Here is a 72089-nt window from a genome sequence, read left to right as displayed (position 1 = left end):
CCAATCTCACTTCTTGGTCTATATTCTCAAACTTCTTATTTATTTGAATCAATGTGTTGCTCGCACATTCATTCAAAGAGGGGAAAATGTAATACTCATAAATTGGCACATTGGTATTCTGAACCAATTTTGGTTTATTAATCTTACTTAAAGTCCTATTGTACTAAGTAATTCTAATTTTGATAATATCTACTCAACCTAAGTGTCAAATGTAGAAAATCCCTAATTTGTATTAATCGCATACTTTATTTAATTCCTAAATATCAATTGAATTAGCTAAATTAGACTTATTAATTGATTTAATTTAATTATAAGTCCTAGTACTTTCATTAAATGAAATTCACCCCTATAGCTAATACACATGAGGAATTAAATGTATTTGATTTAATTAAACTCCCTCATTCTAATTATTGAATTAAGTTATTCAATTAATTAGACTATTCAATTATGAGGACATATTTAACCTTTTTAAATCAAATATCTTCTCCAATATTCTCTCTTCAGTTTACAGTTGGAAACATTGAATTGATTGAAATCATAAAAGGAATTAAATTAGTTAACTCCATATTCCACCTAAAAGCAATCAGTTAACTTCCTTTTCATAAGGGAACTTTCTATTCTGACTTAATCTTCTTCAAATCTCAATCGTTTATTCAATTTAATCTCAACCGTTGATTAAATTCCAAGATTCTATATACGAAACCATTAATCTCTAATTTTAGAGTGTGCACATGTTGGATACAATTGATTAATTGTGTGTTGTCTTTCATGTTACACAATGTCATATCATTATCAGTCAATATATGTCGAGTTCACTCGAGCAGTGAAGATAGTTCTCAGTGTCTACCAAGCATTCTTGTATTTGCCTAGTTCAGAAGGCAATGTCTACCAAGTTCACTCAAGCATTGAAAGAAAAGTTGTAGAAAGCGAGTGTTAACTGAGCTCACTCGGATAAAAAGTAAAGTTGGATGGAACTAGTGCTAACCTAGCTCACTCAGTTGCCAAATGATTTTCGTAAGGTTGTAGTGTTAACCAAGCTTCTGTTGGTTAACAAAGGATTTTCATAAGTTTGCAGTGTCAACCAAGCTTCTGTTGGTTAACAAAGGAAATTGTTTCAGAGTCAGTTTCTACCGAGCTGGGTTAACTATTGAAGGATTTTCTTTTTTTTTGTATTAAGCTTAATTGATTTATCTATTGATTCCAGCTGACTAAGGTGATGAATATTGATTATTCTAAGTTGTATTTGAGTCGACTTGACAAAGTGAAAGATATAAGGTCAAGTTGTGATTTCAAAGTGTGAAAGTGAGTGTGTGAACTATGATGATATGATTGAAGATCTATTGATAAGCAGAGGAAGAAAATTTGAAGGATGAGCACAATATCCTTGTGGTGCAACAAAGCTATGTTTGATCAGGAAGGATCAAATACAAGCCAGAACAGAGATCTGTAATCAGCAATTCAGTTGCATAAAATCAGGTCATGTCATCTCATTGTTACTCTCTAACCATTGTAGCAGTTATCTAAATCTCCTAACAAAGTTGGCTTAATAGCTATTTGCAAATCCTCTAACAAGGTGGCAATTCCATTGAATTTTTCTCAAGAACTCTCACAGGTCACTCCTAATAGGGTGATTAAATCCTTTAACAAGGTCACCTAATAGTGTGTTTTGTGACCTTTAACAGGGTTGGCTCCTAACAGGGCTCACTTCAGAAGAGTGAAAATCAATAACTAGTTGCTATTGGTGGTTTTTCCCAAATTGGGTTTCCATGTTAAATCCTAGTGTCAAATGTGTTCATGCTATTTTATTTTATGTGTTTGCAACTGAGTTAAAGTAATTGTAATAACAGATAACATCTAATGATCTATGTGTTAATCATTTACCAAGCTAATCCAGTTACTACTAAGTTATAGCATTTTGTGTGCTTACCGAGCTTCATCAGTATTCAATTATCTATTTGCATTTTGTACTAACATCTAAGGGATCTATGATTATTTTTTGTAGTAACTAATTCACCCCTTCCCTCTTGATTACTCCTCTTATATCTCCAATAGCACATGAATAGTGTCAAATTAATGCCATTTTGATTACTCAATTATCTTGCATTTAAAATTTCTCTTGTTTTCATATGCTCATCATTTAGCTTAAAATGCATTCATCTAATTCTTACTTTCAATTTTTCTTAGATTAGTTTCATTTTCATTTAGATTAGATTGCATTTTCATTTCTTTCAAATCCTTCATAATAGTTGGTCTGGTTGTTGACCTCTCAATTATGAGAGTGAATAGAAAAATCTTGTCTAGTTAGAAGGCAACAAATCGTTTTGTTGGGTCATATCGAATGAACAATCCCATGTTCATTTCGGGATGTTTCTAACATGTAAAGATCATGTTGAAGTGTGTGTGGATTTAGAGGCCCATAATTACCACATATAGTTTTGTCATATCTTGAAAGATACAAAATTATTCATTAAGAATTTTTTTCCTTATTCCTTCTCTTCCTGTGTGTCGTCAAGAGTTATAGGTATACCAGATACAAAGAAATATGGTTGTTGAACTGTATTAAAGATTTGGTTTACATCCTCTGATTCATAAAGAGTTTTTACTATTTGCTCTTCGATTATCACTCCAACTGGTCTAGATGTGGATGTTGCTTGGTAATCAATATCTTTCAAGACTTCTACCATAGCTTTTTTGTTAGATTGTGGTGAATGATCAGGAAAGTACTATACATACTTCATAAATAGTGGGCTGCCCCGGAAAAAAAAAAAATTTGTGAAGTAGCCGACATGGTAGCCGACATATTATGGCCGACATATGGCCGACATGTTATAACCCTAAAGCGGTTTAATACTTGTATAAAAAGGGCTTAGGGTTGGTTATTTTTCATGTGTGGTGATACGAAATTGGTTCTTGCGGCGGTATTGAGCTGTAAGGGATTACGGATTGTAATCAGGTTGTAATCACTGGATTGTAATAAGATCGGACTTGCTGTTTGGTGGACATAGCCCAGGGATTGGGTGAACCACGTTAAATCTTGGTGCCTTGTGTTCATTTCTGTGTGTTCTATTATTTTCTGTTATTGGTTATATTTGCATGTAGTTTTTATTTCTGTCTGTGGTTTATCCTAACAAGTGGTATCAGAGCAAGGTTGTCTTTCAGTTATCCTCTGCAGGAAAGTCTCACGGTTAAGTGGGAGTCTCACAATTGAGTGGGAGTAATGGCAGATGAGGGTAAGTTGAGGGTTGACAGGTTTAATGGGCAGAACTTCCAGTTATGAAAGATGAAAATGGAAGACTATTTATATCAGAAGGATTTATGGAAGCCGTTGGAAGGAAAAGCCAAGAATCAGGGAACTATGTCAGAGGCTGAATGGGATCTTTTGGACAGAAAGGCACTTGGAAGCATTCGGTTATGCTTGGCACCATCGGTGGCATTTAATATTACAAAAGAAAAGACGACAGAAGATTTAATGAAAACCCTAGCAACACTGTATGAAAAGCCCTCCGCTTCAAATAAGGTATTTCTCATGAAGCGTTTATTTAATATGAAAATGGCAGAAGGTGGATCTGTTGCAGATCATTTAAATGAGTTTAATACTATTACTAGTCAATTATCTTCTGTGGGTATCAATTTTGATGAAGAAATTAGGGCTCTCTTGATTTTGTGTTCTTTGCCTGAAAGCTGGAATGGCTTGGTAATGGCGGTGAGTAATTCTATTCCTGGATCTAGTACCCTAAAATATGATGATGTGATCAGTGTTATTTTAAGTGAGAAAACTCGTAGAAAATCCTCAGGTGGATCTACATCAGGAAGTGTTTTAAATGCACAAAGCAGGGGCAGAACGACTGAAAGAGGAAGTAACTCTGGAAATCATGGGAAATCAAGAGGAAAGTCAAAGGGGAGGAGGTCTCAATCGAGAGGACCAAATGATTGCTGGTATTGTGGGAAACCAGGGCACAAAAAGAAAGATTGCTGGACTCGAAAGAAAAATGAAGGAGATAAATCAGATGGAGACAAAGAGGCAAATGTGGTAAGTAACAAATCCGAAGAGGATGCTTTGCTTCTGTCTTTAGAGAGTGTTGATGATTCATGGGTTTTAGATTCTGGTGCTTCTTTTCATGCTACACCTCATAGAGGTTATTTCATTGATTATGTCCAAGGGGATTTTGGGCTTGTTTATTTGGGGGATAATGAACCCTGTCAGATTATTGGAAAGGGAAAAATTAAGATTAAGTTGCAGAATGGGAATCATTGGCTACTACATGAGGTAAGACATGTTCCAAAGCTGAGTAGGAATTTAATTTCAGCAGGGCAACTCGGTGATGAGGGTTGTGTAGTTACTTTTAATGATAAAAATTAGAAGGTTTCAAAAGGTTCCCTTGTAGTAGCAAAAGGTGTGAAAGTAGGCACCTTATATCTTTGTACAGGTCATATTGTTCCTTCTACTTTGATTGTTTCAGAGAAAAATGAATATTCAGGAACAATTACTGCCATTGAGCAGGGAGAACAAATAGCTGCTATAGATTCTGATACAACGTTGTGGCACAATAGACTTGGGCACATGAGTGAGAAAGGTATGAAAGTACTTCATTCAAGGAAAGTTTTACCAGGTCTAAAATGTGTGAATATGGATTTCTGTGAAAGTTGTGTGTATGGAAAACAAAAGAGAGTGAGTTTTGTAAAGACTGGGAAGGAAAACAAAAAGGAGAAATTAGAGCTTGTGCATAAAGATGTATGGGGACCGGCTCAGGTATCTTCCCTTGGTGGCTCTCATTATTATGTTACATTTATTGATGATGCAACTAGAAAAGTATGGGTTTATTTCCTTAGACAGAAATCTGATGTATTTCAAACTTTTAAGAAATGGAAATGCTTGGTTGAAAATGAGACTGGTAAGAAATTAAAATGTCTCAGATCTGATAATGGTGGTGAGTATTGCAGTCATGAATTTGAAGATTATTGCTCCACTAATGGTATTCGTAGACAAAAAACTGTTCCAAGGACTCCACAGGAAAATGGAGTGGCTGAACGCATGAACAGGACTATAATGGAGCGCGCAAGGAGCATGAGGTTGCATGTTGGGTTGCCCTTACACATGTGGGCGGAGGTTGTCAATACTGTAGTATATTTGATTAATAGAGGACCCTCTACTCCTTTGGGCTGTGGTATTCCAGAGGAAGCATGGACTGGTAAAAAGGTGAGTTATTATTTTCTCAAGACCTTTGGTTGTGAAGCTTTTGCTCATATCGACTCTGAAAATAGAACCAAGCTAGAAGCTAAATCAAAGAAATGTGTCTTTGTTGGATATGGCATTAATGAATTTGGCTATAGGCTTTGGGATTTTGAAAATCATAAAATTATAAGAAGTCGGGATGTCATATTCAATGAAAAAGTGTTGTACAAAGATCTGTTGCAGCAACATGAGAAGAAAGAAGATGATTATGTAGTGCTGGATGATACTCCAAAAGCTGATGTTCCAGCCATTCCTCATGATATGCAACAACTGCAACAACAAATAGCACACACACCAGTGAATGTTAGATGGTCAACAAGGCCAATTAGACCTCCACAAAGGTTTTCTCCCTCTTTGTATTCTATTTTACTTACTGATGCTGGTGAACCTGAAAGTTATGATGAAGCTGTGCAGGTGGATACTAAGATTCAGTGGGAGTCTGCAATGAAAGATGAAATGGACTCTTTGCTGAAAAATAAGACATGGGATTTGTGCAAGTTGCCTGCAGGTAAAAAGGCTTTACAGAATAAATGGGTTTACAAGTTGAAAGAAGAGGAAGGAGGTAAGAAAAGATTTAAGGCCAGGTTAGTTGTAAAAGGATTTGCACAGAAAAAGGGAATTGATTTTGATGAGATATTTTCTCCTGTTGTTAAAATGACTTCTATTCGTACTGTTTTAAGTCTTGTGGCTACTGAAGATTTGCATTTAGAGCAGATGGATGTTAAAACAGCCTTTCTTCATGGTGATTTGGATGAAAAAATATATATGGCTCAGCCACAGGGTTTTGAGGTCAAAGTTAAGGAGAACTTAGTGTGCAAATTGAAGAAAAGTTTATATGGCTTGAAGCAAGCACCTCGGCAATGGTATCTGAAATTTGACAGTTTTATGCATGAGCATGGATATAATAGGTGTCATTCAGATTACTGTGTTTATTTTAAGAGGTTGGATGATGATAGCTACATTATTTTATGTTTATATGTTGATGATATGCTTATAGCTAGGTCTAACATGGATCATATTAAGGGGTTGAAACGCCAATTAGCACATGCATTTTCTATGAAGGATTTGGGGGCAGCAAAACAAATCCTTGGTATGAAGATTTGCAGAGATAGGAAGAACAGAACATTGACGCTATCTCAAGCTGATTATGTTGAGAAGGTGTTGCAACGTTTCTCTATGGAGAATGCTAAAGCTATCAGCACACCTTTACCTGGTCATTTGAAATTGACTAAGGAGATGTGTCCCAAGACATAGGAAGAGGAGGATAAGATGTCCAAGGTACCCTATGCTTCAGTTGTAGGAAGTTTGATGTATGTTATGGTATGCACTAGGCCAGATATTTCACATGCAGTGGGAGTCGTTAGCAGGTATATGAGTCATCCAAGATTTGAGCATTGGAATGTTGTCAAGTGGATTCTCAGATATTTGAGAGGAACATTAAATAAATGTTTACACTTTGGGGGCTCTACTACTAATTTACAGGGCTATGTTGACTCAGATTTGGCTGGGGATATTGATACCAGGCGGAGTACTACAGGTTATGTCTTTACTGTTGATGGGGCAGCCGTGAGCTGGGTTTCTAGGCTACAGAAGATTAATGCTCTCTCCACTACAAAGGCAGAGTATGTTGCTGCTACAGAGGCAGCCAAAGAGATGATATGGCTTCAGTTCTTCTTGGAAGAATTGGGACATCCTCAGAAGGATAATTATTTGTTCACAGATAGTCAAAGTGCCATTCATCTTGCTAAGCATTCAGCTCTGCATTCTAAGACCAAACACATACAGTTGCGGTACCATTTCATTCGGTCAGTTTTGGAGGATGGACAGTTAAAGTTGGAGAAGATACATACCAATGAAAATCCAGCAGATATGTTGACAAAGGTTGTAACAAGGGAGAAGCTGAACTCCTCTTCAGCTTCAGTTGGTCTTTTAGACTAAATGTGAATAAAAGAACAGCAGAGTCCAAGGGTGGTTTGATCCAGTGGGCGCCCCATGTTATACTTGTATTGCTACAGAATCAGTCTCCAAGTGGGAGATTGTTGTTTAGTGTGGAGCCTGATCAGTCCCCAAGTGGGAGATTGTTAGATTGTGGTGACTGATCAGAAAAGTACTGTACATACTTCATAAATAGTGGAAATTTTTTTTTTGGGAAGTAGCCGACATGGTAGCCGACATATGGCCGACATGTTATAACCCTAAAGCGGTTTAATACTTGTATAAAAAGGGCTTAGGGTTGGGTATTTTTCATGTGTGGTGATACGAAATTGGTTCTTGTGGCGGTATTGAGCTGTAAGGGATTACGGATTGTAATCAGGTTGTAATCACTGGATTGTAATAAGATCGGACTTGTTGTTTGGTGGACGTAGCCCAGGGATTGGGTGAACCACGTTAAATCTTGGTGCCTTGTGTTCATTTCTGTGTGTTCTATTATTTTCTGTTATTGGTTATATTTGCATGTAGTTTTTATTTCTGTCCGTGGTTTATCCTAACATTTTTATGTCTCTTCTACAATTTCTTCATAAAGTATATCCATTATCCTAATAATTCTCATTTTTGCATCTTTCATTTTCCACTCTTACTAAAGTGCATAAGTCACAAAGAGTTTCCAATGTTATCCTTTGGTTTTATTCTAAAGCTAATTGTCTTCTAACATCAAGTTTTTCATATATCACATATGAAATGCTACCCTTGATTTTTAACAAATTCCTTTTGAAATTCAAAATATATCTATCAACAACAAGTAAGATTAGATCACTATTTTCATACCTTACATAATATTTTTTACGTTGATCAATTTTACCTTTATTTTCTATGCTTGTTATTGTTAAATTGGGGTTGTTATTTCACCAAAAGACCAATCTGTCAATGCCCGATACAACCACTCAACTTATAGTACACAAGAGGTAGTTAAGCCCTTGTCGTGAATCCTGAGGGGACAGCTGAACAAATTTCCAACAATCTCCCCCTCATCATTACCCGAGGGTTTGAGGATTTGAACCTATGACCAAGCTCTGATACCACTTGTTAGAGTGGAGTTGTCGTTGCACCAAAAGATCGATCTATCAATGCCCAGTACAACCACTCAACTTATAGTACATAGGAGGTGGTTAAGCCCTTGTCACGAATCTCAAGGGGAGTGTTGAACAAATTTCCAATAGTTATGATGTTTTTCAAGTTAGATTTCCATTTCTTCCTCTCACCCTCTTGACTTGCCTCTACAACTTCTTATTTCTCTTTCTCTTATGTCTCCTTGGTTTGCTCTATTCTCTTTGACTCATCTACAGTCTTCGACTTGGCAACCTTATCCTTCTTAGGACTAGGTCCTTGTGCTTTATTTTTTTTCTAGTTGAACTTGTAGCTATGTATTGAATTGCTTTCTCAGTCTTAGCCAGAGGGCTTGTCCTTGTGGCTTGGAGAGATTTTGGTAAAACCTTTTTCTCAGTGATCTCAACAATAGGTGCATCTTACACCTCATGAGTTTCCACATCTTCTATAATATTGTCCTTTATAGATTTTGTACTTGTACCACCAATTTGTGCCTTGGTGGAAACTTTTCTTCCCTTCTTAAGTAGTGTCCATTGTTTCTTGGTGATGCCTTCCTTTTTTGCAATCTTCTCAACAAACTTTCTACCTTCCTTTTCCTATAACCATTATAGAGTTATTCTCTCACTTGGATAAATTTCTCTTTATAGGTACTCCATTTCTCTGCACTACTATCTTTAGGTGAAGCTAACATAAACTGCTCAAGCATTTCATGACTTACCTCATTGCTCAATGGGTGTATCCAAACTTCTCTTGGTTCAATTGATTTCATCCATGTATGAAATCTATCTCTGCCGTGAAGCATACTATTTGTGAATACTTATAAACAACTTGTTATAAATCCATGTATGAAATCTATCTCTACCATGAAGCATACTATTTGTGGATACTTATAAATCCCTTGAATATGCCAAATAGGTCACTAGTTATGTTGTGTTTGCGTCGCCTATAATAATGCTTTGTGATCAATGCAATTGTTGGTACATCATGTTTTCATGCATGAGGATGCATATTGGGAAATTTATGAATTATGTGAAAGAATATATGTAGGATTAGTGATCAAAATCTAAATGGTTGATGAAGGGTTCTCCCCTTAATACCATAAACACATAATAGAAACAAAGAAATAATAATAATTTGCGAGAACAAACTATGGGCTTCTTATTATCACGACAAATGAAGTATTACATAATTTTTAAATACAATATGCAAACCCACATGGGTGCCTTGCTTACAATAATCTGCAAGATAGGGTTGTAAAATATCACCCACATTTATCTTAGACAATCTACTGGTCTTCCTTATATAGGCAATTTTACACTGCTCGAGAAGTTTCTACACATCAAACCCTAACCATTGAGGTCGACCAACCCTAAAATTACATATAAGTTGGCTCCAAACAATATAACATTTATTTTGGAATTTTAAGGTGACCCAACTTTGGAAGATCATAACTTGTGAATTGTTGACCCGATTGGCTATTATAACCCCATTTCAAAATCGTTAGCTTCTAATCTATTGGGCATAACTTGTGCAAGATCCAGTCGGCCTCATTTCAGAGCCCATCCAGAGCCTCTAAGGCCTTCGAAACTAAGCCTAAAATTTTTTTACCAAATTTTCACACCAAAAATTTGCAATAACTTCATGAATACTCATGATATGGTAGTGAACTTCAACTGGTAGGCTCATATATCCAAGACGAACCTCTGCCTCTGAAATTGGGACATTTTGAGCTCGTATGATTGACTTACTAAGTAGCAAGCCTCCACAAACAACAACTCTACACTAAGACAACCCTTATTTAAGAAACAGAAAGGAAATATTTTTGGTTGATGCAAGATTCCTCTTACACCTAGGATGCTCCTACATCAATGGTTGTGTCTTATCATGTTTTATCCTTCTCAAATTCTCCAATATTTGTTGTCTAAGAATCTCACATACATCAAAGTGTTCAATCCAGACTACCATCTTGTAAACAGTATGTATGACTCCAGCTGAAATTGCATTGTACCTACTTCTATAATGCATCTTATATCCTAAGATCTTTGCAACAATCCTTACATCATTTTTTCTTATAATAGAAAACATCATAGTTAATTTGTCACATTTTGTTCTAGTATTTTCCTCAACTTCTTCCTTTACCATCTTGGTTGCAGTTGGTATAATGCCAACATTTTCCAATCGTATTACTAAGTGAATTAGTTCCTTTGTTGTCATCACAGGCTCACCTCCAATCCAAAAGAACTTGTCATGTATCCCACTGAGGACTATCCTTATCCACTCAAGCTCATCAAATTCTTCATAATCCATGTATTGCAAGATGTTAAGGTTTTACTGGTGTTTAAATTTATCTTTGAGGTTTTTGTCATCATTATATGTCTTGCGCAGATCTTCCCAAATGTCATCATTTCCAATTGATCTAAACTTGCAATGTATATAAGCCTAATATATTCCCCATGTAATAATTTGTTAGGGACTAGTGAGAATGCACCCTCGTGATCATCATCTATTGACTTAAATGGATGTTTTTTAAATTGATACCTAGGTCTTTCATTCACATCATTGATTTGTGGTTTCTACATGTTTTCTAAGCTCAAAATAAATTGGTAAATACTTCAAATAAAAGCTGAGAGATCACGTAAATACCTTTTTGACAACAATGTAGGTCTTGAAATCTTTGCTCACACTACTCTATCTTCTTCTTTAAGCTCTTTGTAAACTCTGAATGCTCTAATGGTGAGGAATAAACTAAATTTACCCTTTATATCTAATACAATTTCATATGTCATTAATATCTTAGGTCGCATAGTACAAAAAGTGATTTCTTTAATAAAACATACTCAAAATATGAAGCGATACCCCAGATAAACATATCAACTTCTCTAAGCATAGATATATGATCAACAATGTCTATTGTAGCTCATGTTAAGCTTGCACACCTTATTTCCATAAATTCAAGGTCTGAAGGATAAAGTGCTCCCCTTAAAGCCATGATAGCCAATTAGGTTAATGAGGAGAGTTCAATGCTTTGCATTGTTTCTCCTTCCATTGTTGTTGCTTCTTCTAATATTAAGACTTCTTATATAATCCACAAATCCATTGAATCTACAATATCTAGTTGTATAACCCAAATTATTACATTTGTAACATGTAATAACAAAGTTTCCATACCTTGGTCCATTTTGAGTCACTTGCAATCTGCAGTCCAATTATGTCCCAAAATTGTTACACTTGTAGCATGTGATAACATTGGATATAACATTGTTGAATCCCAAAGGTCTTCTTGCATTCACATTTTATCTGTCATTTATTTTTCCATTAGCTAGTTGATTAGGTCTTTTGCAATCATGTGATTTATGTCCACATAACAATTGAAACAATATCTAGTAAATGGTTTAGCATTTAGTAATACCCTTGCAATCTTTCTTTATGTGTTGGTACTTGTTGCATTCATAACATCTTCCCTCAAATTGCATCTTATGTTCTTCAAGTTTCTCAATCTAAATTGTTGTCTGATTAGGATATTACATAGCTTTATTTTTTTGTTTCATCAGAACATTCACCTTCAACATATTCAATATGTGTCATGTCTCCTTTAGGATTTTGTTGCATCAGTTGCTCATCAAGTTTGTCAGTACTTGAATATAACTTCTCAAGATGGAACTTTATTTCTTCAAGCTTGCCCTTGACATTATTAGTGTATTTCTTAAACTCTTGATACTTAACTTTTGAATGATCAAGTTTAGATCTTACCTTTCCAAGCCAAGTATTCATTTCTTTACATTCATAAATTTTACCTTTTAGGTCTTCTTCCAGTTTCTCCTTTTGAGGTTTTCTTTCCTCTATTTTCTTAGCCATCTGAAGTATTGTGATTTCAAGTTCATGTTTTAATATCTGATTTTCTTTATCCATCTTCATAACTGTGTTTGATTTATTGACTTATCTAGGTCCCTTGATTTGTCCAACTAATTCTTTTCTCTTGATCTTTGAGACATTCAACTGATCCTTAAGTTTCTTGATATAATCATGTGCATCCTCAAGCTTCATTTTTAATCTTTCTTTTTCCTCATTAGCTCTATCTAGATCTTCAAGTGTTGTTAAAAAGTTGTCTTGCAAATTATCTATATCCATTAGGATTCTCCTCAAGCTGTGAAACTTCTTCTAAATACTAATCTTTTATACCAATTATTAGAAATAAGCAATACTGAGAGGGGGTGAACCAGTATTGCAACACTTTTACACCAATTATATATCTCAAAACTTACCATGTGCACCCACAAATACTAATATTGAAAAGTAAAGCACATAACAATGAGAAACTCATAACAATGCGATTTATTTTCAAGGAAACAATAGCCAAGGGAAAACCCTAGTGGGAATGGTACCCACAACTATGTACTAATCTAAAAATTCTTTGTTATGAGTTTAGACCATGTTAGGAGTCATAACATACATTTAGTACATTATTCCTTGCTAGAGGACTAGATCTTGTTAAAGGTCTCAAGTCTGTTAGGAGTTGTATTAAAATGGGAGCTCTTTTCTCAATATTGATTTACAATTAATACAATAGGTAATAGATGTAATACCAAAAATGATTGTATTGATATCACAATACCTAATTAGTCCTTTGAGTCGCTTGTATTTGATTCTATTCATTCATCAAAAACTCACTTATGATCATCAATACAACATCATTCACAAAGTTTGCATATCATATCCATTCATGTTGATGTCTCGCATACAAAAATTGCCCTTACTTTATATCCTTCCAAAATACTTATCCAATCGATTGTCTTCACAAAATGTGTCGCACATTAATCAAAATTAAATATTAGAACTTGCTAACTACGAGTTAACATGTAGGATGTTGTCCCTGCATTGCCAAGTAATCGAATTGACAAAGCAAATCAACTCCTTAGCCAATTTTCCCGATTACCATCACTTGCCCTGTACTCTATGATATTAACCAGTCAACTGATTCTTCACCCAAAACATATACCAAACAATATCATTTTTTTATAGGCAAAACTTTTATATTTCTATTAATAAAAAGCTCGTTCAAAAAGGGCCCTCAGATGAAAGAACCAGTAAAGAAAAACTCTGTTCATTACTCATCATAAAACAAAGTGCAGAGAAAAGTAATATCTGCATCAAAAACCTAACTACTACCCACAAAAAAAAACATGGACATATTTGTGCTGAATAAATATAAACCCAAAAATGGGTCCTATACATAATCCCCAAACCCAAATACATAAAGGGCTCATGCATAAAAAAGCCTATCATACATATGAAAAATGTCCATGCATATAAGCCCAAAAAACCCATATACATTGTATGCACCAAGGGTGCTTCCAAAAGTTAATTACATAGTGAAGCGAAGAGTCAAGTCTTATGAACCAACAAAGAAGCAATGATCCATGAAGTGAAATCCATGTAAGGCATGTCAGATCGAAGAGTCAACCCACAAGATAGCATAGATCCACCAAGATAATCGAGCAATACCTAAAGAAATTGTATGCATAAAATGAGAGCATAAAAAGCCATAAGGGAGTATACCCTTTTGAGTGTTGTAAACAAAAGTTCTGTCAAGTTTGTAAACTCCAAAGAATATTGTTAAGCCTGACATATATATATATAAGCCACGTCACCCATGTTTAATAAGAAAAGAAGAGATCATGGGAAAGGAAGACCTTGTAACAAAAAATGAGAAACTCCAATGAACACCAAAATGATTTTCAAGATTTTACCATTCATTGCCAAAGAAATCATTAAGGAGCACAATAAAAGTATTGCAATCCACAAGCCAACCAATTTCGCTTACATATTCTTTTCACATTACCAAAAAACAACAATATAAAGAAATGTCGATATCAAGTATAGCAGAACATATGTGAAAAACTTATCTAAACATCTCAGAGCCAGATACCCATATATAAAGTCGATAATTCTTAAGCCGAAGCATTCGTTATGGAACCGAAACATGTTATCAAAACCATGAACAAGCTATTCAAGAAACATTAGTAATAGCCAAAATTTTGAATAGAGTGATGCCAAAAATTTGAGCAAGGTGATGCCAAAAACTTCCCCAAAGTATTAAGCAAGGCCACCAAAAATAAATGTAGACAAAGTAAAAACTAGTCAACTTCCATATCCACTAAAACATTTTACAAAGAATCAAAACAATTATCAATATCAACATCATTAATGGAAAGAGGGTGGAGGAACGGTTGCTAGGAGTGCCTCCCAAGCAAAATCAACCATAGAGGAATAAGTATCCTCAAACAGAGAACACAGCTGAGACTGCAATCCTTCAAAAATGAAAATCACTAAATTTGCAAAGATGAAAGGAAGTGAATAAAAAGACCAAGGCACGAACGAGATTATAAACATTCCTTGCGAATGATATTTGAGAGATGTGGGAAATCACACGTTAATGAGTGAAGTCAAACTGTCAATGGATATATTATCAACCCCTAAGTTTGCAAGGCAATCTACTAGCAAATTGCCTTCACCATATGTATGTGAAATATAACATTCCAGAATTGAGTCTAACAAATCCCAAACTTGATGCAAGATATACTTTTAATAGACCAATTATATACAATCCGCTTAATACAATTATTGATAATAACTACAGAATCCCCTTCAACATGTAAATGTGAAATTGAGAGTGACTTTGCAAGCACAAGGCCATTGAGTAAGGTTAAGGCTTTAGCTTTATTATTGGTCGCTAAAGGAATGGGGGAGGATCTGGCAGCTATAATGGAACCCACATGGTCTCTAATAACAATGCCAAAACTAGATTTTTTGATATTACCTCTAGAAGCTCCATCAAAATTGAGTTTAAATTGGCCTAGAAATTGTGGGGACCATTTGGTTTGTGCTATAATTGAGGGAATCTTGGAAGGGCATAAGGGAGTAGGAAGAGGGAAAGGCCAAACCCTTCCATAAGGATCAAATGATATTATCCCAAGGTATAAACACAAAATGGCCCTTAATCTACAAGCATTTGCATTAACAAGATCCACAATTGCATGTTTTAGCCCATCCAAAACCAAGGTTAGTGGGGACGGGGAGTGGAGGGGGAGTGCCTAAAAAGTCTCTTATTTCTTTCCCACCAAATAGGCCATAGCACCGAAGCAAGGATACATTTCCAAATGCAAGAAAACATTGAGCCCAAAAAAAGAATCAACCAAGATTGAAATAAATCATGAATTGATTTAGGCAGTGGCATCGGAAAATTAAGTTTGTTTAAGACAAAGTGCTAGCATTCTTGAGAAAAAGAGTAATTCAAAAGGAGATGATCAACGGTTTCCACTTCCTATTGGCAAAGCACACACTGGAAAGCATTTCTAATGTTTAACCTTTGAAGCCTGTCACCAATTAGGATACAATGTTTTAGCGCAAGCCAAGCAAAACAACCAACCTTAGAGAGTACTGATTTATTCCAACAAAACAAGAAGGCACAGTGCTTAACCTGATCAACCTGGCTATGTTGTAGAGCCAAATATCCTACAACATAGTCAGGTTGATCAAGGTATTTGGCTCTACAACCAATATCTTAATATAGGCAAACATACTTATATCATATTCAAACATTGTATTATCCACATCCAAGATTGTGGCAAAAAATATTCACTCTATTAAGCTTGCTCATAAAAACAAAGTACATGTTAGCTGTGTCCTATAAAACACAAAAGGCAAATTTCATACTTGAATATTGTCTTAAACTTCCAATGAATTTCTATGAGAAAATTGTGTAAGCTTGGTGAGAAACCCACAAAAGAGGCTTGCTTTTTAAGTCTATCTTAAAAACTTCCGATTTAAGGATATGATTCACATTAAATGCTATTTCACATGACTGCAAGATTTAGAGCCAAAAAATAAAAAAGATTACAAATAGTGCTCCATTACAAAGGTGGGCCGCATCCTCTGGAATAAAAAATATACAACCCTACAAGAAAGTAGGCATAAAACTATAGTTGTGATGTTAAAAGTAATGTTGCAAACAAGACACAAATGAAATGTTACTTTAGTGATAATCAATATGTTGTACTGCTAGACCAAGTATAAATTCTCTAATAACACTAAACCCTTGAATTTGAAATAAATCATTTTTTAGCGAGTTCAAAGGTTGAAAAAACACTAAATCCTTAAATTCAAAATCAATCAATTTTTAGCAAGTTCCGAGGCAACAAGTTGAAAAATCTCAGAGTGACAGAATTGATGTTAATTGAATTAAAAGTTGATCTGTATTCGATACCATATACTAGCTGTTAACATTTACAATTGAAAAAGTGAACCCATCTATTTATTATCTGCATGGATTTATTTCCTTTAGAACTTTGCATTTGTACTTATGTGATCAATGTAAACTTGTGTATGTGTGCAAAATAGCTTTTATTTATCTCAATTATTATAATTTGATGTTAATTGAGAAAATGATACATGAAAAAAGTTTTAATCTTTGAAAATCTTAAAATTTTCTGAGTTTTTCAATAGCCAAGTCCTTGCCGAGCCGAGTCCAAGTCAAAAATCAGCTTGCCGAGTCCAAGACAAGTCCAAGTCTTGTAACTATGGTACACATCCTTGTCAGTAGATGTCCAACAAATTAAACAGGGGTAATTTCATCTCACCATTGTCATTAGTTCCCATGAACATAGGTCAAATATGACCATAAAGGTTGATTGCTCTGCATCATAATAGATGGTTTGTATTATTTTATTTGTTTTTTCATGAAGCAGGGTAACATCAACAAACATGACTCAGTTTATAAGCTTCCACAATCTGTTAATTGAAATATACCTGTAGAAAAGCCTGAGATAAAGTAGTATCGATGTCTCAGATTACACTGATCGATCAATCACATAATTATCTTAAGTGTCCATGCAAAAATACTTTCACAGGTTTTGCAGAAGCATTTTTATAAGCACGAATTTGCTTTCACACAAGGGATTCAAACTGAGTAGCCTATCAGGCCACCAGACCTCTGCATAGCGATATATGTTTACTGCAAGCAAAGTCCTTAACTGTCTTCATCATCTCATCAGAAATTTAATGCAAACAATTTCCTTGATGCCATGAAAATCAATTTGATGTAAAACCTGCAGACTTCGCTTAGTATATTCAACATAGAAGCCACAAATTGCTAAGCAGATAAACACTATATGTACCTTGCTTTAAAGAGTTATCTTAAGCATAGATGTAAGCAAATCAGTCAAATTATTTTCTACCTTACAAATATTTTACCCACCTCAAATAATGCTTCACCCTTGCAGCTAGTTCACAGACCTTTCAAGATGGTTCACAGTTTGGATCAATCAAACCTTTGCAGTGTGTAGCTCCTCCATGACTGATATATCCTGTTTTCGAAATGCTAACCTTGAATCAGTCTTGCTATTCAACTATTTAAAAAGTGTGGCATTAACACACCATATCTAGCAAACACCAAATTGTTGAACATGTGATGAATGACTGCGCCAACTGATCATATTCAAATAGAAAGGCGAAGTCTAAAAAGTCAACTTTGGTTGATATATAAGGCAGTTGTAACTGATGACTATATCTCCAACTTCAATTAATAGTCTCCTTTTTTCCTTTGATTTTGAATGAACTGCTTCGGAAGGTATTCCCGCATTAGATGGTAAGTCCTACCATCGGGATGAAGTTCTTTACTAATCATCTCCATGCAGAATTTTTGTGCCAATTTAATTTCACCACAAGAACATAGAGTCTGAACTAACGTGTTGTATATAGAAGCACTTGCTGTTACACCAGTCTGTGATAAACTCTGCAAAAGAAAGTACAAAATATTATATCCTTTTTAACCATATGTAGATTGGAAATGGGAATAAACCTTTCAAAGATTAAAGACTAATGCCCGTATAACAAGAATTTGCAGCAACTCTCTAAAAAATTCTGTTAAAAAGAAAATAAAATCACTGGAAAGTATAACATTTTCTAAATACAACCAAAAGCTGAAATTGGGAACACTCAACACAGGCCTATCTTCAATTAAACATTCTGTACATAGTTTCAGAAACAACGAATCAAATTGCAAGACTTATTCAACGTCTACTCTAGCTGAATTCTAAGTTAGTCAGGTTGTAGAACAGATGCATTGCCTCAAGAGGTCATGCAATGTGCCCTTTTTGAAATAGGATTCAATAATAAACGATAATAATAAAATTAAAATATTAAAGAATAAAAATACGATTTCAATTAAAAATGTAAAAGAGTAAAATTAAAATATAACATTATTTAAACTTAGATTTAATGAATGGCCAAAAGGTGTAATATGAAAAGTTGTGAATCCCACAAACATGAGATATAAAAGGGAGGGAAAACTTCAATTAAAAAGAGGACAGGGAGGAGGGAAGTAAGGAGGGAGTATAGGAATTAAGGAAGGATTAATGGAAAAAGAAAGGAATGTGAAGAAAAATAAGAAAGTGACTCTTTCAAAGGACAGCAATGATGAATGGTTGTGACTCTTTCAAAGGGTGGTAATTATGGAAGGTGTGACTCTCTCAAAGGGAAGAAATGTTTCATTTGAGGAGGACATTCAAGGGAAATCAATTTGGGGAATAATATATTGTTGTCAAAGGCAACAATGAAAAGTGGTCTTTCAATTCTTATGAAAGGTAGTGACCCTTTCACCAATAAATTATAAAGGAGAGTCACTTTCAAGCATTTAATGATCACTTAACAATCATCACTCGTGAATCTACCAAAACAAATCCTTCACCCATCCATAAATCATTGATCCCTTGATGAAATCAAGCAAACAATCAATCAGCAAGATCAAGAAAACAATCATCAAATCCACATCAATCATCACTTCCTCTTAGGATCAAGAAAACAAACAATCCAGCAATCAAGCATCGCTCTGTCAAATCAGCTTTCATTCAATGATCACTCGCCAATGTATCAAACAACAATCATTACATGCACTCATCAATCATCGACAATCACTTAATCATCATTCACCAATACCTCAAATCATAAAATTAAAGGAATTCATTCTATCAATCATTCAAAAATAATCAAATGATCAAAATCTGATTTGAATAGAACTCAAAAGAATTACATCAATCAAAAATATTAAGGAAAGTGATTGGTATGCAATATTATTGTATTTACTATTGATTTATGAATCTGTTAGAGAGATGCACAAGTATGGGTCCTCTCAATTAAGTATACACCCGTTGAGTTAATTGCTTCGGGACTGAGTCATTTTGTCTTGGATGGATGTTTTGCACCCTTTGGCTTGGTTGAGGGAGACTCTAGGCATCCTAACAAAAATTATAAGACTAATCATTATTCATTTGATTTTCACAGGCAAGGAAACACAATAGGTATGCAAGAGTATGGGTCCTATCCATTAAGTGGACGCCCATTCAGTTGGTTGCTTGTGGGCATCTTTTGAGTTAGTTGCTTCTGAGCCCCTATTCTTTTGGTTGCTTGTGGGCCAAGGCGTCGGGTTGGTCACTTGTTCGATGCTCTAGGGCTTAATTGTGGAGGATAATCTCCCGACAACCTATGGTGTTTTCTCCTCAAGATTCTAATATGGTTGGAGCTATGGTGCGCATGTCACCATGGAACAGAGGGATTCCTCCATTCCAATTGTCAACTCCAACTGCCTAACTCTCTCCCCTACTTCCCCAAGAGCTACCACTGAGTGTGCGCTATCACACATGACTATTGCTTCCATGCTCACCTATTATCCTTCTCCCTTAAATTCTTCTTACTGCAACACTCACTCTAGGTTTGGCCCTCACATTACCACCAACTAGGGTCCTAGCAATTGAACAAATGTTAAAAGAAAATATAGACCAGTGAATTGACTTATTTCTAAGTCAGAGTTGTGTTCAACCCCCGTGTGATGGATAAGGAAGTCAATGAAAACATAAATGATAAGATTACAAATTTAGCGAAAGGAATATGTACATATATTCATTCACCATTCATACATGTCTCAGATATGTATGTTCTTACCATATCTTCTCTCTATATGTCTTACTCATATATATCTTCTTTTCTTATACTCAAAATTAATATTTTTATTGTCAATCTCTCACTCATATGTATGACTCATGTTATGCTACATTCTCTCATCTCCATTTCCTTCATATATCTCTCGCACTTGCTCATATATGATTCATGTATGGTGCATGCTCTTATCTCCAAATTTCCTTCTTTGCATACTTTAATGCCTCCTCTTCGCATTGCCTAACTCTATATGATACTGCAAAACATTTGCAGTAAGTGAAAATATAATCTATAATGGTGAAATATACCAGGTTGGCACATCAACTCAGTAAACAAGAGTTCCAGAATATTTGACTTCAGTCATTATCAAAATTCCCATCCATCGAACCATTATGTTATGCATACTTCCTTACAATAATACCATTCAGCTCTGGAACTTACGAATGTATATATGAAATAGGCCACCTGCCTGTGTTGTGCTCCACTAATTTTCATTCACCATTCATACACGTCTCAGATATATATGTTCTTACCATATCTTCTCTCTATATGTCTTACTCATATATCTTCTTTTCTCGTGCTCATACTTAATATTTCTATTGCTGATCTCTCACTCATATGTATGACTCATGTCATGCTACATTCCCGTATCTCCATTTCCTTCATATATCTCTTGCACTTGCTCATATATGATTCATGAATGGTGCATGCTCTAATCTCCAAAATTCCTTCTTTACATACCTTAATGCCTCTTCTTCACATTGCCTAACTCTATACGATACTGCAAAACATTTGCAGTAAGTGAAAATATCATATATAATGGTGAAATAAAACCTCAATAACCTTTGCAAGTGGGATGGTACCCATAACCGCGGCATGTAAAAAGGGAAGTTGAAATTTTTTTTTAAATCACTTGTTTTTTTCACTTTGTTTTTGACCTATTCTCTTTGTTATAACCCTAAAGGGCCTTCTATTTGTTAAGCATGAGTAGAAAAGAGGAAAAGTGAGAGAGAAGAAGAGAAAAGAAAAGCCACAGGTTTCCAACCGGCAAGAAGGAAGAGCACCAAAGAGATCAGCAGGCCATTTGGGGAGCCTATCAATTGCTTTGGGAGCATTAAGGAGCCAATATCAACACTCCTCAACTCATTTGCAAGAGGTAAGCGCTTTTTTATTTTTTTGCATGTTAGTGTATTATGCATTTTTTGTTAAATTTTTAGTGTATTATGCGTTTTTTGTTAAATTTCTATAGTTTTCAAGAATTTTAGTGTAAATCTTGAATGTTCTTTATTTTTACTAAGTTGCAAGCTAAGGTTTGTTGTTTTCTAATTTTTATTAGCTTCAAACTTTGATATTTTACATAAAAAAATTTATTGCAGCAGCCTTTGCTCTCATTTTTCGCAAATTCCAATGGGTAAAAAAGATGAATGTTGGAAATATTATGAAGAGTTTCCTGGAAGAACCAAATATCAAACAAAATGCATGTTTTGTAAAGAAAAAATAACTTACGAGGGTATTTATAGATTGAAATTCCACATTGCTGCTATACCTGGACACGATGTTACAGTTTGCACTCACCAAACTCCTGAGGCAAAACGCACTTGCTTAATGGCATTAGAAAAAATTGAAAAAGACAAAGCAAATAGGAAAATGCAAGTTGAAGGGTTAAGGGGTATTGGCTCCCATGTTCCCACATCCGCAGCCGCATCCACATCTGCATCTGCATCAGCTTCCGCATCCGTAGGTTGTGTTGAAGAGAGTTCTTCTAGGCCTCCTTTTTATCCTAGTTCTTCTACTCGTGCTAGTGGTAGTGCTAGTTGATCACATACTGAAACAGAGTCCCACACCAACCTATTGCAGCCTAGAGTGCGGAAAAACAGAATGGATAGTTACTTTGTGCCCCGCACTACTCCTGGTTCCCAACCCACGCTTGAGGGCATGGGTTTGAACAAGGAGATTCACGATGCTACCAAAAAGGAGATATGCAAATTTTGGTACTTTTGCAACATTCCATTTATTGCAGCCAGGTAATTGATTCTTTTTTCTTTGTTTTCTTTAAAGTTAAAATTAAAAGTAAAAGTAAAACTTTAATTATATCTACTTGTTTTATAATTTGAGTCTTTGACATCTAAACTTTTATTTGTGACAGGGCTCCTTATTGGCAGAATATGATAGATGCAGTTGCTATTTGTGGTCCGGGGTTTAAAGCCCCAACTGAGGCTGAGTTGAGCGGATACCTCCTGGATGAGATGGTAGAGGACATGAGGGTTGACCTCGAGGAGAACCGAAAGGAATGGATTGCAAAGGGTAGCACCATCATGACTGATGGTTGGACCGATAGGAGGAATAGAACACTCCTCAATTTTCTTGTATCCTGTGAAGGTGATTGATCATTCTACTTTCCTACATACATTGTAAATTTTGATTTGTTGAATGCTAATTCGTTAATGATCCATTTAATATTATAATTCGTTGTTTTGTTACTTGTAGGATATACCATGTTCATAAAATCCATTGATGCTTCCGCACATGTGAAAAATGCCACATATTTATGTGAGGCTATTGAGGAAGTTATAGCAGAGGTGGGGGAACAAAATGTGATCCAAGTGGTGACAGATAATGCAGCAAATTATGTTGCAGCAGGTAAACTTTTAACTTTGCAAATTTTGAAAATAAATTTATTTGAATTTTGAAATTTGAGTTTCTAATTGACTTAAAATTGTTGTAGGTAAACTTTTGATGGAGAGGCACCCCACCATATTTTGGTCCCCTTGTGCGGCACACTGCATTGACCTCATGTTGGAGGAAATTGGCAAACTTGAGTTTGTCAAGTCATGTGTGGAAAGGGCAAAAAACATATTCAAATTCATTTATAATCATGCATTTGTCCTTAGCACAATGAGGAAGCACACAAAAGGCAAGGAGTTAGCTCGCCCAGGTATCACGAGGTTTGCTTCGAATTTCATCACCTTGCAGTCCTTGTTGACATCAAGAGATGGATTGAGGAGCATGTTTGTTGGACAAGAGTGGATTTGCTCTTCCTATGCTACGACCACTATAGGGTTAGATGTGGCGGATTGCATATTTGATGAGGATGGTTTTTGGAAACCCGCTAGAGAAATCCTTAAGGTAAATTTATTGCACTTTAACATTTAGTATTTTGCTTTTACTTTAAGTTATATTATTTTATATTTAAGTTTTGACTCAATTTTTTTGTTTTACTTTATATGTAAGGTCACTGAGCCCCTTGTAGCTTTGCTACGAACTGCTGATGGGGAGAAGCCCTCTATGGGCTACATTTATGAGGGCATGGATAGGGCCAAGGAGGCCATCAAAGCCCAATATGCAGGAGTGCAGGAGAGGTATGGCCCTATTTGGGACATCATCAATAGGAGATGGCAGAATCAGCTCCATCGACCCATCCACGCAGCAGCTTACTATCTGAATCCGGCATTTCGTTTCCGTCCTGAGTTCAAGGCGGATGCGAAGGTTCTCACTGGCTTATACACAGTGATTCAGAGATTGAGTAGCAATGAAAATAGCGCTGCTGCGATTGTTGAACTAGACCAGTTCAACAATAAGGAGGGGCCACTTTTCTCTGGCAGGATGGCCATAAATGCACAGACAACACTACAGCCAGGTAAAAATTAATTAATATATTCAATGTTCATGAATCTAGATTCTAAACTTAAAGTTGATTATATAATGCATTAATTTTAGAGTTGTAATTTGTAAATGAGACTAATTGTTTTTGTTTTTTCCTTATTTCAGATAGATGGTGGCAAATGTTTGGGGCCACAACCCCAAACCTTCAAAAAATTGCCATCCGCATTCTGAGTCAGCCGAGCAGCGCCTCTGGATGTGAGCGCAGTTGGTCCATGTTCGAGCACATCCACTCGAAGAGGAGAAATAGGTTGACAGTGCAGAGGTTGAATGATCTTGTCTTTGTTCATTACAACTTTCGTCTTAGGATCAGACAGATTTTGGGCGCTGACTCCTCTCCAATCATTCTAGAGGAGATTGATCTAGAATCAGAGTGGATCACAAAGACCGTGGACCCAGTCTTCACTGAGAAAGACTACGCGTGGGTTGACCAGGTGGATGTAGAGGTTGAGGCTGTGGCCAGGGCAAAGGAGGCAGCTAGAGCACGTTCAGGCATTGGTAGACGCACACGCGCACGCACAGACGCGGGCCCTAGCGACGTTATTCATGAGGCCATTGCCCATGCAAGGGACATGGCTCGGCAGTCCTCTAGGACCTACCTTACATGCCTTTCTCATAGGCAAACTGGATACTCAGAGGCTGAGGTTGAGGTTGCAGCAGAGCTAGAGGATGATGAGGCTTGAGCTGGAGCCTTGTTTTTATATTTTGTTTACACTGTAGAGATATTGATAGTGATACTGAACCACTGATAGACATATGTTTCAAACTTTCATGCATCTTCATCTTAGATTTATACATACATTTATGATTTGATGTCTTATAGATCTTCATGATTTCATCTTACTGATTCTATGATTTGAATCATTATGATCATTTGATTTTTATTTACTTCAGCTAGCATACAATTTACATTTTAGTACATAATAATAACATAGTTACGTATGTGATGGATTTTATGTTTCATGTTTATGTATGTTAGATTCTATTTGATGATGTTATAGTGTTTTTAAGTTATATTCAATAAAGGGTGCATGAAATAAGTCTTAAATTGTTAAAATCTTTACATTTAAAAGGTTTTTTCAAATTTGCCGATTCATCGCCGATTCACCGGCAATTCACCCCCGATTCACGATTCGATTCGGCCGTGCCGATTCCGATTCACGTTACTTTGGTCCAAGCATTCATATAATGCCATTACTTCCGTGGCCCTCTTCATATCAGCTACTCAAATATATATAGATTGCTCAGTCAAACAAGATTGGAAAACTGACCGAAACAAATTCCTGAACAAGTCAGCCTGCAGGATAAAACAAAGAATAGTAGGGTAGGGTGAGCCTTGCCTTAAAATAGTAGGGTAGGGGGAAAAACATCTATCTCAAATCTATCTAACTTAGAAGGCATTACTTACCTGAATGATAATGAAGGTAAGGGCTAACGACAGGATGGTCAACTATAGCCGTAGAATAGTAGGGGCCTCCCACCCCTTTGTTATCCTAGGGGTCTTTAACGGACGGATAGGTCAGTTCATTGGTAAAAGCTTGCGAACTGGCCAGTGGCTATGGGAAGGACTCACCCGGATGGGGCAGAGTCTCATTCATTGTAAATGCTACTCCGCCCAAGATGCCACAAGCTGGAAAAGTCAACCCAGAATTTTATTTTAATATTTGATAATTACATGTATTTAAATTTTATTAATTTCTGGGGCTAGCCAACCCAGCCAGAAAACAGGGTCATCGCAGGTTGTACGGTGCTATTTGTGGTATGGCTAGTATCTGCTAACTGACGTTGTATTTTTGGACGTGGGCAATGATGTCTAGTTACCATGTTGGACTCTATCCCCTTCTACAGTCTTTGAGTATGTTCTTGAGCTAGATAATGTCTTGCACATTCTTGGTTTAATGAAGAGACTTCTTTTAATTTCTTGCAGAACAGATCTACACTATTACTAAGTTTGATGGTCAGCAAGTGATCATTACAAAGTGCAGCCCTAAACTTGATTGTGTGTTGGCAAGAGGAGTTTGGCATGTAAGCCTTTCTGGTTTACTTATTGATCTCGTTGAGCAGGTATAGCAAGATGCCAGCATGGAAGTGTCCTTCCAAATTTGTGGGGAAAGTTTCTAAGTCTCTCATGGAATCATTGGTTGGTTTGTTGCATGAAGTTAATAGTGAGCATTGAAGAGTACCAAGATAAATTTATTGTCAAAGGATTCCCTTGTAAAGAGGGAATTAAAAGGATACCCTTGTAAAGAGGGAATTAACCTTGATAAGACGCTTACTACAGTTTCCTAGAGATTCCATTAGACAGAGGAAATTGATTTTGTTAAGGTTTTTGTTTCAGTTGCTGAAAGTTGGAGATGCTGAGGGAGAAACTTGGAATGTTAGATACCACTTTCCTCAGAAAGAGGGAGTACAGTTTTCACCTTGAATTGCTTAGCCAGTACTCTCACACTGACAGCAGCAGACCTAGACCTGCATGCAGCTCAGAGATCAGCAAGGATAGGATATGATTATATAGGAACATAGCCCAGCTATATATTGAGTTTTCTTTGAGATTAGGACCCAGTTAACTGCTTAAGACTTGAGTGAATTGTGGATGTAAGTTGATCTCAACTAATTTAATTAGATGTTATTTGTTTTTATACTAGGTCAATTGATTAGTCAAACTAGTTGACTGCTAGGTCAAACTGAGCGCCCTCCCAGTGAGTTGTAACTGTGAGCTTAACTTGAAACTTTACTCGACACCTCATCTAGTTTCTCTTAATTAGATTCATAGTGCGCTCATCTATTTAAAGGGAACATATTCTAATTTTAATCATTATGCATATATAATCTCTTTTCTAAAGTTTCATTCTGAGGCTGTGTGCTTTTCAGATTTGATGAAAAAACGGCTGTAGGTTGTGATTTCAACACTGTATATTCATTGTTGAAATTTTCAGTAGTATGTGTTTGCAGATTGGCATAGGCAGAAATTATTGTTTTAAATGAATCTATTTTGTTTTAAGCCACCCAGTTTTTAAACTAAATTTTCTGAGTGCAGAATCTGCTTTTTATAATCTGAAAATTAACAAGGGTTGAGCACAGAGTGAATCTGACAAAAGAATAAACATTGGTTGCTGCATCTAAATCGAAGGACATTCTTGCAGTAACCTTGTTATCTTTTTTAAATGAAAGAAAAGGTCAAAATGATGACCTGCATCAAAGGTCAATGAAAACAAAAAGCAAGAATATTTAATCATGCTAACACATTTATCCTACTAAAGTAATCCTTTTGATCTGTACCATTAAAGCAACAATTTTCAACAAATCTTTTGAAAGACATACAATTTTGAAAAGGAAATAAAAATTTGAATAGCCAAGTTACTATGATAAGACTTCTTTGGATCAACATAAGCAATAACAAGATCTGTGTTTACCGTACAGGGTAAACGGATACTTATCACATTAAGGTATTAGAATGTAACGCAAAATAGAGACTTTATTCATATAAGCAATATACAATTCCAATTACAACGATTACAATGATAATGATGATCCAATAGCCCATTCGGACGATGTACATATACTTTCCTGAAGAGGTGACTCAACCGTCACGAGCCCTTTCGAATACCAATTCTACCCATGGGCTATAATACATTTTACCAAAAACATCATCCCCCCCAAAAAGTAAAGTCATCTCCAGACAACAAAATAGAGACATCTTTTACAACAAAAGTCAAACTCAAACACTAATTACATCAAGATTTAGACAACTAGGAAGAGGGATGCGTTTCTTGTGTGGTAGACATCCGTGCACTAAGCTCGTTCACCTCCGTTCGAAGCTCACGCACTTGCCCAGTCTGTACCTTTAAATCTGCTTCAGCCTCCATCTAAATCTCCAAGGTTGTTTGCATCATCTCAGCAATCTCTCCAAGCTCCCTCTCCTTCTCCGCTGCCACCTGCTGTAGCTGACTCTGCTGGGCAAAAAATGTTCTCCTCTCAGATTCCTAGGCTGCTCTCTCTAACTCCCGAGCTGCCTTCTCTACAATTAGTTCTGCCTTCATCGCTGCTAACCTAGTAGCTAACTCCTCCCGAGCCCTCTCTACGACTACCTGGTCTACCTAGCTCCTCTGAAGGGCATAATAAGCATCTTGGTATATCCAAACTATCTCCTGAGTCAGAGGCTCTATGTGGCTCTCCCTAATCGGCTCTTTCGTATTGGCCCAATTCTGGCGCATCTCTGAAGTCTCTACTCTGGGCCACTCGCGCTCCTCAAAGCAGACTGAAAAGGCAGTTGGGCACCCTACTCTCATGAGGGATATGACATGCTCCAGCTCCTTTAGCACTAAATCCAAGGCCTGTGTCTATGCTGAGGCCACCATACGGTGAGCCCAAGTCACTATATCAGTGAGAAATGTCTCCACATCCTCTCTCCTCGTTGTCTCTAGCCCCTCTGTAGGTTGCTTGATACCCATGGCCGCCTTCACTGCTTCTACCATCTGCTCAGCAGTGCTCTCCATGGAGAAGTGTGGTATCCCATCTATCTACGTTAGGTGACTCTCCACCTCTGTCTGTGTGCCTACAGGATCTCCTTCTGGGGCTACTTCCCGCGCAAGTGTAAGAATGTTTGTGACTCGTGGTGTTGGTGCGCAGTTAAACCTCGTACTCAAGTACGTGCTCAACCTCTACGATTTACTTTCTCTATTCAACTCCTCTACTTGCGTTGCTAACAACGCTGCATCCACCATAACCACTGCATCTGAACCCACTACATCCAAGTGAACACCATGTGTCCTCAAACCCTCACCTGTTTCCATCTCCATCACTCCCTCTTGAGTGTCTACCTCATCATCAGGTATAAGTATCTCAACCCCTACCTCTAGTGCAGTTAGCAAAGTCTCTTGGACAACCCCTGGATTGCCCTGCAATCCATCGCTACCTTCAGTACAACTATATTTGGTACAGTTGTATCGACTAAAGGCTCGGCACCCCCTGAAGGTGGTAAAGCTGCTGGTAGGCCTGATGGCTGGGGTGTTGGCCGTGCTGTTGGTCTAGCTGCTACAGTGATCGGTGGTCTGGCTGCTATGGCAATTGGAGTCATGACTACACGTTGCCTAAACTACCTGAAACCAAGAATGTAAACACCTACGGGCACTAAGTGTGAGTGAGAGGTAGCTGTAAAGAAATAGTAGTGGCAGCATTGTGATAACTTCGACTTCCTCATCATCCTCCTCGTCCTCGAATTCCTCTGAGTTGTCTGTGTCCTCGAAGGATGTGTCCTGTCTCCCACTGTCTATGTTCCCGTGCTCAGAGCTCTCCACTTCCTGCCGCATCCTCTTCTACCTGATGGCCTTCTGCCCTCCGGGAGTATCCAAATGTTTCCATTGCAACATTGGAGGCTCTCCTAGTTCTGTCAAACCTGGCTTGATCTCCAACCTATCATTGGGTATTATCTGTGCAGTAGCATCGAGGAATAGGCCGATGGCGTAGTACGACATATAAAACGTCTTGCGTTGCAGCGTCATGAACTCCTGCATGCACTCAACCAGTAAGGATGCCCAGTCATATACTATGCCATTCATGATACCGTTCATCATGGTCAACTACAGAAATGAAATGTTTGACGCCCTATTCGAACCGATGAGTCTACTCTTTACTAAGTCCATCAGACAATGCCAATGTCCTTCCTTCACATCAAATTTCTTCAATCCCCTTCCCTTCGAAGAATCCATTAAGGCTTTGCTCTGTGCCTCTGGCCGTTTCCCACATACTAATTCTACCAATTGCTCCTCGACTCTCCAATTGAGTTTCTTTGGTTTTTTATTGATTTTCCTTCCTCCCTACGCATGACCTGGTATGCCAAATACCTTGGTGAAGTCTGCGGCTCTAAAAGATATCACCAAATTCTGGCCCAAATAAGGAAATGAGCATGTTCACGAGAATCTGTCATAGGTTTCCAGCATGGTGCGAAGAAAACCCTCGAAGTCGCGAATACAAAATATTGTCATCTGCAACGCCCATTCCACCTGTGCCCTCTGTATGTTGTCCTTCGCAAAGTGATCATTCGGGGCCTCTAGCCACCGTTTTCTACACTCTAACCCATTCAAACCCTAAAATGTCACATTCTGAGGTGTGAGGTGTGTAGTTTCAGCCGGTTGTGCCCTTGCCTTCTTTTTTCCTGTATTGTTTGCAATATATACACCCGATGGTAAATTGCACATTCCTGTTCATTGTGTTGCTCAATGAATCTTCTTCTAATTTCTTCTTCCACGCTCTCTTCCTGACTAAATGCATAATTGTCACCTCTTTTATCCTTTTACTTTGCCAAAAAAAGCGGTTAAGTCTATTGCTTAACTCTTCCGTTCAACTTCCCAAGGGCTTGTTTGCTTCCGTACGGCTTCCCTTTGCTCATGTGCTATGTACGGCCTCTCTTGTTCTTGTTGTCATACTTCTTCAATCTATATGATGCCTTTGCTAATCAATGAGAAAGCCTTTATTCCCTCTACCTTCTATTTCATTCCATCTAACGTACTTCTTTTTGTTAACCCTCTTCTCAAAGTTGTACTATGTTATAACTTGTCTATTTCTTGCCCGTACGTCTGTACGGTGTACATAGATAGCGCGGTGTGCCTAGTTTCTCCTAGTTTATGGAAGGGGGGTCATACAGTATCTATCCTCTACAACTATGATCTCTTTTCGTACGATGTGCCCTCCTCTGCACAGCCTTTTGTACGGTATGTATGTTTTTATTCTTTTATCCAGCTTTTGTGGCCGTACAGTAGTCTTTTGCTCTTGCCTATGTTCTTTTTTCAAGGTCATACAATGTGTTTTAACACTGTTGACAGCCTCTTACCCGTACGGTGTACTCTTCCTGTTTCTCATCTCTCTGTACCTCTGTGGTTATGGTTGTATGGAAGTACGGTATCCTCTTAATCATATGGTGTCTATTGGATGGGCCTTCAATACTGTACGGTATTTCACTGCACACAATATCTACCTTTTCCTTCCTGGGTCATGTGGTATCACTCTTCACTTGATCTCAACCTTCTCTCCTTTGTTGTACAGTGTTCACAATTGGTGTTCTTTCTTGATACCGTACGGTATCAATAGCTTATGCTTCTTATGTAGGTCTGTACGGTGCCTTCAGCTTGTGTTTGTACGGTGAAGGATGTTTTGATTACTCATCCAAGCCGTACGGTGGTTATAACCCAACACATGCTTCACTGCAATTTCATCAAAGTTGTACGGTTAGCTTCTCTTTATGTTTTCCTTATTACTACTTTCCTTGATATCGTCCGGCCGTACGTTCATCTCCTTCAGATGCATCCTTCTTCTCCATACAGTACAATATCTGAGATTGGTCTTATGTCCTTTTCCTTGGTCGTACGGCCTTCTGATATGGTGGTTGCTTTAATGTGTTCTTACTTTATTATTATTTATTATTTATATTTACATATATACATTACTGCTTATTATAATTTTTATACTGTCCTTGAGTTGCTTGTCCACAGAGGCACGTTATTTCTTTCATGATAAACTTTCTGTTACATCCCAAATTTTGACCTAATTTAGAAATTATGATAACTGCTGAGTTGAATGGATTTTTCTTTCCAATTCATGTGAAGGGGAGTTAAATATAACCGTTGTATCCTATGAAATTGCTTATCATCAATTATTTTGTCTAACTGTTTAATGATGATGGTCGTTATCCATTATCTCTCATATGATGATGATAGTAGTTAGCAGTTGCTTGGTTTCGGAATTATGGTTATTAACTAAATTCCTTGTTAATATCAATATTAAATGTTATTATGGATTTATCATGGAACTTGGTGTTATTGTGGAAAATTGTTGCACGGGTAATTGCAGGAGCAGATGAAGGGGAGAAGCATTGCTTAACAAGATCTACAGAATGGGGTACTACCTTGGTCCATTTATCTGATCAACAGGTATGACCTCTATCTTGGTAAGGACCTAGCGGCTTGTATAGCGGAATACAATCATTGGACATGCATGAGCTATTAGATAAACATTAAAACATTACTTATCTTAACATAATTAAAGCACATACCTCTAATGGATTATAGTTGACATTCTCATCAATTCATTATAATACAGATTTATGTACATACACATAGATATAAAAATAAAGGTGACACCATAGTATTATTTTTATACAAGATTTTATCTATTTCATACATACATTTAAATGCGTGTACAAGAAGATAAAATAATCTTCTAGGTTAAACATGTATTTAGATATACATAATAAGTACGACCTTGGATAAACATTTAATATGGTGTCATCTTAATAAAATATATTTATGTGCAAATTAATAAATATGCTTATAAATTATCCTTTTGATTTATAACCTTCAAGTTCTTTTCCATATTTATTTATTTCCTTATAAGAGGCCGAAATGTACACTTGGCATATGTTGTCGGTGATTCAAGAAGACAATTCCTTAATTTTCTCAAGGGTCACGGCTTCTTGGAAGCCTTTCATATTTCGTATGTCATCTTTTATATACCTACCGGAAGAGCAGAGAAAAACCGACCTTTATATCATTATTTCTGTTTTCCCTCTTTTTCCCACTATTCTTATTGCTATGTTTGGTTTGGTTGGAGACTTATCTGATATAAGCTTTGTGTAGGATACATAATTCAAAGAAGTTGGTTGTATGGAATCAAACCAAATTTCATACCTTTGTGATCAGGTTACGTGATCCGCATTTCCCTTTTTTATATTGCTTTATTCATGCATTTGAAATTGCAGAAGTTATTTGATGTCTCATTATTGACTGTAAATCGAATTGCTTAATTGATGAACTTTCCTCTCCTTGATTAAGTCTGTTTCAAATGTAATGCTTGCCAAGATGTCACTAATTTCCAATCAGACTCCTTTATCAATCTGCTGAAATGTAAATTCTTGAGAAGAAGTTCTTGTGTCATAGGAATAATATTATGACAGTAATGGAACCATATTATTCTTTCACCAGCTGAAGCTCAGTGAATGAGTTGAAATACTTTGAGATTAAAAACACCTAGGACTCACCCGGCAAAATAGCCAAGAAAAACGGGTGAAGAGGTGAGAAGAAATCTCAGTGTTACACCAGTACAATGGTTCTTCGGGATGCCAGGACGCAGGGAAAATGGGCCTCATTTTCGGGATGGCCAAGGGACGGCTGCAAGGGGAGGACAGGCCGGACAGGGGTGTTGTATAGTATACATAAAGAACTTGAAACACTAGTTATGCGATGATGTTTCAGTAGTTCACTAGAACATACCAAATTAAAATACTTGAACATAGCAAATTGCAACATGAATTAGAACCATTGGCATTCAACATAGTAACGTATTACATATCCAATAGTAACATTCAAAAATCAAAATTCAAATAGAAATTCAAGTACACATCACAGCAGCGACACGGTTGCAAAATGGTAGAGGTGGGGGTGCTTGGGTACTCAAGTACCCAATGCGGGGACGTCTCGGGGATGGGTACTTAAAGGTTTGGGAGGGGGGTGCGAGTCTCCAGGTTACACTGAGAAATTTGCAAGAACGTGAAATCAAAATTAGATGCGATTCATAAACTTATTACATTTTAAATCATTTTAAATAGCTCATGCATGTTCATTTATATTGTTTCCTGTTGTCAAGTTGAGTGATGGTGATTGGTTATTTTAAACCCATCCAAAAACCTCGGCCAAGGTCATTAAAGGCGTGCTTGCCTTCTAAAGATCACATGATGTCGGTAGTGTTAATTATTTAGACATGTTCGTCCATAATTGTGCGGACATTCTAAACACCAATATTGCTGGGATGGCTGGACTAGTAGTATCCCAAGCCCAACCCCAAGGTAGAGAGGGCCTTTCTTTTCAAAAGATTGTGTGGGGATGGATATGGTCCACAGTTGGGAGCTTAAGCCTAACTCAATGCTTCTCCTCTTATCCGAAAGCCGATGCTTGCACAACCATTTAAAGACTCGCCAGTTAATTTTAGTATGTTCTTTCTATATCCCTGCCATGCATTTGTTTCCTTTTGCATCATAATAAAATGGTAGCAATGTACTTTACTTGTATATAAAGAATGATTAGAAAATGGTTATTTCAGTTAATTGCTATTTCAGTTAAATGTTATTTCAGTGAAACGTTATTTCAAGTGATCGTTATTTCACTTAAACGTTATTTCAGTTAATCATTATTTCAGTTAAACGTTATTTCAATTTATCATTATTTCAATTAATCGTTATTTCAGTTAATATCTCATGAGTATGATCGAAAGTTAGTTGAGTAATTAATTTTATTTCAACTAGAAATCAGTTATTAGTTCTTTTCTTTTTAGTTCAGAAAATTCATTTGTTACACTTTCAGCTTCAACCCATTCATCGCATCAAGCACTTCCTTCCCGTCAAGCGTCCATATTTTATTGCTTCATTATCGCCAACTTCGCGAATTTTATATGGTCCTACCCATTTCACCTTGAATTTGCCTAGTTGATCTCGTTGCGCCCATTATACTTCAACACTAGTTGGCCCAGTTGAAACTTGTTCAACTTCAAGTACTTCTCATGCCATGCCTTACGCCTGTACTATGTAACCTTCATGGCCCATTGTGCCTGCAGTCGTCGCTCGTCAAGTTTATTTAAATTATACAATATTTCCCTCACGCTCTCCATATCTCCTAGTTTGTTTTCAATCGCAATTCTTAAACTTGGTACCATGAATTCCGTTGGTACCACGGCCTCCTGTCCATACATCAACTGAAACGGAGTGTCCTGTGGTTACCTTGTATGAAGTATGGTACGCCCATAATGCCGATGGTAGCTTTTCTTCCCAATCCTCTCCTTCGACTGCGCGAGATTTATAAATTACTCCGACTAAGATTTTATTTGTAACTTCTGCTTGTCCGTTTGCTCTCGGATAATACGGGCTCGATAGGGAATGGTATATCTTGAACTCTGTAGTCAGTAGTCAGATGACATGATTGACAAAATGTCCCCCACAATCGCTTGTCAACAGTGGCGGGATTCCGTACCTTGTGATGATTTGCTCATAAATGAATTTCGTTGTGCTTACTGCAGAGTTATTTGGTAGGACTCGCGCCTCTACCCACTTGGTAAGGTATTTCATCGCTACCACGATGTACTTGCATCTACTGGTTTTACTTACCTTGAAGGGTCCAACAAAGTCCAACCCCCATCATTCAAATAATTCTTGTGCGTGTGAAGGGTTTAGAGGCATGAAATCCCTCTTCAATGGTTTTCCAGCCCTCTGACATACCCACTCCCTAGCATTGTCGTGCAGGGTTGGCCACCATAACCCTACCAGAAGTATCTTCTGCACAATTGCATCCGGCCCCATGTGCCCTCCTCTAGGCCTTTCGTGTGCTTCCTTCAACGCCTTTGGTATTTCTTCTAGAACACATCATCTTAAAATCTGATCGGGTCCCATCTTATACAACAACCCATTGATCAACTGAAATATTTGACTCCTCAGCACCAGTTTCCTCCTCTCGTTCAACGGCATTTCCCTAGGAAATTGTCCCATCAAAAGATATTCCCCGATACTTGTGTACCAAAATGGTAGTACGGCAATTTGGAATGTTTGCGCATCAGGGAAATCGTTGTTGACTCCCTCCGGTGGTTCTCTCGATTTGATCCTTGATAAATGATCCGCGCTTACATGGCTTTTTCCAGGCCATACCACAATTTTGAATGTAAACTCTTGCAACAGTAATAGCCATCTGCTTATTCGTCCCTGGATGATCGGCTTGTTCACGAGATATAACAGTGCTTGATGATCCACATAAAATACAAGTAGAGTCGCCAGTAGATATGTCAATTTTTGTACAGCATATACCATTCCAAGTGCCTCTCCTTCTGTTGTACAGTAATTCTTCTCCGCTTTAGATAGTAGCCTACTCACAAAGTACACCGGATGATCCAATCCCTGGTCATCTGTTTGTGCCAACGTTGCTCCGATTGCGTAGTTTGACGCGTCTACGTGGACATGGAACTCCTTATCCTAGTTCAGATAAACCAAGATAGGCTTTGTAGATAATCTTGTTTTCAGTCCTTTGAAGGCTTCATTCTATTCCGCTTCCCATTTCTAGGATTCTCCATTGCAGGTTAGTTTGTCAAGCAGGTAGGATATTTTCGCAAAGCTCTTAATGAACCTTCGGTAGTATCCTATGTGTCGCAAGAACGATTTTACCTATCACATCCGTCGAAGGTGGCATTTCCAAGATTACTTGGACTTTGTCAGGATCCGTCTTTAATCCTGCTTTGCATACTATGTGCCCTAATAGCTTCCCCTGCAATACCATGAATCTGCACTTCTTTGGATTCAGTGTCAATCTCGCCCATCTGCATCGTTCCATGCATTCTTTGAGTGCGGTCAAATGCTTGTCCTCTGCACTGAAAATTGACCAATCATCCAAAAATGCCTTGAAATTCCCGACTAACATCTTATCGAATATGTGCAAGATAATTCTTTGAAATGTTGTCGAAGTATTACATAGTCCGAACAGCATCCTATTGTAGGCATATACTCCATCTTCAACTATGAAGGTTGTTTTAAGCCTATCTTCTTCCGTGATGGATATCTAGTTGTATCCAAAGAATCCATTCATAAATAAATAGATTTTGTGCCCCGCAACTTCTTCCAAAATGCTATCGGTGAATGGTATCGAGAAAGGATCCTTGATCGTTACTGCATTCAAGCATCGAAAGTCCACACATATCCTTATCTGAGTGGTGTCCTTCTTCAGAGATATCACAATCGATGATACCCACTCACTTGTCTGCACCCTAAAAAAAATGCCTACTTCAAGCATTCAATTGATCTCATCAGTGACCCGTGCAGCATAATTTTTGTTCATTTGGTATGGCCGCTTCCATATGGGTACTACTCCTATTAGTGGTATCCGGTGGACGCATAATTCCGGCAGTACCCCTTTCAAGTCCTTGTAAGTCCAAGCAAACACATCTTTATATTCCATAAATATTTTAAATGTTGTCGGACATTTCATTTCTATAGGTGACCATCGGACAGTTCATTCATCATGGTCACCTGCAAATTTCCCTGCAACGTCATTAACTCTTGAGTCAGATGATATGCTATTCATTCACCGTTCATCATGGTCACCTCCAAATTTTCCATTAATGGGTTTATTGCTCCTTATCACAAGACCGGGAAATGGAAAGCCCCAAAGGAAGAGATTAAATTGAACTTTAATGATGCATCACGAGAGAGTCCCCATCCTATAGGAGTTGGTCATGTGCTTTGGGATGATCAAGGTGCCTATGGACACATGTCATTTGGACCAAAAAACAAATAAAGAAGCAGAATGAGACACTTCTAGCAGGATTAGAAGTTAAGCATGCCGAAGGATGTTGGAATATAGTTATAGAAGGAGATTCAATTTTTTTAATGAATGCATTACAAAAAGTCTTCAGCCCTAACTTAAAACTTTGAGCCATGCAAGAAGAAAGTTTAATATTGAAAAGCAAGTTAGTGAGGGTTAATGTTGTCCAGCCCTATTATGTGTTGAGCAGCGTACAGTGAATTTTCTAGCAAGAAAGGATATTTCTCTATTGAAATACTCATCATCTACTAATCATTTGAAAACAGAGACAACAATGAATGGTAGGATCTTGCCAAACTCATAAGTGATGACTGATCATGAATGTGAGCTTTCCTCTAGGAGATCATAGGTTTTCCATTATGGATGATTAGGCCCAATAGGAATTTAATGGTGGATGATTAGTGAGTGTGGACTTTCACACATGCCAGTAATGGAACATTGGGATAACATTGTAAGGAATGAACATTTTGATTATTTTATTGAAATGTGCTTTTTAAGGGTTACAATTGTGTTATTATGGTCTGCTATATTCCTTGATGGTACTTCTCTTGGAGTTCCTAAGTGAGTATTATGGGATTTGGGCAGCGGTGTTCTTGTGGCTATGGTAGCAGCGGAGCGCAGTACCCATTTCACTAGTTTTGTGGTTGAAATCATATAATAAGGAAGATTTATAAAGTCGTTATGGCCATTCTTGGTAATGAGGGTGTTGGTTCCCAAAACCACAAATTGAAAATCCAATAGTCTGCCACTTCTCTAATAGGATTCCGCAATCAATTCTGGCCAACAAACGAGAATCACCTTGATTCCCCTACACTTCAAGCTCTGCTGCACCTAGGCGGGTAGACTTTCTCCTCAAACCTGATCACTTGGTTCAAAGCTTTTCTAAAGCAAATTTAAGCTTTGAAGAGTTCTTCAGTTGGCAAAGTCCTTGAACTCAATTAAAATGAAACTGAATGCTAAGAGTTTAAAATGGTTGGATGTTTTGTATGCTTGTCAATAATGGATTTGAGGCTTGTAAGAAGGAAGATATAGATTATCTGATTTCAATAATAAAAAAACCAATGCCCTTGCTCATCCAGGCAATAGAGTCAACTACAGTGAAGATTTTCATGTACAACTTTATAAAATTCTACGCACTTATACTGTCAACAATTAAATAATCATAATGCGATAGATCAAATATATATGTAATCTTAAATCAATCCAAACTACACTTTAACTCCTCTAGTAGGGAGACAAATTGGACACAGATACGGAAACAATTTGATATTTCTCTATATCTATGATGATCATATTCAAGATGCTAAATGACCCTATCCACTTATCTAATATTTAAATTGTATACAGAATTTGAAAAATAATTACAACGGATGAATCATCTGTAATTTAAATCTCATGCCTTTAATAATAAACAAATGGCTTTTTATTTTATTATTAAAATCAAATAATTGAAATCATATTACAAAGTCAAATTAAGATTCACTTTCCTTCTTTACAAATAAAATATTACATCTTATAATTGCTTGTTCAGAATATTGAATCTGAATATGTCTTGTTCTTGGCTAAAACATCTTGTATTTATATCTTCATTTCCTTAAGGATGTGACATTTCACGAATAAAACGTCATATTCTTTTATTAATAAATCATCTTGTTTAAGCACCCTTCCGTAAAACAATTTGAATTAATTTCTAATATTATCGAGCCTTTATTTCCTTATCCTTAGCGATAATATTCATTGGATATCATTTGTATATTAATGATCTCCAAACAAGTATTAATAGGAACACAACCGGCAATCAAATATTCTTTTTTCTATTCAATAGTTGTCGCATTCGAACATGACCATAAGTGAGGTGTCGAGCATCTTCTAAAGAAACTATCGTGGTCATCACTTATAAAAAAAATTATCTGCAAAGGTCTCCCTAAGTCATCCGGTTCCTTATATAATCATATAGACATAAATTCATGTTCGCCACTCGAACACCAGTCCTTGTCGTTAATTAATCTTCTAAGTAACGCTAGTTCATACTATGTGATACGGATTCCAGTGGCTTGTTTTCTGGAGATCAAATTCCAATGCCCGTGAAAGTGCAATGATTTGAAGGAGCAGAGAATATAATTGTATTTCATTTTTTTAGATTTGCGGCTCCATTAGATCGATCTTGTGTGAATGTCTTCATTCATATTGCCGTAAATCTTCTATCCTTGACCAGTGCTTTGGATTTCAACATCATCAATATTTCTTTACTCAATGTATGCACTGAGCTTTGCTCTACACAATTTTGGGGTATTGAATAGTCACACTTGGAGCAAAGCCTCATGTCATATGGAACAGCCATTGAATTTGATTCCTATTACCGCTGACGTGTGCTTTTATACATGGTTGCTAAGTCGTGTTTGCATGATGGTTCCTGAGGAGACTCAATGATGATGTGTGTTAGACAGCAATGGCCTTCATATGCATAGATTCTTCTGAAGGCTTTCAGATGGCAACCTTTTCTCAAAAACTGTTCATAGAAAATAATAAGCTTTTTACTTCCTACAGCAAACACATCTGACGGCATATGTATTTGTCTTTGCTCAATATAATGAACTCACTGCGGACAGTGTATGCATACCTCCTTGCCTTTTCTTTGGCACCACGTCATGCATATTCCTGACCTCTATTTTTGGAACTTTTATGTTTGATACGCTGGCTTAGATTCTTGTTACTTGCTGACATGTGTTTCATTGTAAATCTCCTAAATGATGATGCCTTCCAGCCTGGGTAAGCTTGAACACTTCGCACACTCTTAATCTGAATAAGTGTGACAAGTTACTTGTATTGCCCTTTAAATATATAGGGTATACCCTGTTATATTTGTTTGTTGTAGATTTTTGTAAAGCTTTATTAATAACATCTTTTGATTGCAGTCCTCATGTGTTCACCATGATAGCATCGCATACTATGATAGCATCGCATACTATGATATAGATATCTTCAGTTTTGTATATTCTCGAAATGTATATATCATAATCAATAAATAATTTTCTCCATCATTACTTCTTAAATGAAGACTCTAAAAATTAGAGTTCCATCAGAGGGCATAGAAGATAAAGGGGATTTGCAAACTGCACCTCAACTTTAGAAAATATTAGAGCTAAATTGGTGGAAATACTATCAGCAAGGGTGAGAGGATACCTGTCAAAGCTACTTGTCAGTCCATGTCAAGAGGGGAAGGAATTATTGGAAGACATGTCATTAGTAAAGAAGGAAGAGGATCTTCCTTACGTGCATGTTCTTAGCAAGACAATGGAGGGAGGCTCTAGTGTAGGTATAATAGTGATGTTTGAGTGGGTTCAGGCAATGATGAATGGCATGCAGAGCCTTAAACTTTGCAAGGATATGTGCTGGTTATAAAACACTTACATAAAAAAATTCTATTGCTTGAGAATGACAAGTTAGTTCAGGTGATCAAGTGTGTGGAGCTTATTAAAGGCATCAAATTGGAATCAAAATAGGGCCCAGATGTGGAAATGGCTCAACTGGTGCTGGTCTTTGGTTAATTGCTCTGCCTCGGACTAGTAAGGTCCATTGGTGGTTGTCATAACTTCATTAGGTGGCCAGTGGTGGTTTTCTTAGTGGAATTTTTTGCTCTTATATCTGTGCTTGTTTAGAGTAAGCTTATAGGCTGTGGTAGTATGTTCATGCTTATATCTTCTGTTATTATTTTCTTCAGTATATATATCTCTGATATGCCTTGGAAAGGGTTGTTTATGCAGGGATTGTGTTTAGTTGATGGCTGGGGTTTCTTTATATATTAATCTAGAATTACAAAATATGCAGAACAGTTTCCATAAAGCATACTATCATTCTTTGACCATCATCCATTAAAGCTCTAACAAACCTATGTAATGACAGTTAATCAATCACATTTTTATTAAAAGGTTAAGATCATTGAAAATGACCTAAAACAACATTAACTAAAGCATACCTCAAGATCAATAAAAAACATTGGTTATTGACTAAGTTAAAACATCAAAAAAGTTAATTGCGGCCATATTTCTTGGAGCCATGGTGATTGAGACCAAATGTAAGGATCTCAATGAACAAAAAGAAAAAGAAACAATGAGTCCAAGTCACTTGATCTTTCAGCTTGTGAAAATTATGGAAAGCATTGCATTCCATCCTCATTCTGATGGATTTAAAGTAATTGGTGCAACACAATCATGTATCTTCTTAGAATGTACAACTCCAAGAGGCGTAGTGCCTGGGATGAGAATACAGATATCGTTCAACATAGCTGCAATAAAGCACTTTACAAGCCTACAGAAGATAACACTTTTGGGGTGGGTTTGGGTTTCCATGCAGCATGACCCATTTATATAACTTATCCCATGCCACCACCTTTAACTCCTTCAGTTTAAAAGAAAATTGACACTAGAGGCAAATTCATTAAGCACATCCAATGTACACTCTCAGCAGCAGCAGAATGTTCAGAAGAATTTATGACCACAAGACTTGTATAGTCTTTTGTAGGGTAGTTAGATGATGACGATTACAGGAGGGAGGGTATTAGAATATTGTAATGTTTCTTTAATGGTCATCTTAGTTAGCTTTTAGTCTTTAGATAACATAGAAACTTTCCTGTTAATTTTTTAAAAAAGTTATATTCCATTCTAAGTTATTCTCTATATAAAGAGACTACATCTCCATTTGTAGTTACCTGTTTATGAACAATGAGATATTGTAACATATACAACCACAAGTGCATATTGTCAACTTATTTGGTCTTTTGGACTTAAATATTATAATAAGAGTGTTTTTAAAAAGTGTCAACTGTTATGTCACTTTTAATTTTAACCCCTCATAGTAAAGTATCCAACAGATCACACACATAAAAGAGAGGGAACCCTCATTTTGAAAGAGTCCAGTTGTTGGTTTGTGTTGAGTTGGGGATTTAGATCTAGAGCCTTGAGTTATGTCTTTGGTCTTGTGAACAGGTTGAATGCTTAAAGCATGAGACAGTTTCCCTGTCTGTGTTCATGGAATATTGAGTGAAGCAAGGTTGCATGGCACATTGAAGAGAGAAGGAGAGACTTTTGAGCTTGTACAAATTGTTCCCACATGTTAAAATATCCTCAAAAACACAAGTTCTGTGTGGTTTGCACCCCGCAGTGGTATAGTTGTTGGAAGTCTAATGGGAAAAAAAGATAATGAGAGGGAAAGGGTGAATCGGGATCTTTAAACTTTTACCCTTTCAAACAATTATTCAATCTGATATCTTTCACCTTGAACCCTTATCTCAACAATATCATAAATCACATAAGCATTTATTGCAATGATGTATTGGATCTAACAACTAATCACATCCATGAAACATGTAAGCAAATGATCAACACATAACACAAAGATTTTGGTTACCCAGAAACCCTCCAAGGTGAAGGTAAAACTGGGGTGGGGATGACACCCACAAATCTTCACTACTGCAGCAAATGAAGTTCGCCTATTAGGGCTACAATTTTGATCACTTTTGATGATCTACCGTGTGAGGGTTCTACCCTATTAAGACCTTAGAAGACTTATACAGTCTACCTTGATTAAAGGATTTAAAACTTACAACTAAGTAAACACTCTGTTAAGAGATTTACAAAGGTCTATTAGGACTACTCTGTTGAGAGATTTACCCTGAAACACTTGCTAGAATGTATCAATACCTGATCCTTCGGTTTGCACTTCAAATGCTGATTACGGATCTTCTCTTTACAATCTTTGATCTGATCTCCAATCTGATATATCTGTATTTTGCCCCTCACTACTCTGTTTGGTTGCTCTGTCTGGTTTTCCTTCACACGTTGCCTCTAACATCCAAACTTGCAACTTCTCTCACACGCATTATAAATTAGAGTTTGGATCCTCTTCTTACAACCATTTGTAGAAGTTTCCAAATCAAAATCAACGATCCAGATCCTTCACTTTTGCCACTTAGTCCTTCCATTTTTTTCTGATTGGCTGATCACCTTGCATAGGGATTAATGATTCATAACAAAACGTGTGATCACCTCTATAATTGACTCCTTGAACAAAAACATACACCTCCAGATCAGTAAAAACAGTTTACCTTGGTGTTTGTGCCATTCCAAACAATTATGTCAAAATTGGTTTACTTGGCACTTGAACATTCTAACACTCGGTCATAACTATTCTGCATGTTGTCACTCAGCATTTACTTGCTCGGCTTATACTATGTGACACGGCATCTATGCGCTCGGTATGAACTATCTTCTAGATGACTCGGCATGTATTAGAGTACCCGGCCACCATAGACTTTCTCGGCAATCACTACTACACGGTTCATACATGAAATAAATACAAGTCTAGTTACAATGCTCGGCCTATATAGGATGGCTCAGTCGCAATGATGACCGACCAACTCTGCCAAATATATGACTAAGTGTTTGAAACTAATAGACAACATGACTTAGGGATCAAAAATAGCAGCAACTAGAATCTTATGGGTGCATTTCAAACACCTCAAGTGTTTGTCAAAATCTGTCAAGTTTTCAGAGCACCCAAGAGATGTCTACAAATCTATGCAAATGATCAAAATCACGCAAAGTTGGGCATGTAATATCATATGGATATCTCTCAGGCTTTTAATGCCTTTACAAAACCTTATGTACCCAATGGATCAATGTACAAACATGAAATATCCCTTTACAAGTGTTACCAATAACTTTGCATCACTTTCATGGTTTATGTACCATCATGGTGCTTACACAGTCATGCAATAAGGTTTATGTAGTGTTTCAAGAGCCTGTGGAATCTGCATAATTTTTCTAAGGCTATGAACCTTGCAGATCATTACATACACTCAAAGGAACTCTTAGGATCTGTAAGAATTTATTAGAAATTGATGGACTATGTAAATGACTAAAGAGTTTCATTTGTTCTGTGAAGAACTGATTGGAAGAATTTGTAGTCTTCATGTTCAGATATAAACAATGTTGCCTAAGGGCAAAAAAATGAAAAGAATAACATGAAGAGCAGGTTAGACAACTTGTATAATTGCAGGCATTTTCTCCTAAGATGACCTGAGGAGTGCATGTTAAAATCCTTTGTCACGACAACATAAAATAGGGGTATTTACATGGTGAATGACACGAAGGAAATGAGAAATTATTCCATTGTTTGCAACACTGTTCATTTTAACAATGATATGGACATGCAGGATCTTGCCCTCTGACAGACCCAGGGATTGCTTAATGGAATCATTGTTCTTAGAGTAGCATCTCATGAATTTGAGTTGTAGTTTGCCCACCCAATCTCGATCACATTTTCTTGTACACAGAATCAGATTACTGCATAGCTAGAGCTTTATAATGAGAGGATAAAGGTATGATGATGAGGTCTACAAAAGGTAGAAGATTCATTAAAAGCTTTAGTGTTTGTCAAAAATCTTAACAGGCTTGTACACTTGACTATTAAAACACATAAATGAGCCTTAGAGATACCTTAATGCCACATCAATGGTTAAAGGGTCCTTCCAAATGGTTAACAACGTAATCATAACACCTGTCAATTCCATAGAAGAAGATATCTATAGATGATCTAGACTCTAGATTGTAAGGGCTGTCAAAGCACTGTTGGGTTTACGAAGTTCTGTATATTATAAAAGGTTTGTCCACTCCATCCTTGTTTGGTTTCTTTATTAGACCCACAAGCCCTTCGATTCCATTTTGAACACAGATGTACTAAGTTGTAGTCACCTGTCAGAGGCCCATGAAACCTCTACAAGATGTTCCATCTGACCTTGTGTATAATAACAGAACCACCTGAGTCTGCTAAAGGCCTATGTAAAGTTGAGAGTTCCTGATGTGTAAATGATAGTCAGATCTGCAAGTGAATAATATAAAAAGAAGGTCAAGGACCATCAAGCTTATAGAAGTGAATTGTTGCAGGATCAAACAGTGACAAGTATGATTTGGACTAGTGAGAGATGGCAATGCCATTTGTAGGCTGTGTGCCATGTGCAACGGATGCTAAACTTCCTTCAGCTGGTCCTTGTCTCATGATGTTGTGGGATTAAGGTCTGCCAAGCATTGCTGTGCCTGTCATAAAAGATTCAAAAGAGTTCTTTCAAATTATATACAGTCTTTAACCCTAAGAATCTGTGTATTCATGGGGGAACATCTAGACTCTAAACAGTATTAGGAGCTTTCATGGAAGATGAAAAGAGGAATGAGGCTTTATAAAGGTCTGTGAGCACTAAAAAACCCTTCAAACTCTAAATGAAGGCAATAACATTATGCCACAGGGTACATAAGAGAAAGTCATCAAAATGACTGTATATTGGTACAATCAAATCATAAAATCCAACCTATACAGAGATCTGATGGACTGCCTAATAGTTTAAGGATTTAAAGTATTTATGAAGAGGACTGTTCAAAGTTCAAATTCAACATAGCCTATAGAAGGACTGTCACCATCATGAGAAGAATAGGACAGTCAGTCATTACAAGGGCAATCAAGAAGCATGGACTGTGATGGAAGAAGAATAATAAGCATGTAAGGTAAAGAGCACTATTTGGTAGCATCACATAAAGCATAGATGGTGACATCTCCAAGGATCAATGTAAAAGGATAGTGCTGTCTGTAAAACCTCCCTTGGAGCAAGATATCGCTGTCGAGGTTGGGTTCTACAGGGATACAAAAGACTGACAGTAAGTAATTGTCCAAACAGTGAAATCATAAAAACACTATGTAAGCAACAGTTTCAGTCATGGAGAGTGCTGTGAAGTTTTGAAGAAGTTCAGAGGAATTACTCATGAATCTTATGAGAACACTGGGGTTTGTCCACCTTATGAAGTTTGACAAGGATCCTGAATGAGAGACTGCCCCATTAGCCATCCGTGACAATGCCAAGGATTTTGACAGGAACATCTGGAACAGTGGCATGGATATGAGGTCATCACTAAGGAACCATTGTCAAGCATGCAAAAGGCTAAAGCCCAGCAGAGGTGGTAGACGATTGAAAAGGTCAATGATAGGTCTATCAAGAGTTGTCTCAATTAGCCTGCAACATTGAAGGGGTAATCATTAACTCAAAGACAACAGTAGACAAGCATAACTTGAAAAAAGTTAAGCCACATAAGGAGAGTGTGATAAGGCTATTTTAAGCTCATAAAGGAGACTTTAAGATGCATTTTGCACTCCATGATGCAGAAGGAAACTTTTCCTACTCTTGGTCAAGATGGTTGCAAGGATCTAGGAGGTGCGCCCTACTTTAATGCAAGAACAGTTCATGTGCATTGTACAAAATATTGTAATGTTTTTTTAATGGTCATCTAGTTAGTATTTAGTTTTTAGATAACACAAAAACTTTCTTGTTAGCTTTTTAAAAAGTTTCTATTTTGTTCTCAGTTATTCTCTATATAAGGAGACTATGTCTACATTTGCAATTACTCATTTTATGAATAATGAAATATTGTAACATGGTATCAAAGCGGGTCAATGAGTTTCTTTAAGATTTGGTAAAAAATTCATACCCCTTTTTGTCCTAGAATTTATTCCAGAAATTTTATAATTGTTTTTTAATGAGAAACAACTTCGCAAATTCATTGGCGGATTCAAAGATTTCTTGCTGAAATTTGCAAGCCTAGTCGAAGGTTCTAGTTTGAGCAAAAGACTGCAAATTTCATGGGTTGCATGTACTTGTTGTTGTGAATGTGATGTTGACAGTTGATGTCATTAATGGTTGTCATTGATGTCAACATACCTTGGCTGATGGGACGAGGCTCTGTTTTGATGCTTTGGTGATCCGAATTGGCTTGCTCCAAATGTTGTGTTGTAACAATCTATCTTTGGTCGTGTTTATCCTAGTCCCATTCAAACTGTAACATATGAGATACACTCTTTTGGGCCCGGACCAATCAGGAAATTGGTTAACATGCTTCGACAACATAGTATGCATTGTAATGTGTAAACTATATTCTTTAGCTCAATGGTAGTGTGTTATTTTGATGAGGAGTTTATGTGTGGTCCATATTTCACTCCTTGACACTATGGGAATGCTTTGTGGTGACTGTTGTGAGGTTTTCACATCATCCGCCCATTGAAAATGGGGACCCCCTCTTTTTCCTTTGGTAATAGTAGTAGTTGCCTTAGGGGGTCTTAGGTGGTGGCAATTTTCAAGCCTACTAGTCAAAGAGATGAGTATAAGGAATTTTGGCTTGTTGGGAAGTCAAGTTGTGAAGGGTGTGAGCAAGAGTTGGGCTAAGCTAATCAAGGATAAGGAGTTGAAACCAAGGGATTTGTGATGAAATAAGTTAGAAGTTTTTGAAAATACTTGTTTCAATACCAATTTCATCTTAGAAAGTCAAGAAAGGCTGTGGGAGGCAACATTATTAGATGTGTGGTGAATCCTTAAATTTGGTTAAGTCTAGAATTTTTTTGAAACCCCTAAAATCTGGAATCTTTATTATAACTCCTATGAACCTAAAACCTATCTCAAACATCCTAATAGTGTTTATATAAAATATATACTTAAATGTTATGTTTTATATAAATCATTTTGCCCTTGACTTAAAGAATAGGAGTTAACTTGCAAAATAAAGAATCCTGGGAGTAGGTCGGAATCCAACGATGTCTTAGGATTGACAATCTCGACAACCCCGAAATTCTGCCCAAGTCTTAAAATGATGAAAAAAACTAAGGAGAACAAGTGAAAAGCAAAGAAATGATGTTCTTGGGAGCTCAACTTGCATATGTAATCTCAAAAGGAGGTTTGAATCTAACCTTCTCTTAGGATTCTCAATCCCAAGAGGTGTTAGATTTCCACTCTCTTCGACAAAATCCTGACTCCCATTGAAATTTCACCTCTTCATGAGACAAAATCTTAAGAACCCCAAGATTTTTGTCCAAGTATGGGGGCAGCTCAAGGCATGGCTTCAACCCTAATTGATATGGGAAGATCAAACTTGAAAGATAAAAGGTGAAAATTGAATCCATCGCCTAGAAGGTGAAATGTTGGAGTTGAGGATGAGTCTAAGGCCACAACAATGAGCTCTACAAACTTCAAGTCCATAAAATCAGACCAAGACCAAGTAAAGTGGTGGAGATTGAAATCTAAATTGAGCCCAATAAAATTGTGAATCTAAAAGAGTAAAAGGACAATCCCAAGGGAGATTCTTAATCTCAAGACATATCAAAATTTCACCCCAACACTTGGTAAAAATCCTAACACGTGACAGATTTTCGCCCACTAAAGTACATGATTTTGAAGTGAATCCTATAAGGAAACTCAGGTGCGGAAACAGCTTCCTACACTAATCTCATAAGGAAAGTATGATGCAAATCCTATTAAAATCTTCTACACTTACAGATTCAATATCATGTAAACAACAATATTGCAGCCAAACATGCATGCAAAAAATAGACAGAGAAAGGAACACATAACACAAGGATTTTCCGGTGGGGAAAAACCTTTCGGTAAAACAACCCCACCCCTTCAGAACCTGCACAATGTATTATCTTCAACACAAGGTTACAATACACTTGCAATGCAAGTTCAACATCAACAACAGAAGACTCCAGTAGCTACTCGCAGTACCAACAATACACCTTTTTTGCATCGCATCTCTTCGTAACCGTTTTAGTCATGATCTCCTTACACACAATACAAGATGTCGACACATCAACATTATTTGCAAGAAATACATTTTACAAAACAAATAATAAGAATAGGAATTATACAAGGTTGAGACACCTTATTCCTAACATTCTCCCACTTGTCGAACACCTTGTAAGAGCAACAGGAACATAACAGGAACTAACCGCTATAGGCCGAAAGGCCCATAGACTCCGAACACCATCTGAACTTCTAAGTGCCCACTGGTTTCGTTAATGCATCTGCAACATTCTTCACAGTATCTACCTTTTCCAAATTTACCTTTCCATCTTCCACCATATCTCTCACAAAGTGATACTGCACATCAATGTGCTTCGTTCTGGCATGGAAAGTTGGATTCTTTGCAAGGCAAATAGCACTCTGACTCTCACACCAAATAGTAATCTGTTCTGCATCAACACCAACATCAAAACACAATCTCTTAAGCCAAATGGCTTCCTTACAAGCATGAGTAGCAGCCATGTACTCAGCTTCTGTAGTGGACAAAGCAACCACAGGTTGTCGCTTGCTCATCCAACTGATGGCACCACCAAACATAGTGAACACATAAGCACTGGTGGATCTCCTGCGGTCAATATCACCTACCCAATCTGAATCCACAAACCCATGAATACAAACTGAATGCTGAGATCCAGAAGAGTTACCATGATAACATATGGAGTAATCTGATGTACCCCTCAAATATCTGAATACTCGCTTAACTGCATCCCAATGTATCCGTCCAGGATTAGCCATAAATCGACTCAGGACTCCCACTGCTTGGGCAATGTCTGGTCTAGTACAGACCATAGCATACATAAGACTGCCAACTGCACTAGCATAAGGTACTCTACTCATGTCCCCCACCTCACTAGGAGATTTTGGACAATCATCTACAGATAACTTTGTTCCCATAGGAATAGGAACACATAGTGGTCTACAATCTGCCATGCTGAACCTGTCCAACACAGACTTCACATACTTACTCTGACTCAACCAAAGTTTTCTGTTAGACCTGTCTCTACTGATTTCCATACCCAAGATGTACCTAGCTGCCCCAAGATCTTTCATCTCAAACTGTGCTGACAACTGAGATTTAAAATCAGAAATCATACCCTTACCCTTCCCAAACAGCAACATATCATCAACATATAATGCAACAATAAGAAGGCGATCATTTTCAATTCTGAAATAAACACAATGATTTGATTTCGATCTTACAAATCCAATTGACAACACAAAGGCATCAAACTTAAGGTAGCACATCCTAGGAGATTGCTTCAAACCATATAGAGATTTCTTTAATCTGCAGACTAAGGATTCTTTACCTTTAACAATGCAGTGCTCAGGCTGTGACATATAAATCTCTTCCTCCAAATCACCATGAAGGAAAGCTGTCTTCACATCCATCTGTTCTATCTCTAAATCATATGATGCAGCAAGAGATAACAGAAATCTAATGGATGTCAACTTTGCAACAGGAGAGAATATTTCACCATAATCTATTCCCTCTACCTGTGAATACCCCTTTGCAACCAATCTAGCTTTGTACCTTTCAACACTACCATCTGCACGGAATTTCTTCTTGAACACCCATTTACAACCAACAGATTTTCTCCCTTTAGGCAAAGGTACAAGGTCCCATGTTTTGTTTTTCTCTAATGAAGCCATCTCATCATCCATAGCCTCAATCCAGGAACCTGCATCTTGCATGCCCAAAGCCTCTTTCACAGATCTAGGCTCATCAGTGTTAGTAATCAAAGCAAAAGCACAACTGGAATCTAACATAGAATAACCAAACCTTTCTAGTTGCTTTCTTTCTCTCGTGGATCTCCTCAAGGGCTGAGGTTGAGGTTGTTCTTCCTCTTCTTCTAAACTATCAGAGCTACAAGAGCTCTCCTCATCATTAGACCCAGCATGGTCTCTCTATTTTCCTTTTCTTTTTCATCTGGTTGTAGCACAATAGGAGAAGATGTTAGCTCTCTAAAAATAACATTTCTACTATACAACACCTTACTAGTCACAGGATCCCAAAGCTTGTATCCTTTCACACCAGCACTGTACCCGATGAAAATACATTTAACAGCTTTGTTTTCCAACTTAGATCTTTTCTCCATTGGAACATGTGCATAAGCTTCACAACCAAAAACACGAAGATGTCTAACTGAAGGCTTCTTACCAGACCACACCTCCATGGGTGTCTTACCAACAAGAGTTGATGTAGGAAATCTGTTAACCAGATAACAAGCAGTGGCCACAGCTTCGGCCCAAAACCTTTGTTCTAAACCAGCTCCACTAAGCATACTCCTAGCCTTCTCCATCAGTGTCCTGTTCATTCTCTCTGCAACTCCATTTTGCTCCGGGGTATAAGGAGTTGTCTTGTGCCTCTCGATACCTTGTTCTTTACATAACTGTTCAAACTCTGCTGAGCAAAACTCACCACCATTGTCAGTTCTCACACACTTAATCTTCTTACTAGTCTGATTCTCTACAAGGGCTTTAAATTCCTTGAATCGACTAAAGACTTGTGTCTTACTTTTAAGGAAATAAATCCATGTCCTTCTACTGTAATCATCTATGAAAGATACAAAAAATACAGACTTGGAGATTGAAGGAACTTTTACAGGACCAAATACATCAGAATGAATAAGATCCAAAACATCAGAAGATTTGTGAGAACTAGAGTAAAACTAAACACGATTTTGTTTACCATATACACAGTGTTCACAGAAGTCGAACTCGAGATTGCAATCATTTAACCCCTCAATGAGATTTTTATTTTTCAGGGTTCTAAGACCCTTCTCACCAATGTGGCCAAATCTCATATGCCACAACATTGTCTTTTTTGCAGGAAGCTTACCTTCCAAAGTGTTTGCATTGCCATCAGAACCAATAACCACAGTCTTCTTTACTGCTTGTTCAGATGGTGGGGATGAAGTGATAGCTGCTCTCTTCTTTGAAACAAAAGAACTATTACACTGAGAAATGTGTGCATCAAGTTGAAACAAAGTACCTCTCCTAGTACCCTTAGCAAGCACCATAGCTCCTCTCATCATCTTACATCCATCTTTAGAAAAAACAACTTGCACACCTACATCATTCAGCATACTTACAGATAATAGGTTTCGTGCCAAACCTGGAATGTGCATAACTCCATTGATTCCCTTTACTCGTCCATCAGGAAATTTGATAGTGACCCTTCCGCGTCCAACTATCTTTAGGTGAGAATCATCACCCAAGTACACCTTTCCACCATCGAACTCTTCATATCTTGAGAACCAGTTTCGATGAGAGGTCATGTGAAAAGATGCACCCGAGTCAACCAACCACACATCATCAGATGCATGGGCTGCCAAAGCTACGATGAATGCATCGCCATCTTCTTGAGATTTTTCAGAACCAGAATCTGAGGCTTTCTTCTTCTTCTTAGGCTCTTTATAGTCTTTACGGAAGTGCCCAGTCTTATCACAGTTCCAACATTTTGCCTTGGACTTATTTGAAGTCTTTGACTTCCCACGGGATTTGGATCTACCCTTATTATCAGACTTATTGTCATCTTTCTTCCCTCTTTCCATGGATCTCCCACAAACAGCAAGGGCTTCTTTTTCTGAAACAGAAGCTTTTCTCTGCATCTCCTCTGATAGCAGCGAAGACACCACATCATCCATTTTGAAGGTGACTAATGTGCTTCCGAGAGCCATCACAAGATGGTCCCATGAATCCGGTAAAGAACACAAAAGTATGTAGCAACGATCCTCCTCCTCTAACTTGACACCAGCTGATGTCAACTGTGCAGCCAGCAAATTAAATGCATTTAAATGATCTGTTAAGGATCCACCTTCCTCCATTCGCAGAGAATACAACTTCTTCCTCAAGAACAACTTGTTCACCAAAGATTTGGCCTGATACACAGCCCCAAGTCTCTCCCACAAACTATATGCGGTTTTCTCATCTAGAACATTCAGAAGGACTGCATCGGTTAAACAGAGTCTTATGAGACCCTTAGCTTTACGGTCTTTGATATCCCAATCTGCTTGAGCTATAGTTGTTGGTCTTGTAGCGCTTGTAGTCGCTTCCCATAGGTCACGATCTTTCAACATGTCTTCCATCTTGAGTCTCCACAACTTGAAATTAGTGCCATTAAATTTCTCCACCTCCATTCTTCCATATGATGAACTCGCCATTTCAATCTGCAAATAAGATTCAGGATGCTCTGCACAAGACTCCCACTCAACTTGAGATTAGCTCAAAAAACTCTACCCAACAACTAGGATCAAAAGTTGATCAAGCTCTGATACCACTTGTACGGAAACTCAGGTGCGAAAACAGCTTCCTACACTAATCTCATAAAGAAAGTATGATGTAAATCCTATTAAAATCTTCTACACTTACAGATTCAATATCATGTAAACAACAATATTGCAGCCAAACATGCATGCAAAAAATAGACAGAGAAAGGAACACATAACACAAGGATTTGCCGGTGGGGAAAAACCTTTCGGTAAAACAACCTCACCCCTTCAGAACATGCACAATGTATTATCTTCAACACGAGGTTACAATACACTTGCAATGCAAGTTCAACATCAACAACAGAAGACTCCAGTAGCTACTCGCAGTACCAACAATACACTTTTTTTGCATCGCATCTCTTCGTAACCCTAAAAACGCTTATAACATGCGCTTCACTTTAGGGCTACTCCCAAAAGGTAAACCGTATTAGGGTTTTACCATTCTCCGAGAAAATAGGAACCCCAAAAAAAATTTCGAGGCGATGCCCCAAACCCCACTAATGGGGTAGAGTGTACAGTACTCAAATATCTTAGTTGCCACATGTCTTCACCTGTCATTGAATCTTCCTAACATAGCTCTTACGTGTCATAGGAATTCGTCATAACCGTTTTAGTCATGATCTCCTTACACACAATTCAAGATGTCGACACATCAACATTATTTGCAAGAAATACATTTTACAAAACAAATAATAAGAATAGGAATTATACAAGGTTGAGACACCTTATTCCTAACAAATCCAAGCCCCAAATCACTCAAAGCCAAAAAGATGAAGTCTAAAACTTGATACAAATAAGATCAAAAAATCAGAATAAAATGGCCCCTCGAATATCTCCCAGGCAAATTAAATTACAATTAATAAAATTCAGCCATTCAAACATTGAATGAAGTTTGGAAAAATGAGATGAGGATGAAATGGCAATTTTAATTCAAGTAAATAGAAATGACTTTATCCGGACTAACAGGCAGAATCCACCCCCTAGTTAGGATTCTTAATCCTAAAATCATCCCAAATTCCACCCATGATAAGACAAGAACGACAACCGGGAATGGAGAAATTATGTATCGCCTTCGCCAAAGGCCATTTGACGACAAAATTGGGAGTTGAGTTCACCAAAAGGTCAAGAATATAATCTCAACTACGGGGCAAAATCTGACCCCTTGTCAAGATTCCCAATCTCGGCTCATGGAAATTCCACCCAAAATTATGGGGCTCAAAATTCGATCAATGAAAGGTTTGCAATGTTAGGCTTAACGAGACAGAAATAACAATTACATGCAAATATTACCAATACCAAAAAAGAATAAAGCACACAAAAGAGAACACAAGACATAGATTTAACGCGGTTCACCCAATCCCTAGGCTACACCCACCAAACAGCAAATCCAATATTCTTATTATCCAGTAATTTGTAATGTTCCCATTTTTAGCATTTTCCTATAGTTGGCTTGATCAGTTCACCATCGCGACCCTCGTGAGCTGACCGTGGGATTTGAGGGTCTTAGTTGTGGGGTTGTAGGCTTTTTAGCAGCCTATGGTGTGTTTTGGCTCCATTTGAGGGACTTACTATTTATAATAAGTCAAATTGTTGGTTTCGATGAGCTCAGTTGAGTTAGAGGAGTTCTGTGATGCTCTTAGTTTTTTTTTTGGGCTTCCAATTTGGGCTCCAAAAATCTTGGAGAGAGCATCTATTTATAGTAAGTCATCCCGTCAGGTTCATTCATCGTCTTTCATCATTAGGATCACTTTGGTGTTATCAGATTTCGATTATGATGCTTCTTCAGTTGTTTTCGTAAGACAGGTGAATTATTATTATTATTATTATTATTCATCCAAATACGTTGAGATTGATATTTTTGTTGGTGTTGTTGATTGGTCACCTCAGTATCATACAGCTCATTGGAACCGGGATGGAAATTTTAAAATCGTGGGAAAAACAATCCCCTTGCGTGTCATAATATTAATGTAAGAATTTGACTTAGGGCAAACTTCACCGAAGACCAAAGAATTCAAACACAACCACAACAGTAGACCAAAGAGCGAATATGATCAAAATGACGATATATTCATTCAATATGCCATCTGCAAGTACACTAGGAATGCCTGTATATAAAGGCCTCTAGAGAGCTTCTAGAACGCATAGAAGTCAGCATCATGATAAGTCATACAACCAGGAACATGTCCACCAGATATGGGTTATCCTCCATTAAGGACGAAAATAAGTGCGATGATGTGAGGATAACCCTACAATGGTGTATCACGCAAATCAGTGGTGTAGACAACATGTGCTTAATTAGGAGTGCGAATAAATGTGTTGTCTACATGACAACTCAGTGAATGATGCAAACTCCAGTGTTGTAGACACCATGTGCTAAATTAGAGTTGCGTACTTCTGTATTGTCAACATGACAACTCATGAAAGTACACAAACTCCTAAGTGTCTCACCTAAATAAATAATAAAATAATGCATTAATCTAAGTAAACTTAAGTAAGTGTAAATAGTAAATACTTATTTACACCAACAATTAAGTTATGGTGGAAAAGATCATTTTTGGAGCCAAAAGCAATTAATAAATTATATTAATGGCACTTTATTATATTTTAATGTTGTGTGTGGGAAGCTTCTTAAGTGAAGTTCATTTGGGAAACTTGTGCCACTTTGAGATTATAAATATGAGGCCATTCAATGGGAAAGGCATCCAATTATTGATTTGTCTATTTGCTTGTTGTCTTTGTGACGTATTCTAAGGTTGTTTCTTGTGTCCTTGCTAAGGTAGAAGGGTTTGAAGCTGAGAGGTAGACTGAATCACTGCTGAGGTATAGTGATTTAATTCTGAAAATTGTTTGTCTCTCCTTACTGTTTTGATTGTAGCTGGGAGTTAACTTTGTAGTTGAGATTGTTTGGAGTTGTTTAGGATTTGCTGCTGCCTGGACTTTCCTACCGTACATGTTGTGACTGGGAAGTTTGTTGATGACTGAAGAAATTAAAACTGGTTACATCTGATCTGGACACTATTATTGTTTATTTTTGGGCATGATTTCTTGAGAGGAATTGGTTGTCTTTCAGAACTGTGATTATTGGCAAGAGGAGCCGGTTTATGCAAGTGTAACTGTCTGATTTGGAAGGGTTTGATAACAGCGATTATAAGTTTCAGACCTGCATTTTTGTTTGGGACTGCTGTGTATGTTGGAGGCTCCATTGTGGCAAGCAGTTCACATAACATTTATCATATCAGATCTATATGGAAGCTATCGCAATCTATCCAAGTTCCATTTAAGATCATTCAATTTAATTATGCCATTGTGAATTTTAGTGTGACAAATTGTAATTGAGTGGGATTGATTGCTAATGAATAAACTTACAGGTTTGGTGTGAATCATTTCTCATTCCAGAGTTGTCTATTTGTAAAGTCTATAGGGCAGAACTGTATATCCATATTTCGCTTTCATCTATGCAAATTACTTAGAACCAAATAACTCCGAATAATATAAGCTCTTCATTGCATTCTTTAATTTTAGAATTTCATTTGTACAGTGAGAATAGTGCAGCCTGCCAAGTGTTTGACAAAATGACAAATTATTGATTAGTAAAGAGAATTGATGTTCGTTTGAGGTCATAACCGACAAGGTTAAAATTATAACTGGCTAGGGGTTATTACATAATTACAATCTGCAATCTTTTACAGCTCAATACCGCTACAAGAAGCTACTAAATCACCATCACCTATAATAAAATCCCTAACCCTAGGCCATTTTATTAAAGCTTTTTGCCACTTACAAAAATAGGGCTAGAATCGGTTACAACATATCAGTCGTAAAAAAAAATCTTGGGGGCTAGTGTTGCCGCCCTGAACCCCTACTCGGAGCCTAGCCCGGCCTAGAACCTCAGCAAAGATACATGGCGAGGCTAGAGTACTTACCCGATCAGTCACCACAATCTAACAATCTCCCACTAGAGAACTGATCAAGCTCCACACTAAACAACAATCTCCCACTTAGGTACTGATCAAGCTCCACACCAAACAACATAAAGGAGATTGCATAATTCATGATTTGGTGGACCAACAAACTTATATTTCATCCTTGATCCAGGTTGCCCCATCAATGAGAATAACGGATTCATTCAAAATGATTTTATTGGCCTAAATATAACATGTCGGCCCAAATTAGAGACATGCCCTCTCATTTTGAGAGATTGCCTATATAAAAAATGGAAGGCACTTCATTTCTCCACCTAGACTTGAGCAGATTTATCTTTTCCACAAGCAGTGATTTAATTAAGGAAAAGGCAGCAACTTCTCATCAAGGGGCAACAATTTTATAACCAAGGGGAGACGATTTTAAGTGAGTTTAGAGAGCAAAACTCTCTCATTTTTTCAGAAAATCAGAACTAAAAGAAGAGAAATCTGGTCTTGAACCAAAGAAAATCCATGGCCAAGGTGCATTTTGGCTCCTTATTGTGACGTGAATTCTTGATCAAGTTGGTTTAGTAAAAGAGAACATTGATACAAAGTAAATCTATATGCAATTTCATATCATGTAAACTTTCAGATTTCCTTAATATTGTTTATAATTATCATTTTGTAAGCCTCATGCAGTTTCTCTTTTGTTTTTGCAAGGTAAATATGGAGGAAAGGTTGAATCAACATTCACTCATTGGAGCAATTTGGAAGATCAGAAAAAATTATCATCTTCAAAAATCCAATTTCACTTTGAAGCATCCAGCTATATGAAAAACTTCACCACTTCAAGAATATCAAGGTCAAATGAACTGGCTGAAGGAAGGTGACAAAGGTTCTAAATATTTGTTCAATACTATCAAGGCAAAGCACGAGAGAGTTGATAGGTGAGATCCAGATTAATGGTGTCAATATGGGGGACCCCCCTTCTATTAAGAAGGCATTCTTTAATTTTTACACAGATTTATTTGCTTCAGAACATGGTGAAGAAAATCAAGAAGCCCTTAATGATTGCTTAAAGCTCATCCCAAAGAAAAATTTTGACAGTGAGGCGTACAACCTAGAAAAAAATATTTCTTTAGGAGAAATAGAGGCTGCAATTATTTCTCTTGTTGATGATAAATCCCCAGGTCTTGATGGTCTACCAGCTGAGTTTTATAAACATAATGTGGATTGAATTAGACCACAGCTATTGGCTCATTATGAAGATGTGTTTGACCATATTAATAGAGGTATAATCAACCTTCTTCCTAAGGGTGGGGATAGGACCTTGGTGAAAAAAAAAGGGAGGCCTGTCACCCTTTTAAATCTTTTTACAAAATTGTTGCTAAGGTGTTGGCTAGGAGAATTGTGGACCTATTGAATAGCTTTAATTCCCCCACTCAAACTAGCTTTATTAAGAGGAGGTTTATCCTTGAAAACTTTATTACTAGTTGGGAAGCTATGCATTGGGCTAAAGCAGAGGGCAAAATGCAGTAATGGTCCTTTTGGACTCTGAAAAAGCTAATGACAGAATTGAGTGGCCTTTTATCATGGGTATGTTGCGATCCTTTGGTTTCCTCCATACTTACAGTAAATAGATCTGTATTTTACTTAATATGGATAACAACCTTTCCAATTAAAACTTTTTATCCAAACAATTGCCTTAATAAGTTTAAATGCTGAAATCAATAATTATGCACATGAATACAATGATACAATGTTCTATGTGGAAACCCAATGCAGGAGAAAACCACGGCAAATAATTTCTTTATATAAACTTGGTCTTTTGCAATGTTTTGTAGGCTCTAACCTACTAGAGGCTCCAACCACTATGTTTATGAGCATCAACTCACTGGAAGCTCCAACTCCTATACTTCACAAGCACTGAACTACTGGAAGCACCAACCTCCACTGCTGTCTTCGTGAGCACCAATCCACTGCACACAAAAACTTATTTTCCACCGTGGCAATTTTGCTTACTCAACTGATGATGGATGCCTTTAGTACACAAATCTCTCCACTATTGGGGGGGGATGGATGAATCAGTATAATAACAACTTTGCCAGTTAAAACTTTTTATCCAAACAATTGTCTTAAGAACTTTAAATGCTGAAATCAATAATTAGGCACATGAATACAATGAAAATGTTTTATGTGGAAACCCAATGAGGGAGAAAACCACGGCAAATAATTTCTTTATATAAAATTGTTCTTTTGCAATGTTTTGTAGGCTCTAACCTACTAGAGGCTCCAACCCCTATGTTTGTGAGCACCGACTCACTGGAAGCTCCAAATCCCACACTTTGCAGACACCAAACTACTGGAAGCACCAACCTCCACTATTGTCTTCGTGAGCACCAACCTCCACTGTTGTCTTTGTGAGCACCAACCCACTACACACAAAAACTTATTTTCCACCTTGGCAATGTTGCTTACTCAACTGATGATGGATACCTTTAGTACACAAATCTTTCCACTATTTTTCTTTGCACACTTCTGCAATAACTAACACCTTAACTAATCCCGATGGCATAACATACTTTTGTCGGCAACAATCTTTGCTCTCAATTGCCACAGTAGAAATCATTCTAGAAGGGTCTACAACTTTGCTCAACCCATGATAGTATAATACAGTGGCAGCAATCCGTATCACTTGCCATCTTCACCACCATCATCAGACATACAAGCTATCATTTATTAAAGAATTAGATTGTCAATTTACTGTGACAAGACCTATTGATCTTAACATTAACAGCAACAAGATCTGCAAAATTGCTGCCAACAAGCATACCAAAATTCTTTGATAATGAGCCATTAAAGCTATGTAATGATAATTAATTACATTATAATCCAAAGATAGCCCTAAAACAACATTGGCATACTTCAAGCTATAGACCAAATGTTAAGAAGGCAAACAAAGAATTGGCAAAAAAAAAATTAGTGCAACCATTATGCTTGATGATGTGGCAATTAAGAACATGTAAGGTTCTCGATTTATCAAGAACAAAGGGGAAAAAATCAATCCAAATGAACAAAAATTTGTCCTGATTGGTGGGAAAACACTGTTTAATATTAGAGGTTAATGTCTAGCATCTCTTTTAATGTTTGATCTGAATTGAATCTAGACAAATCAGGAAAAGACGGAAACCAAAAGCAAAAATGTACAAGCCATCAGTCAAGAACAATCAAAAGCAATATAAGTGTGATTCGTATATTTGCTTTTCATGAGAAATCTATAACCAACTTAAATATTAAAAATTAAATAAACTTACGTTGAGGACCTGCTCCAATTCATGCAAATGAATTCCATTTCCACAAGCTCTGATCAATGGCAAGTAAGTAAAAGTATTAGGAGAACAGTCAACAGAAAGCATGTGTTCAAAAACTTGCACTGCAACTTTTGGCCGCCCAGCAATCTCACATGTGGCTATAAGAAGATTATATGATGAAGATCCAGGTTTGATGCCTCTCTTTTCCATTTCCCAAATATACTGCAAAGATTTTTCCCACTGCCCAAGACGGTGGCAAGACACCAATGCCACATTGTAAATAAAAGCATCCATTTCAAATTTGTCAGATGTCTTTATGTGCTCAAAAAGACTTAGAGATCTTGCAAACTGGCCTGTCTTGTTCAAGCCATTAAGCAAAGCTTGTGCAGTATAAACATCAGCACTATGACCTACAGCTTGCATATGCTCATAAATTTTAAATGCAAGATCCACCTCTCCTGCCTTCCCAAGACAATTGATCAGTGTGTTGTATGTGACTAAATTTGGTTTCAGACCTGAATCCACAATTTTCTGGAAAAAGTTCAATGCTAACGCCCACTTCCCTTCTTTTGCACAAACACATGTAAGGCCCTTTAAAATATCACCATTGGCCTGCCATCCATTCTGAACCATATCTTGATATGCCTCCAATGCAAGTTCTACCTGGTCACATTGTACAAATGTACTCACCAGAAGGCGATAGGTCACCATTGTTTCTTTACAACCTCCTTGCTTCAATTTTCTCCAAAGTTGATTAACTTCATTCCATTTGCGTGCTTTACCGCAGGCCGATATTAGTGTGTTGTATACAATTATATCTGCAGCCAAATCATCCCAAGTTTCCATTTCCTGCAACAAGTGAAGAGCATGTTCACAACTCTTAGAATTTGCGACTGCTTTCATAAGCAAACTATATGTACATTCTGAAGGCTTAACCACCTTTTTCATGCTCTCAAAAATTCTTAACGCAATCTCAAGGTAGCCCTTTCTCATTAAAGCAGCAATGAGAGAATTATAAGCATGCAAATCTGGATGAAGACCCGATTCCTCCATTCTCTTATACACTTTCAAAGCGCTGGCAACCTTGTTTGATCTACTATGCACGACAATCATTCTTGACAATCTTGCTTTCTCTTTTTGATTTGCTAAAGAACCCGGACTCTCTTCCACGTGCTCATTATTAACACAAACCTTCAGTTTCGAGGGCACTAAACAGCGTGCTTTTTTTGAAGATTCAAAACTGTTATGAGATACAGTCATATTCCCCGTCGGTATCACACTTTCATTTTGACAAACAATACAATCGAGCGGGTTTTTATCTCCATCCAAAACTAATAGGTCCCCTGTCCCTGAAACATAGCTCTTGTCAGTTTGTTTAGGTTCTCCGGATGAAATGATAATCCCCTGGCGACTCACTCCAAATCCTTGCAATGTAATCCGTCTATTCTTGCTAACAACAGAATCTCCAGCATCCAAAGCGCCGCCATCAATTTTCACATTCCCTTCTGCCAATTCAGCCACATCATCTTTAAACATAAATTTCGACACACCCGCATTCAATCCGGCATTTTTAACCATTCGGGTGCGCTTGTAACATTCTTTTATAGGATAGCAATGAAAATTTTGACAGCAAATTTCGACTATCTTACAGTTTTCTTGTTGGGAAAACCCTCCTCTCGTAAAGGAATATTGTGCAGTGAAGTTGAATGAAGAAAAGGGCAGCGCCATAAACACCGAGCTTGTGACTTCTCGATGAAGTCAATCACTGGGTAATATAAACATCAATGGATAATAGTAGTACATATCACACAGAACAAATTTAAACCCATCCCCAATATTAATATCTCACGAAAGCCACCAATGAAGAATCAATTGTGCTGTTACTTTCTGCCCCGTCGAAATTATAGTATCCATCGCACATTAAAAAATGTTTCCGATACACAATACAAAGTCTGCCTTACTAATGGGAATGTCAACCATAACAGGGATAATTTTACTCTATACAACATGATTTCCAGCACAGGTTAAACTTATTTCTCACAAATTCCTGGCAAATACAATATATATATCTCTTACGGGAAGATCCCTTACAGAGAAAGATTACATGAACGCCAATTTTGGTCGAGCTACAAATATCCAATATGTTGGAAGACGACTGAGCAACGATGGAAACGTCAAGACAGAATTCAATGGCCCGAATAATTTCTCATTTTTATCCATTGTTCTGCATGTTCTTGTCTACAGGTTCGGAGAAATATAGAAATATTATAGATGTAAATTGAGAAATACTCATGAATTCCCAAGGTTCGATGTCGACTGAATTTGCAAATGTTTTGACATACAATGAAATAAACTCCTATATTGCACCTTTGTACGTAATGGGTAAAGTCAAAGAGATTTGTATGGTCAAATAGGAAAAAAGAATTAGTCTATTTTTTAGATACATGTGTTTATACAATAAAGGTCTTTAACGAAGTAATAGTTTCAAATTAAGTATGAATCTTGGAGAGATGGGGAAGGAGATATAGATAGATGAAAGTCAACTATTATAAAAAGAGATACAAAGAGATATGGATTGAAAAAGGAAATAAAATAGAGGAAGAATGAGAGATGAAGTGATATTGATAGAGGGAGTTATCGAGAGGGAAAAAGAGAATGTGAGAGAGGTGAGGGCTAGAGGGAGAGAGAGGGGGAGAGATAAAGAGGGAGGGGTAGATGTAGATAGAAGATGATATAGAGAGATAACGAAGGATAGGGAAAATGATAGGGAAAGAGATTGAGAGATAAAGAAATATAGGTATATTGCACGCACGCATGTGTGTGTGTGTGTGAGAGAGAGAGAGAGAGAGTGAAAGGGGTGAGAATAAGAAGTAATAGAGGTATAGAAGGGAAAAGAGAGAGGGGCAAATAGACGAAGAGATAGAAATAAGGATAGAAGTAAGGGAGGAGAGTTAAGGAGTGTGTAAGAGAAATAGAGAGGGGGTAGGGAAAATGAGAAAGATGTGTGTCTGTGTCTGTGTCTGTGTCTTTGTCTGTGTCTGTGTGTGTCTATGTGTGTCTGTTTGTGTTTGACACAGAGAGAGAGAGTATTTTTGCATACATTTGTGTAATGAATGAGTTCAAATGGTAGGCTATTGAGAAAATTATATTGTTTGAGGAAAAAATGCCTCAATAAACACAAGTCTTAAGTCATGGAGTCTCTCACATGACAGCCACTATGGGTACTCTCAGTGGGTAGAGCAAGGGATTTCACCTGAAGCCTCTCTCTAATAGAGAATTTTGCATTAACAAGGGCTTGCACCTCAAACTTCTCTCTCATGAAGAAGAATGCATTGACAAGGGCTTGCACCTCGAACTTCTCTCTCACAAAGAATAATGCATTAACAAGGGATTGAACCTCAAACTTATCTCTCACATAGAAGAATGATTATAGTGCGTCATTGATGTTGAGACTCTCTCTTAGAAAGGACTTCACTCTCCACAATTCCAAGCATGTCTTAAAATTCATTAACTTTACTCCGGCAAGGGAAATGATGAGAATATTGGCTATCTAGTCAGTGCTAATGTACCTCAACTAAATAGCATTCCTTTGCAATGTATAGTTATATTTGATCTCTACATGCTTTGACCTATCATGAAATACAAGGTTGGGGTTTGCATCACTCTTGGTGGATCTTGAGCTCACCAATTATCCATATATCCAAAAATATCATGACCTTGGTGTCAACATAAAGATCTTCCAACCTGCATACATGGGGCTCCAGCCCATGAATCATAATCCTCTAACTACTACAATTTCCCAAAGAAGAAATAAAATATCATATCTCATTGATGCAACATTCATCTCATGGTAGAGCTAGAGAATTGTTGTCCAAATGGAAGTATAACTGATCATTGGAGTAAACATATTGACATGCTCCACTCCCTCTAAACTAATACAACCAAGATCCTCATATGTAAAATAAAGAAGATCCTCTAGCTACTCCCTTTGACACATAAGCATACGCTTCCCAGATGGTCTCGACGATGGAAAATATATTGCTCCAAGAATGCAATCAGGTCTAAAATGACTCCAATCACTCTAGTGATGGGAAAATCAGCCCACTTTGTTGTTGTTGTTGAGATTTTAGGACCTTCCTTCTTGGTCATATTCCATACTTTATTTGTTTCATCCTTAAAAATTCTTAGTCAAATGTGACGTCCCCAGAGTGGGCCCCTAACGGAAGGTGACGTAGGTCTGTTATTGCGGTTTGTTGCTACCACGTGTCCGGGGTCCTCACCAGTAAGGCTATCCTGGGGTTGCCCCCTTAACGCGGGGAGGTGTTGTTTACTAACATTCCAAGCTTTTGGTGCAACAGTTATTAACTTGGTATTAGAGCCAGAGGTCTCGAGGTCGAGACCCATGGAGTGTGGTGGGCTGTGATGTCCCCAGAGTGGGCCCCTAATGGAAGGTGACACAGGTCTGTCCATGCGATTTGTCGCTACCACGTGTTTGGGGTCCTCGCCAGCGAGGCTATCCTAGGGTTGCCCCCTTAACGCGGGGAGGTGTCGTAATGACCCTTACTCAAAGGTCACTAAAAACTACTAACACTAAACTATGCAATTACGTCAAACACTTGGCATGTAGTCTGAACTATGCAATGTAACATACTGAATATGTGCTAAGCAATTTCATCAAACACTTGGCAAGCAATCAACTACACTACTAAGATATAAAATGCTAAAAGGAATAATTAAGATGTTGTTGCTCTTACAATCAATTACAACTTCAGATTACCAGTAATTTATGGTCTTCTACTAAATTAACAGTGCACTGTCATGACTGGTTACAAAGGATTAAACACGTTTTTTGTGTCACTATCCAAGATATACCAATGTCCTATGCAGCTCGGTACAAACAGAAACAAAATTCATAGTCTTTCTTGTCACATGAACAACAATTGACATTTAGAAATGCATCTCGCATATACAGCAGTCACTTTATCCATTACACTCTCATATACAACATATATTCAAATAATTGTAATTAAAAGAAGAACCTGGGAATGATGCAACAATGTTGTCTATATGTTGAAGATACAGTGCTCAGGCTGCAACCTTAATCTGTCCCAAATCCAGCAACTGTACGGTCTACAAGTACAGTCGTACCTGTACAGCCCTGTTTGATTTTAGTATAAATTGTTTCCTTCTCCAAATGGTGCTAACTCAAGCATAGTCTGAATCGCCCAGGTCTTAGGAATGCAAAGAAATTGGCAACTTGAATTTCAAACCAAGTATGATGAATTTATGACTCCAAATATGCTCCCAATCTGATCTTTGAAAATGACTAGTTCTGCATCAGATTTTGTGCATATATATTGTCCCAGACTTTACAAAACCCTTCTAACAAATATGATGCAATCTTTTCACCAAAATGAGTCCAGAGATGCTCACTTTCAACCCTAGTCTGAAAACTCAATGAAGCTCAACTTGAAATGCTTTTTCGAATTGCTTTTTCAAATCTGCTTTTTTGTATCTACTTTTTCGAACCTGCTTTTTCGGACTACTTTTTTGATTCTGCGCTTTTCTACTTGCTTTTTTTTCAGATTTGCTTTTTCGCTTTTCTTTTTCGGCCTGCTTTTTTTCGATTCTGCTTTTTTTAAAGAAATCAAACCCTCAGGTAGTCTGAGTATACAAATTAAGCTCAACTTGAAATAGCTGAATACCACTTCCAAACCCTTCAGAAGGTCTTTCACTTCCTCAGTTATGCAATCTCTTGAGAGGTATCGTTCTCAAGGATTATGTTGAATATTTGCAGACTTGGATGGTGCCACAAATGCTCAAAGAGAATGTAGTTGAATTATCAAATCCCATCCATGCAAAAGAGAGGCCAAGCCCTCTATTTACTCACTTTTTTAAGAAGTTACTAAGAACTTCTAAAAGCATCCATTATAAAAACTCATTGTAATGCACTTTTATAATTAAATAACTTTATAAAATAAAAAGTGCAACTCAACTTAAAATTATAACACATAGGCCACGTATAAAAAAGTAATGATAAAATAATATCTCCACGAGCATAATAAGCCATCCAATCCTCAAATAAATGCCAAAATGACCCTTTCATCATAACCACCAGCCTACGAGAGTCTGTGATAGACTAATTCGGCATGCAAAACAATGTCAACCAAAACGGGGACATTACATCAGAGTACTTGGTTGAGGTCTAGTCCACCATGTTCAAAATTGAATTCAAAAGTAAGCATCCTCTATTGATTCCTTCTACAATAACTCCTTAGTTTCGACGAGCAATTCTACTATGAAATGCATTAGAGATGAATCTATTGTAATAAGTCTCCTCATTATAGGTGCATGATTATTAGTTCAACGATCGTAACATTTTTGGCAGGAATAGTTTCTTGTTCATAAATATACTTATCTAATTCCATAGTAACATGAGTGAATGTAATAAACTATAGATTTATCCCCATGCTTGGCTACATCAGAGTGTCCTTAGCTAAACAAAATACCCACACTAGTGATAGTTCTCAAATAAAACCAAAATCTTGACAAACTCTAGATTCAACTTCCACACATGATAATAAAAACTGAAAGATTAATTATGAACTTCCACACATACCAATTTCAACTATTGCATATGTTTAATTTTATGTGTTCAACTATGAACTCTACTTATGGCTGCACTCCATTACATTAACTCAAAATTATGGAGACCACAGTTCCATTATAGATTACCTCCTTTGGTTTTACTCGCATTAGCAGGGTATGTTATTATAATCTAACTTACAAAGTATAGGTTACAATCACACAACAACAGGAGTCACTCTATTGTTAGTACAATGCACATTATTTCAAACATAATGTGACCAACCACATAATCTACAAACCCTTGTAGACCAAACATGATCTTTACTTGTGCAAATTTATCTTTGGAAACACCCTTTCTTTATGAAGTCTCACTTATAATTGCAAATGAAAATAATTAATGAGCTACAAATTTTAATCAAGGCTTCACAAACTTCGATCACATCTAATGTGAGAGAAAGAGGATCACTGCCAATATAAAGTGAGCTCACAGTACAAACTAAGCAAGGAAATGTATCCTAATTGTTTTGTATAAAAAATGACTATAATTCGCAATTAGATGACTTTGGGCCTCGATAAACTTAGAAGAATGTTATGGGATGTTGATTGATATGATGTGACCTCCAAGTACACCAATAACTTCATTTGTACTTGCAATGTTATCTAAAATATTTGGGTCACACTTGGAAGATTTGTATATCTTTGTTCAATCTGGCCTTATAATTTGTATCCAACTATAGCTCTACTTTTGGTTAATTGGCCATAGATATGCTTATTTTCCACATTCTCTTGTTGAACGTTTACATGTAAAAATGCTAATGGAATGAACAACAAGAGTAGGGGAAACAAGCCATTTGTCACATGTGCATGCAACGGCGCTACATTAACCATTATTTTATCCCCCATTGACCACCCAAAAAAAACCTTAGTACTTGCACACAAACATGCCAAAAGAAATCAACATGAATACCGATACTTGTTGCCTTTTACACTAATACAAACTCACTTTACATGGGTGGTTATTGGTACAAACATGTTTAAAATACACACAAAAAGGTGACATGTGTATTAATAAAAACATAGTGTTGCACATAAATGCATATTTACATGATTGGTTTCAAAATACAAAGTGATTATATTTATGTTCACTTTAGATTACATTCAAGTGCACGCATGCATAATTATAGGTATATTACAAATTTTGTTGCATACAAATATGCACAACAATTGGTGCATAACCAATTTTTTTACATTCCCTTCTACATATGGACTAAAAACAAATATGGCAACCTTTTGCATTTAAACCAAATTCAATTGGTACCCACATGTACACCTAATGGTGTATGACTCACCAATTGAATTAAATTAAATAGATGCAAGCATACCAAATGAAATTAATTAAACAGATGAATGCAGAAAAAAGAAGGCATGAATAATATTGATTTGAATCCAAGAAGTCATCGCATGAAGAAAACATTAAATGCAATTCATTATATGAAATGACAGATCACTTCCCACTACAATTCAAAATTCAAATTGACAAACCATGTTAGCATGATTGACATGTTCCATTCATGACTTTGTTTGTCATCGATGTCAACATAGCAGGGTTTATGTAAAGACTGGCAGAGTAGCAAACAAAGAACAAACTCGTACATACAAATTATTGAAGATTATGTCAAGCACAATTAAGGACATGTTCTACACTGTGTCCTAATGATGTGGATAAGTATGCATGAAGAAATTCAAAGATATATAGAATATATGTTTATAGAGGTCAATATATAGACAAAGTTCCTGAGAAGCAGTTTCTAACGAATGGTTTGTATCTCCTAACTGAGATATAATTACGTTATGTGGAGTTAGTCAGTGACAATAGACAGTCTAATGATAATGTCAACGAGCGTGCAATATCTAAGATCACACATTTGAGAAGTTGTAAAGATTGTGAGCTAATAGTGTTGGGTAATTGTAAAATAATTAATTGTCTTTAACGAGATCCTATTATAATAAATTGGGAAAGCCTTGAGGCAGACTCGAGGAATTATTTTGAGGACATGGTATAAAGGAAGGCTATTTTTCTTTTGGTAAAGTGGGAGTGTGATGTGTATCAAGTATGGATTGTGTGAACATGAACAAAGTATTTGGTAAATGTGAGTAAGCAATTGAACGGATTATTGGATGCGAAGTTGGTGATCTAGTATCAAGATGAGAAGAGGAAGTCTGGTTGATAGGAAAAAGGAAGTACAAATATAGTTCATTTATACAAGGAATAATACAGAGATTAGTTGGATAGTGAGTTAAGTGATCTTACCCCTAAAGTTGTTTGGACAGTGGGTCCATCTACCTTCTACAACTCCTAACAAGGATTCAAAGTCTCCTAATAGAGACTGATATGTATTGAAGGTATTTATTGACTCCTAATAGTTTCCATCCTCTAACAAGGAACATGTATACTAGTACATCATTTTGTGGGTACCATCCCCATTGGGGTCTTCCTTGGTTAACATATCTGGTGTCATTGTGTATAAGTATATTGTTGTTGTTGTTGATTATATTATTCACATGCTTAAAGGTTAATAAGGTTGATAAGTGTTTTAATAGTTGGATAAGTGATTCACCCCCCTACCCTCTCAGTTATATTGGTGGACTTTACTTTCTAACAAACCATTCCTTCTATGTATGACAAAATTTCTATAAGAATGATACAATGCCACATTAATAAGTTTGTGAATTCCTTGTCTGAGTGCTCCTAGTTTCTTCTCTGTAGTCTGCAAATTCTTTGCACTTGTTCATGTTGGTAACACATTTTTGAATTCATTTTTATTTCCTATTTTAATGGTTTGAATGCACTTTAATTACCATTTGTATTTTTGTGTGTTTTGAATGTACGTTGTTTTCCAAGTTTCATTTCCTATTATAGTGGTTTGAATGCACATTCATTTCTGCATAAAGACATTGTTCAATTCTTTTTTATTTCTTATTTTATGGCTGGAACGCACTTTAATTACCACTTGTATTTCCTATTTGTGTGTTTTGAATGCAAGTTGTTTTCCTATTTTCATTTTCTATTATAATGGTTGGAATGCATGTTATTTATAGGTCTTAGTGCTTGTTATGTATCATTTATACCAATTTTGATTGCTTTGAAATCGCTTTTTTTGTTATCTACATTCACTGGTTTGCCTCCTAAGTGTATTTCCCGTGCTCAAAATTTATCCATAGTTATTTTGCAAATTGATCACTTGTAAAAAGTAATTTTTATCCAGTTTTACTACTTTGACTGCTTCTTAAAAATGTAGTTTATACAATTTTACTGCTATGATTACTTCTTCTAAACATAGTTTATATAATTTTACTACTTTGACTACTAAGTGAATGGTACATGGTCATTATTAACATTTTTGTCTTTGTTTGGTTCTCTTTTTTTCCCATTTTTGTATGCAAAATGTACGCTACCATAAAATTCAATGCAAGTTATTTTTCCATTTTATTAGCTTCTATAGCACAAATATTTTCAAGGTTTGATGCTTTCATTGGTTACTAATGTGCCACTAACTACATTTCAAAACTATTGTCGTCAATGACTAGATAGCATCATTTGGGTTGTATTAGGGTTTACTACATTTCTAAGTTGTCAATAAGTAGAATAGTACATGTAGTCTGCATAGTTCACAATTTTTTTTGTAATGTATTCATTGGTGATATGTACTACTCATTCTACTGAGTTATATTCATTGTACTAATCCTACAAAAACTTGTATTCAAAGTGTTGTCTTAATTCTCTAGTTTTTAAGATGAATACCTAGCTTTTTGATGTCCTTTTGTATAATGACCAATTAGTTAGCTAATGTTTTCAGTAATGAAATGTAGTTGACTAACTCTTCAACATGCACAATTAGTTTTTTGATGTATTCAAATTGTTTCCAATGAATACATTACAAAACTAACCCTGCATAGTACAAACAAAGTAATCTGATATCATTAATGAATTTATGAACTTGTCAATCTACTTGAGTTGTGATCGTTGTACTCTATGATTTCACCTTGTTGTCTACCTTTTTTCACATTCTCAATTAATACCCAATAATCCCCTCTTCATTTGTACAGTGTTGTCAATGAACACATCAGATATCTATCATACCAATTTCCTCAATTGAATTTGTAATTGAAGATAGGAGATTTCCACAATCCATGAAGTATATATTGGAAATGTAAGAGATTAACTGAGAGGGGAGGGGTGAATCAGTTACCACAAGAACAAATCCTTGTCCCTTAGATGTCTCTACAAACTTTCAATAGTCATGCAATACTAAATAGCTTGGTTAACACTAGAATATTATTGTCACTCAGTTAACAAAGCAATCTTAAGATGTATTAATATGTTTTGTCCTTTAGTAACTTAGTTGCAGGAACATAAAGCATAAGAAAATAATCATGAACACATATGACACCAAGAATTAACATGGAGACCCTGTTAGTATGTTTGTCATTGCACAAAAAGCTCAAGCTATCAAGGAGCATCATAAATACCAGACTTACCCAAAACCATGAGAGGTCATTTAGCCATGTCGCGAACCTTAAAGGAGGTGCTGACCACCAAGTCAAAAATCTCCCGCTCAGCACTGACTGAGGGTTTCACACTGACAAAGTGAAGGATACCTCTCAAGATTTGAACCCGTGACCCAAGGCTCTGATACCAATTGTTGGTATGTTTGACACTGCGCCAAAAGCTTGATCTATCAAGGAACGTCACAAACACTAGACTTACCTAGATCCATGAGAGGTGGTTAAGTCATGTCACGAACCTAAGAGGAGGTGATGATCACCAAGTCAACAAATCCAATTTGAGAATAACCACCTTGCAACTAGTCACAATAATTTTCACTCTTCTGAAGTGATCCCTATTAGGAGCCAACCCTCTTAAAGATTACAAAACATACTGTTAAGTATGACCCTGTTAGAGGATTTGGAACACCTTGTTAGGAGTGGCCTAGTTAGAGGTATTCAAACACTTCAATCTTGAAATTTCATATTGTTAGAGGATTTAAAAATGGTTGTTAAGTCAAATCTGTTAAGA

At 36.9% G+C, this 72089-nt stretch overlaps 2 protein-coding genes across 5 annotated transcripts; one reads left to right on the top strand and one right to left on the bottom strand.

The window, feature by feature from the left end:
* Positions 1-16723: 16723 nt before the first annotated feature.
* EMB2076 (Pentatricopeptide repeat (PPR) superfamily protein) lies at positions 16724-62761 on the bottom strand. Of its 4 annotated transcripts, none has more exons than XR_016362962.1 (4): positions 60428-62760; positions 17532-18068; positions 17084-17382; positions 16724-16970 (listed from the first exon to the last, which is right to left on the bottom strand). XR_016362962.1 is itself a non-coding variant. In XM_089823160.1 (2 exons), exons 1-2 carry the CDS (start codon positions 62150-62152, stop codon positions 17856-17858), a joined length of 1938 nt encoding a protein of 645 aa, XP_089679286.1. In that variant the 5' UTR covers positions 62153-62761; the 3' UTR covers positions 16979-17855. The 4 variants fall into 4 exon arrangements, 1 of the variants encoding a protein (XP_089679286.1); XR_016362963.1 differs by having other exon boundaries at positions 17084-17288; XR_016362961.1 differs by having other exon boundaries at positions 17084-18068; positions 60428-62761.
* LOC149570579 (uncharacterized) lies at positions 22996-26433 on the top strand. The gene is made up of 5 exons (XM_089823443.1): positions 22996-23392; positions 23498-23903; positions 24278-24506; positions 25991-26066; positions 26275-26433. The coding sequence occupies exons 1-5, from the start codon at positions 23003-23005 to the stop codon at positions 26431-26433; spliced, it is 1260 nt and encodes a 419-aa protein (XP_089679569.1). The 5' UTR covers positions 22996-23002.
* Positions 62762-72089: the final 9328 nt, after the last annotated feature.

This window comes from Cupressus sempervirens, chromosome 3 (assembly GCF_028749045.1).
Source record: "Cupressus sempervirens isolate cs-2001-9-10 chromosome 3, ASM2874904v1, whole genome shotgun sequence".
Classification (NCBI taxonomy): domain Eukaryota; kingdom Viridiplantae; phylum Streptophyta; class Pinopsida; order Cupressales; family Cupressaceae; genus Cupressus; species Cupressus sempervirens.
This window is presented reverse-complemented; position numbering and strand designations above follow the sequence as displayed.

Coding starts and splice junctions, on each gene's coding strand:
- EMB2076 (XM_089823160.1), bottom strand. CDS start 62,152: ATGGCGCTGCCCTTTTCTTCATTCAACTTCACTGCACAATATTCCTTT. Junction 18,069..60,427: donor AATTGGAGCAGGTCCTCAAC/GTAAGTTTATTT, acceptor TTTCTTTTGCAG/AGTTTATCACAGACTGGTGT.
- LOC149570579 (XM_089823443.1), top strand. CDS start 23,003: ATGGAGAGGCACCCCACCATATTTTGGTCCCCTTGTGCGGCACACTGC. Junction 23,904..24,277: donor ACAGACAACACTACAGCCAG/GTAAAAATTAAT, acceptor CAATCATTCTAG/AGGAGATTGATCTAGAATCA. Junction 24,507..25,990: donor CATGCAAGGGACATGGCTCG/GCAGTCCTCTAG, acceptor CTCGTTGAGCAG/GTATAGCAAGATGCCAGCAT.